Here is a 72,089-nt window from a genome sequence, read left to right on the forward strand (position 1 = left end):
TGCTGGCATAGAGTTGCTCATAATATGTTCTTATAATTGTTTGTATTTCTTTGGTGTTGGTTGTGATCTCTCCTCTTTTGTTCATGATTTTGTTGATTTGGGTCATTTCTCTTCTCTTTTTGATAAGTCTGGCCAGGGGTTTATCAATCTTGTTAATTCTTTCAAAGAACCAGCTCCTAGTTTCGTTGATCTGTTCTACTGTTCTTTTGGTTTCTATTTCATTGATTTCTGCTCTGCTCTTTATTATTTCTCTTCTCCTGCTGGGTTTAGGCTTTATTTGCTGTTCTTTCTCCAGCTCCTTTAGGTGTAGGGTTAGGTTGTGTACTTGAGACCTTTCTTGTTTCTTGAGAAAGGCTTGTATTGCTATATACTTGCCTCTTAGGTCTGCCTTTGCTGCATCCCAAAGATTTTGAATAGTTGTGTTTTCATTTTCATTGGTTTCCATGAATTTTCTAAATTCTTCTTTAATTTCCTGGTTGACCCATTCATTCTTCACTAGGAAGTTCTTTAGCCTCCATGTATTTGAGTTCTTTCCGACTTTCCTCTTGTGATTGAGTTCTAGTTTCAAAGCATTGTGGTCTGAAAATAGGCAGGGAATGATCCCAATCTTTTGGTACCAGTTGAGACCTGATTTATGACCTAGGATGTGATCTATCCTGGAGAATGTTCCATGGGCACTAGAGAAGAATGTGTATTCCGTTGCTTTGAGGTGGAATGTTCTGAATATGTCTGTGAAGTCCATTTGGTCCAGTGTGTCATTTAAAGTCTTTATTTCCTTGTTGATCTTTTGCTTAGACGATCTGTCCATTTCAGTGAGGGGGGTGTTAAAGTCCCCCACTATTATTGTATTGTTGTCGATGTGTTTCTTTGCTTTTGTTATTAATTGCCTTATATAATTGGCTGCTCCCATGTTAGGGGCATAGATATTTACAATTGTTAGATCTTCTTGTTGGATAGATCCTTTAAGTAGGATATAGTGTCCTTTGTCATCTCTTATTACAGTCTTTGGTTTAAAATCTAATTTGTCTGATATAAGGATTGCCACCCCAGCTTTCTTTTGGTGTCCATTAGCATGGTAAATGGTTTTCCACCCCCTCACTTTCAATCTGCGGGTGTCTTTGGGTCTAAAATGAGTCTCTTGCAGACAGCATATCGATGGGTCTTGTTTTTAATCCAGTCTGTTAGCCTGTGTCTTTTGATTGGGGCATTTAGCCCATTTACATTCAGGGTAACTATTGAAAGATAGGAATTTAGTGCCATTGTATTGCCTGTAAGGTGACTGTTACCGTATATTGTCTGTGTTCCTTTCTGGTCTATGTTGCTCTTAGGCTCTCTCTTTGCTTAGAGGACCCCTTTCAAGATTTCCTGTAGAGCTGGTTTTGTGTTTGCAAATTCCTTTAGTTTTTGTTTGTCCTGGAAGCTTTTTATCTCTCCTTCAATTTTCAATGACAGCCTAGCTGGATAGAGTATTCTTGGCTGCATATTTTTCTCATTTAGTGCTCTGAATATATCCTGCCAGTCTTTCTGGCCTGCCAGGTCTCTGTGGATAGGTCTGTTGCCAATCTAATGTTTCTACCCTTGTAGGTTACATATCTCTTCTCCCGAGCTGCTTTCAGGATTTTCTCTTTGTCTATGAGACTCGTAAGTTTTACTATTAAATATCAGGGAGTTGACCTATTTTTATTGATTTTGAGAGGGGTTCTCTGTGCTTCCTGGATTTTCATGCCTCTTTCTTTCCCCAAATTAGGGAAGTTCTCTGCTATAATTTGCTCCATTATACCTTCTGCCCCTCTCTCTTTCTTCTTCTTCTGGGATCCCAATTATTCTAATGTTGTTTCATTGTACGGTATCGCTTATCTCTCGAATTCTGCCCTCGTGATCCAGTAGTTGTTTATCTCTCTTTTTCTCAGCTTCTTTATTTTCCATCATTTCATCTTCTATATTACTGATTTTCTCTTCTGCCTCATTTATTCTAGCACTTAGCGCCCCCATTTTTGATTGCACCTCATTAATAACCCTTTTGATTTCTACTTGGTTGGATTTTAGCTCTTTTACTTCTCCAGAAAGGGTTTCTCTAATAACTTCCATACTTTTTTCAAGCCCAGCTAGTATCTTTAAAGTGATGATTCTGAACTCTAGATTTGACATCGTACTAATGTCCGTATTGAGTAGGTCCCTGGCAGTCAGTACTACCTCTTGTTCATTTTGTTGAGGTGATTTTTTCCGTCTTGTCATTTTGTGCAGAGGAGAATAGATTAATGAGAGAACAAATGCTAGCAGAGTAACCACGTCCCCAGAAAATATACTCTAAACAAATCAGAAAAGACCTGAAGCAGTGGGATAAGAAAGGGAAAGAGAGAAAAAAGAAAAAGAAAAAAAAGATAAAGATAAAGATAAAAACAAAACCAAACAAAAACAACAACAAAAAAAACAGAATGTGATCAAATATGATCAGGCTGGTATATAGATCAGTGCTACACACTAGATTTCGGTTGTATTTTGGTCTTTTAGAAGAAAGTGCCTCCCAAAATTTTAAAGAAAGAAAAACTTATATATGTACAAAAATAAGGATTGATATGATGAAGGGATGGATTATGACTGTAAAAATGGAAATTATAAAAAATTTTATAAAAGGAATTGATAAGAAGTTGTTTGAAAAAAGAAAGAAGAGGATTTAAAAAAAGAAAAAAGAAAAAGAAAAAAAAAGGGAGAGGATGTGATCAGGCAGGGGAATATAAAACACCATATACTAGAGATTTAGGGTATATTTTAATATGTTAGAAGAAACTATCTCAAAATTTTAAAGAGAGAACAACTTATATATATAAGCCAAAAATACGGGTAACTACTATGAAGGGATAGAATATGACTCTAAAAATGAAAAATAAAAATGTTTTTTTTTAAAAAAGGGATTGATAAGATGTTGGTTGAAAAAGGGAAAAAGAAAAATTCAAAAAGAAATAAAAAGACAAAAAGACAGTTAAAAAAAAATTAACTTTAAAAGACTAAAGAATCATGGTAAAAAAGCCGTGAATTCTATGTGCAGTAGTCCCCTAGCGCTGGAGTTCTGCCGTTCTCATTAATCCGTAAACTTGGTCTTGGCTGGCTGTTCTCGCTGATCTTCTGGGGGAGGGGCCTGTTGCCGTGGTTTCCAAATGTCTCTGCTGGAGGCGGAATTGCCCTGCCCTTGCCCCCTCCCGGCTAAGTAATCTGCTCGGGTATGCTCTCTGGGGCTTTTGTTCCCTGGGAGCTTTCCGTACAGCTTTGGAGGCGGAGAGTGAAAATGGCGGCCTCCCAATCTCCGCCCCAGAGGAGCCGAGAACTCGGGGCCCCGCTCCTCAGTGAGCCCCCAGAGAAAAGCCGTCAGTCACTCCCGTCTCCCCGGTCTCCGGCCGCACTCCGTGCTCATCGGGCCTGTGACCGCGCGTTTCTATCTCTGGCACCCGACCCCGGGTGGAGTCTCCAAACCCAGCAGATCCCTGCGGTGCACTCCCGCGCGGCTCCTCCCAGGGGAGGAAGGTGAGTCTCCCCGGATCTGCTGCTTGTTGGGTCCCTGCTGGAGGAGCCGGGGCCCGACTGTGCCGCGGATCACGGTTTATGGCCACCCCGAGCTGAGAGCCCGCGCCTGGGCTCCGCCTCTGCAGCCGGCTTCCCCGCTCTGATACCTGGGAGCTCTGCCGCACTCAGGCACCCCGGTCTTTCTGTGACCCCGAGGGTCCTGAGACCACACTGTCCCAGAGGGTTCCACCCCCCGCTTAGCCACTAGAGTGACATCCCTCAGCGGAGCAGACTTTTAAAAGTTCCGATTTTGTGCTGCGCGGCTCTATCAGTTGCCAGAAGCGGCCGACAGAGGCCCCTCCCCCGCCGTCTATCCTCCTGAATATCACCTCGGATTCACTTCTCCGCACGTCCTACCTTCCAGAAAGTGGCCGCTTTTCTGATGAGAGAGTTGTTGCTCTTCTTTTCTTCAATCTCCTGTTGAGTTTGTAGGTGTTCAGAATGGTTTGATCCCTATCCAGCTTAATTCCTGAGAGGAGACGAAATCCAGGTCTCCTACTCCTCCGCCATCTTGCTCCCCCCCCGCCATGTTTTTATAACAGCAATTTCAGTGCATACAAATATATGATAATTGACAAGTAGGAAATAAAGAGCTGTGTATAAAGAACAGGGAACAGTGATCACTTTTGGCCGTGGGATGGTTTGGGAAGGCCTCCAAGGAAGGGCATTTGAGCTCCGCTTACAAAGAGCAGTTGATTTTGATCGACGGTGGGGAGAGAGCCCATTTATACTTGTCAAGATGAGAACGAGCAAGAACCCCTGGGCCATTAGCAGTTCATCTGTCTGGAGCAGAGAGAAGTAGAATTAGTAGAATGACATGGCAATGATAGCTATTATTATTTTTTTAAGGCTTACTAAGTGCCAGGGGCTGGAATAAAGACTTACATTATCTTAATTATCTTCACATTTTCTGAGGTAGCCTATAGTTGTCCCACCTTATAGATGAGGATATTGAAGTTTGCTCAACCATTGTTTTGAACTCATGTTACTCTGCCATACTACATACCACCCAGACTTTTTCACCCAGATTTATTAACTGTGATTCGGAATAAGGTCTCTAACTCCACAAGCTCTGTTTGTTTTTTTTCCCATGAAAAAGGCTGACCCCCAAAACACAGAGTCAGAAGATAGATTGCAGGCAGATTTTAGAACACTTTGTATTCTTAAAAATCTGTAGATTTTCAGAGTCCATCATCTCTCATGGTCGTCTCCCCCTCCAATTTCCCCCCCCTTCATTTTTTCCCTCCTGCCATCTTCTTCTTCTTCTTTTTTTTTTTCCTAACATATATTGCATTATTTGTTTCAGAGGTTCTACAGGGGAGGGGGGTGGGAGGATGGGTTAGCCTGGTGATGGGTATTAAAGAGGGCACGTTCTGCATGGAGCACTGGGTGTTATGCACAATGAATCATGGAACACTACATCAAAAACTAATGATGTAATGTATGGTGATTAACATAACGATAAATTTTTTAAAAAAAATCTGTAGATTTTACTTTAAATAGAAGAGAAATAGAACTTCTGCGAGGTAGTAACATGAGCTGACAACATTGATGCGGGAAGAAATTTGGGGAAGTAGGATCCCTTATCACTTACTAAAGGGAAGATCCAGATCAGAAATATAGGTGTGTTATTAGGATGGCTTAGTGTACACAAGAAGCATTGGAAGTTCCTACTAATAATTCCTATTTCCAGGCACCACCCCAAGGGATTGCTAATGTGATGAGGCTTAAAACAATATTCTGTTCTTTCCTGACCAAAGGATTAGGGAGGCAGTGTGGAACCAAACTTTCTTCTTCACAGCAGGCTCATGGCCTGCAGGGACCAGAATTCATTCATCTTTTCATTCCCTTTCCCCCTAGGACCCGAGATCTTGCTCATTATAAGCATGTGGATGAATTGAACTATCAGAGTGAAAGGCTCTCATCAAAAGAGAATCATTATGATTGTGTGAATTGAAAATGAGAACAAATTCAAGAAAACACAATTTGTAAGCCTGAGAGCAAGAACACATGGGGTACAGGGGTGTGACATGTGACCAGCAAAAAAGATTAAAATGAAATCTCTGGCCAATTATATTTGAGTGATCTGCTGCTTAGGGTAAATGATTAAGTTCCTAGCAGCTCTGATATTTGTTGGGTACTTTTCCTCTGCAGACTCTGAAAGCACTCTGAAGAGACTGTGTCACTGTTAGGAGACAATATAAAACACCACTTGATTAGAGTCTCCCACTCTGCAAACATGCAGGCACTGTTCTTTCTGCCAAACACCATAGAGAGGAAGCAGAGAATAGCTTTTTCAATCGAAATAGCAGGAACATCTGTAGGAAAGCACAGTATGGTTTTCTGAGTTGGAAATTGGCTAGAACACAGGGATATGAATGCCCATCTTCCTCTCAAACACGCTGGGTGCCAATAGATAGGAATGAAATCTATGAAAATGGCAGGATCAAATAATGCTAGAGTCTTTATTTAAAGAAGTTCTCATTTATGGGGCACCTGGATGGCTCTGTCGGTTAAGTGGGGGACTCTTGGTTTTGGCTCAGATCATTATCTCAGTGTCATGAGATTGAGCCCTGTGTGCATACGGTACAGAGTTGGCTTGAGATTCTCCCTCTTCCTCTGCCTCTCCACCCACTTTTGTGCTCTCATGCTCAATCTCTAAAATAAATAAGTTAATAAAAACTTTTTTAAAAAAGTCCTCATTTAGTGACCTGGATATAGTTGGCATTCTAATAAGTATCTGTTGAAAGAATAATAACAATAACAAACTTAGGGAATATATATTCTCAAGTATTTGCTGGTTTGTCTCCCAGACCTCTTCTGTCACTGGACCTAGAGGTAGAGAGGTCCTTTCTCCTAGTTGACATTTCCAGATCATTTTTTTCTCTGTCCTCCTTAAAAATCCACTTTAGCAATTAGGCTCTCTTTCTTTCTTAAGTCACATTTTTTCAGCTCAACCAGGTCATTCCCATAAACACACAGGCATACTGTAATATCTTTTGAAAAATAACCCCCTTCTGTAAAATAACCTCCATCACCTGATTTCTCTGCTTCCCTGTACATCAAAATTCCTTGAAAGAGATTTCTTGTATTCACTCTTGTGTCCCCTTTCTCTCTTCCTGTTCTCACTTGAATCTACTCCAAAAGCAGCTCTTCTCAAGATTACCCATGACTTCTGTAGATGCTAAATGCAATGATAAACTCTCAGTCTTTGTCCTAACTAACCTCTCAGCAGCAGTGATGCCATGAATGAATCTCTCCTAGAAATATTTTCTTCACTTGACTTATGGAAGCTACTCTCTCACTTCTCCTACTCCCCTTTGCTGCTTCTTGCAGCTCCCTTCACTGATTCTTCTCGTCTTTCTACTGGAGGTCACTGGGGTTCTGTCCTTACCTCTCTTCTCTTCTCTGTCAACACTAACTTCCAAGGCCATATCACCCAATATGACGGTTTTAAATATTATCTGTATTTTGATGATGCTCAGATGTTCTTCTCCTGAACTTGGAATTCTAGTCAACTGCTACTGAATGTCCTCCCTTATACAGTTAATAGACATCTTAAATTTAATATATCCTGGAGCTTGATATCCAGCTCTTCCAAACTGGATCTTCCTACACATTGAACGTCAACTTCCCCTTCCAATTGCTTAAGCATCCTGGAGTCACCTCTCAATGGACTTTTCTCTTTTTCTCATACATATTTGCCCCACCAACCAATTCTGTTAATTGTACCTTCAAAATGTATAAACAATCTGGTGATTCCTCTCCCACTGCTAACTCTTCTCCAGGTGGCCATCATCTGTTTCCTAGATAAATACAATATTCTACTTTTGATCTCTCTGATTCAGCATGTGCCTCCCTCCTCTGGTCTGTTCTGAACATGGCAGCTGGATCAGATTGAGTAATGTCACCCCTGTACCCTAAACTCTACAATGGTTTTTCACCATCCTCCTTACAATGGCTAACAGGCCCTGTGTGATCTGCCCCCATCTTTTTTTTTTTTTTTTTTTTTTTTTTCAGAACTAATTTCTTCTACTCTTTCTAGACCTCATTCATTAGTCACACTGTCCTCCTTGGTGTTCTTCACACTCTATACATGTTCCCGACACAGAGCTTTTACTCTTACTGTACCCCCTTCTTGGAGCTCTCCCCTCAAATACCTACATGTCCCCCTCCATTGCTCCTTCATGCCTTTGCTAAAATGTCAGTTTCTCCAGGAAGCTTTTCCTGACCACCATCTTTAAAATTACCCTTCCCAGGAATATCTATCCCCCATCTCTACTCAATTTTCTTTAATAATACTTATAACTATCTGACTACCATGTTTTACTTATTTATTTATTGACTGTGCTCCCCTCTAGAATATAAGTATAATGAGGGTATGGATTTCACTCACTGTTTTGTCTCCAACACGATGAAGAATATCTGACATATTGTGGTCACTCAATAAGTAGCACTGGAATGCTTTAAAGTCAGACAACTCTGGGTTCTGTCCCCCAGCTTCTCTACTCACCAGATATAGAAATAAAAATAGTGAGAATATTAGAAACATCCCTGTGTTATTGACCAGAAATAGTAGCATACTCTTCTTCTCTACAAGGACCAAATTGATCAAAATTGAAGAAATATAGTGCGACAGTCATACTCATTGAATGAAATGTATTAAAAGTACATTTAAGTGTTAGAGGCTTTGTGTTATATTTGAGAGGATGAATTGGGAATTGGGACCTTTTGCTTTCTAAGTCATACGGACTCCCAAACCCTTTTTAAAATTAAGTTAAGAAGGTTTCATTTTCTCTGAAGCCTTCCTGATTTCCCAGACAGTCACTCCTTCCTCAGCGTATTTTATACATATCTTCATTTTAGCCCTTATCACATCATATTATAGTTCCCTGTAATGACTTTATTTCCCCAGCTAGGCAGTGAGGTTCCTAAAGAAAGGGATGATAGATATCTATTTTTGCATCCCCAGTCACTAGAACTGTTTCTGTCACATAGTAGGTTCTCATAAACCTCTGTTGAATAGATTAGGTAATTAGCCTCAGATGGCACAAGACTGGCAATAATTCACTGTTAGTACAAATAAGAGAATTACTATAAAACAAAGCCTTGTTTGTAGACATATTAATGACGAAGGGAACCATGAAAGACTATATTCAAAAATTAGAACATACCTTCCAAATTTTGTATTTAATTACCCTAGAAAATGTTAATAAACAAAAGTGCAAAGGTGCTTGATTTTTATTATCCTATATTTTGTATTACCCAGATTCAGGCACCAGATGTCAGTAGGAGACTGTGGTCCATGTCGCTCTTTTCTGCAAACAGGAAGGAAACAAAGACTTGACATTGAAACATGGAACAAATCTATTTCCTTGTACAAACTCTTCTGAATGGTAAGCCTAGTAGCTTTAACATTTTATTTTTGGCCTGATTTTGATGTAGCCTAGTGTAGAAGAAAGAACACCAGACTGGGAATCAGAAATCTTGGGTTTTAGCTCCAATTCTGACATTTTTTAGTTCTTTGACTAACTGGTAAGTTTCTTTACCTTTCTGGACTCTGAAAGGTTTCCTCATTGGAAAATAAGGGTAGCAAAAGAAGATGATTCCCATAAACCTTCCAGCTCTAACTTCTGATGATTCCATTCCCTCCTCTTGCTAACTCCTTAAGAGAGTAACAAGGGACTCTTCACCTCTAGTGGTGACTGGGAAAGTCAGCTTACATGAGAATTCTGGGTACTCTTATTACTCACTCAATTTTATTCTAAACACAGGCCCCCCTGGATTGTGACCTTCTGTGAAGCTGGAAAACCTTTATGTTCTTTCCCACTTTCATACAATCAATCTCCAGATGTTGGTTGACATGTCCGAAATTCTTTTTCCATCTGGAGAATGATCCATTTTATTATAAAAACATTACACAAAATTTGTTTAAGATGTCATGTAAATGTGATACTTTTAGCAACAGTCATGTTTGGGGTTTCAGTTTCATGGGGGAATGAATTATTTATTTTAGGTATTTCTGAATATTCTCCCTCTTTGTTATCAGTTCTCTGTACTGCCCGCCCATTCACCTACCTAAAACACATACGGCCTCATCTTTTATTCATGATGTTCCACGGAAGCCTGCAATCAGCCACTTCTAGAAGACTCAGACACTGTTGTCATATGAATGCTTCATTCATCCCTTTCATGCATATTTATGCATCAGTTAGATACTTATATTGCATATAGTTCATTTCGTGGTGAGGGTTCTCACATTCTCAAACCATGCCTTTTTAATTATTTTCCTCGTAGTTAAGCCACAGAGTAAGTATATTAGAGAAGAGCCTGAATTAGATGGAGCCCTTAACACTTAGAGCCACCATTCTTGTACCCGAATTATATAGACCAAGTTCACAAATGTTTTTATAGAATGTATTCATTCCTGGAACATATATTGGTTATTTACCAAGCATTGCACGCTGCTGGTGTTCTGAGATCTAGACAACCAGTAACACACAGCATGGTGTGGAGACAGCGGGGATAGGCACTGACCCAGCATAGTGACGACAGCTACAACGGGGTTACGCGCAGCGTGCACTGGGGCTGGAGGAAGGCAAGCCTGGCCTGTCTGGGGGAACCAGAGAGAGCTTCGCAAAGGATCTACAGACTTCCCGTTGAGCTGACTTTCACAGCGAGTCGGGAGGTTTGGATGGGAGGTTGGGAGGTTGGGAGACTCTTCCAGACAGAGGGGGCAGCAGAGGCAAAGAAACAGAGGTACAAGAGTACGTATTAAACTGGAAAACTGCCTGCCCATGGTCTGTGTTGGTTGGTTAGCAAGCGAGGGGGCGATATGCTGAGAGAAGAGGCTGAATTCATAGTACCCACTGTTTTCTCTTTGAAATTTATAAAATGTTCTCTTGCCTCACCGTTCCTCTTTACGTATTTTGGTACTGTTCAAGGGTCAGTTCTGGCGTTTCATGGGCCACTATTTTTCATGATCTTTGTTAACTTACAGGGAATCTACATTGTGTATAGTCTGTGACACATTGTTACTCTTTAATACGTATATGGGCTCTTGTCCCAGCTAGACAGTGAGTTCCCCCAGGTCATGTTTTTACTTAATAGTCACTTTGAATTATTATTATATGGAGGATAGAAGGAAGGAAAGAAGAAAAGAATTGGGGGGGCGGAGGAAGGAAGGAAAAAGTAGGGAGGGGCAGGATGAATGTTGGTAGTGGGAAGAAGAATTAATATTTTTCAAGAGTAGGGAAGAAGAATTAATATTTTTCAAGAGTATATTAGATTCTGGAAAATATATAGAAATCATTAGTAATATAGCTGAGCAATCGGGGTTGCATGGAGGTTTTAGAACATTTGTCATTGCCCAGGACTCTCCTGAGCATGTGAAACAGGAGGAGGCCTCAGGGTAGATATACATATAACCATATACATGCATACTGAGTATGCTTTGTGAGGTAGAAATTGGGGGGGGGGGAACAGTCTGATAGAGAGCTCTGCTCTGAAATGCTGGGCAGAGAATGAAACTCCGCATGTATGGATTATATAAAATAATACCACATTCTAATATTAGATACTAAGAGAGACCCCTAAAAGGGCAATAGTGCGGGTCCTTTCACTGCTCTGCCTTATTATTTTTAAGTCAAACTGCTTTTTGGTTCAAGGCAAACTCCTTGAAGAGGAAGCTTCTAGAACGGGTAACTGCCAGAAGTAAAGAAGCTGCCTAGGGGAAGGGGTAGGACAGGCTGAAGTCAGGCAGACATGGGTGTGGGTGCTGGCTCTACCCCTTGGGAGCTCTGTGATCTTGAACAAGGTGTTCTTACTTCTCCCACAAGCTTTAGTTTCCTTGCCCATGAAATGCAGATAATAATGCTTCCTTCTCTGGGGTTTTGGGTTGATTAAACGAAATGGAACATCTAAAGAACTCAGCACAGTGCTTGACACATAGTAAGTGCTTGGTAAATAATAGTTATAATTATTATTGACAAGTGTGGAACCGTGAAAACACAAAAGACTGGACTCTGGGTTAGAGAATATGAAGTACAGTTCTAGCTTCATTATTCACTTGCTATGCGACCTCAGTCATATATATTTTGTTCCTCATCTATACAGTGGAGGTCTCTATGTATTGTACCTCACCATCATGCGAGATAGTGTACGTAATTCACTGTACAATTTAAGGAATCATTTTTATTACAGCCCTCTTTTAAAAATACTGTGCTGTAGGCCTCCAAGATTGAGCACCTGTGCCTTGTTCTGCCTGACAGCCTAGGACTGATCTACTTGCAGAATTTTAGTGCTCTGGTTGCTAAAAACAGCATCACGTGGGCACTGTGCAAAGTACAGTGCCCATTTTATGGGTTGAGGAAGGCACACATGCCAAAGTTGAGAGTCTAATTGGAAACTGAATAGTCCTGTCTGGGTGTCTTACTGCTACTTTACATTGCAAAAGAAAATCCTCATAGGTTAGCGATATGGGGTTTTGTTGTCGTGATTATCATCAACTTTCAAGTCACATCTGCAGGTTATTTAGTTAATTCTCTTACCCACTATTCTTAGAAACTGGTATGATTTAGAGATACTACTGTTCTCTTTGGCTCTTGTGTCTGCAATTAAGCAAGATGCACTCGCAACATTTTCCTTTATTAATGCCAAATCTCATTTGCAAATGTCAGCTTTCTTCTGAATCTTTTCCTTATATCATTCTTTAAAACTCTGGAGTTCAATTGCCTCAGCTGTAAAGAATGGGTATTGATTTGGAGGCCCCCAAGTTTTCTTGAAGCCCTAGAGATTCACACGAGCTCCCATGGTGTTAGTGGGAGAATGTTAAGTCTTCTTGTTTATATGTCTTCTCAGATCGATCATATTATCCTGAAAGTAGAGTCATTAAAAGAAATGTGGTTTATTTTGCAACATTTGCAGAAAATATGAAGTTAATGCAGTATATATCACTGGTTTATGTTATGTTATATTTTGTTTTGTTTTATCTGCAATAATTCATCAAGTTATTATAAATGTAAATACTTTATAAAGTAATTCCACATTAATCATTTTATTGTATCTTATCCATACTCATTTGAAGAACATAGGGTAGATATAACTCCGTTATTCATTTCATGTCCCAAATGATCACACACACAGTTTGTGACGTTGCTCCATGCCACAGAGTTAGCAAAAGGAGGTGGCAGTATTTAAACACAGGTCTTCTGACTCCAAGCTTACTCCAATCCACCAAAAGTGTTGTTTGAATCAAAATATTGGGGTGCCTGTGTGGTTCAGTTGGTTAAGTGTCTGCCTTCAGATCAGATCATGATCCCAGGGTCCTGGGATGGAGCCCCGCATCAGGGAGCCCGCTTCCCCCTCTCCTCCTGCCCCTCTCCCTCATGTACCCATGCTCTCTCTCTCTCAAATAAATAAATAAAATCTTTTAAAAAAATCAAAATATTAGCTGCCCAGAGAAAGTAAACTTGAAGAAATAAGTTAATCAGTTTTAAGTGATTTATTTGCTTCGAAGTAGAGATGATAATTTTCATTCTCTTCAAAGCCCTGGTTGCATGGTTGTACTTCCCGGGTCTCCTGAATGGGAATTCCATCATTTAATTAGAAGTATTGTTAATTCTTAAGATATTAAGCACAGTCATGTTTATGCATAATTTTGTAAGCTTAGTTTAGAGTTAGACATAACATAATTGTGTTTAGATTCTCTGCTAATGCCTTTATCCATTAAAGCTGATAAATGGGACGTCCTTAATACGTCATATGCATGGACTTCTCAAATCTTCAATAAGCCACTGAACTTGGCTTCCTTGTTTTGGAAATCTCTTAGTTCTTTCATAATACTGTAATGTTATAACTCCAGAGGAAAATGTAGTTTTGATCATTTTGTGTTTTTATGAAGAAATAACGGTTCATTATTGAATGTTGATTCCATTTATGTTGAGTTACTTTTAAAATACCATATAGTGATTTTTAAACTACATGCCACTTCCTTTTAAAAATACTTGGAGAGGGAATCACATATGAAGATTAATAAAATATAAGGACATATGAAAAATTAATCGTAGTTGAAGAATGATGTATGATGCCTGATAAAAAGAGAAGAAAGAAGTTTTCCCCAAATTTAGGCATTATTTATTCTTTTACAACCATATAATTCTAGACCAAGAGGATCCTTGGGTTTATATTATTGAACAGCTTTTTTTTTTTTTTTGGTGGCTGAGGAAACTACAGACATAAGTGTTTTGCCAAAAATCTCACAGTTAATTGGTAGCAGCACCAAAAACAGAACATAAATTATTTTTCAGCTATGTGCCAGAATCCCCTCTAACATCAGACTTCTTTAATAATGTATTACTTAAAATTAAAAAGCACCTAGCAGTTTGCTCATCCCATGTGCATTGCAGATAACTACCATAAATACTGTAAGCCACTGAAAGAACTTTCTCTTTCCTCATTCCAAAAGGTGGGGAACAACCTCTTCATGCCATGGCCGGACTGTTGACTGATACAACTCTGAGCCCTTCTCTCCTCTCCCAATCGCTCCCAGCCTCCATAGTCTATGCTTCTCTAGTCCATTGGGAAAGACCATCTTCCTGAAGTCTTGTAAATTCTCAGAACAAAATCTTCAATGACTCATTTAAAAAAATATTAAATCTAAACTTCTCTAACAAGGTTGTACAAAATCTAACCCTATCCACTAGTGTTATGATGGAGAGGGGAGGTACACATAAGGCAATTTTTAAATTATAAACTGAAGAGGGGTAAGGGCTGTTTGGGGGTGTAAGTGGGGGGGGTCTAATCCTAATATTGAAGTAAAGCATAATTCATGACAAAGGGGAATCAGAAGCAATGGGAGCAAGATGTAATCTTTTCCTCAGAGAAGAAGCTTGAGCTAACAAAACAGTTTTTTATTTCTTTTTTAAATTTAAATTTAATTTAGTTTGATTTTTTTTTTTTTTTTGAAAAAGAGAGCACAAGTGGAGGGAGGGGCAGAGGGAGAGAGAGAACCTTAAGCAGGCTCCATGCCCAGCACAGAGCCCGAGGGAGGACTCTATCTCACAACCCCGAGATCATGACCTGAGCTGAAACCAAGAGTCAGACACGTAACTGACTGAGCCATCCAGGTGCTCCCAAAACACTCTTTTCAAGAAAAAAAGCACAGGTAAATTTTCCTAAGGACTCTTCTCCATGTGGGGAGGGCTGGGCCACCTGGCAGTTCCTGGGGCCTGGGACCCAGCCTCTTCAGTCAGATGAGGTTGCCCCAAGTAAAATGCACACTTTACCTTCCTTCTTAATCTCCAGCTTTTCCCTAAACAAGGACCACTGAATCTTGATCAGCAGCAGCTTGGGCTGTTCAAAATGCTTTTTATCTGCATACTTTGTCATGCATCATTCATCAGAAGGCCCCAAGATCAGTCTTTACCATGAGACCAAACATACCCTCTTTAGGTACATGTTGGAATCATTCTTTGAGCAAGTCAGAAAGGGAGGATGGATCTGAGGCTATGAATCAGAGCATGTGTGATAGGGATAGATTTGTCGCAAGGCACACACCACAGCCTTCCGAGCTAAACTGAAGAAGACCTCTGCTCCAGAGGCACCTTAGGGAATATGCAAGACAATCAATTGTGATGTAAGAGGAATATATTAACACTTCTGTTAGTCATCATTTTTATCTAAAATTAAAATAATTAAAACATAATTTAGGTTTATTAATATATAATATAATATAATGCATATATCTTAATATTATTTATATATGTTAATGTATACTTCCAGTAAATGAACAATGGATATATGTAAATATATTCACTATTCATATATGTACATATATTCGCACATATTCATTATTCATATATTCACATATATTCATTATTCATATGTATTCATTGGTCATATATTGGAAGTACATTTTTGAAACTTAACTGATAGGTTGAAGATTCAAAAAACTTTGGAGACTACTGCTGTAGACCTTCTCCTCATTTGCTTATGAACCCTGTGGAGCTACTCATGTCAGAATTTTGGAATGACACAAGTTGATTAGAGATGAATTTGTTAGCCTCCTGGAGTAGCTAGGAGATGTGGTTGTGAAAACAATGTGGGTTTGCCAAAACTAGTGAAACTGAGGGGGCAAAGAGAGGAAACTAAAATGCCTTGCTTTTCTCCTAGAATACAGGCATGCAATAGATAACACACACACACACACACACACATACGAGGAACACTGAGGCCCAGAGAAGTTTATTAAACTGCTTAAGATAACAGACTTCATTGTAAGCAAAGTAAACATTTCAGGTCTATTTGACTTCAAATCCTGCATCTTGCTATGAGAACTTGCTGCACTTGTTCTCTTGTTTATGTTATTCTCATAACATGATAGCCTTTTTTCTGTCCTTCCCTATATCCAGATTCTTCCTATCCTGCAAAACTCAGCATCTCTTACATGAAGCCTTTACTGATGACTCCAATGTTTCTTTGTCTCTTTTCCAAACTCCTGGTGTGAACTTTGTTTATTGAGGGTCTACTCTCTGTCAGATATACAGGCATTTAGCATAATCTCATGCAACACCATGAGTTTTGATAGGCATGACCTGTGAATATGGTACATGACAAGTGGAATTTCACAAATTAAGGTGATGAACCTTAAAATAGAGGGATGACCCTGGGTTATTTGGGTAGGCCCAATCCAATCACATGAGTCCTTAAAAGTAGAAGAGCATGATAGTGAAGTCCATCAGAGATATAGCAGAAGAAGATGCAGGGAAGATGCCTAACATGAGAGAGACTTGACCCACTATTACTGGCTTTGAAGATGGAGGAAAGGTGGGCCACAAGCCAAAGAATATTCATGGTCTCTGGAAGTTAGGAGTGGCCCTCAGCTGATAGTAAAGAAATGAAGACCCCAGTCCTAAAACAGCAAGAAACTGAATTCTCTCAAAATCCTATATGAGCAAGAAAATGGATTCTCCCTTAGAGCCTCCAAAAAAGGGACACAGCTCTGCTGATATTTTGATTTCCACCTTGTGGGATCCCAAGCAAATGAAACTGGCCAAGCCCACTTGGACTTTTGGCCTACAGAACAGTGAGATAATAAATCTGTGTTGTTTCTTATTGCTGAGTTTGTAGTAACTTGTTACAGGAGCTATAGAAAATTAAGACAGTTGTTATCTATAATTTTCAAATAAAAGTTTGAGCCATAGAATAGTTAAGTTCCTACAACTTGTACGTTTCAGAACGGACTTTCAAATATACTTTACTTCCTCCTGAATGTGCATGCTCCATGGTCTCTTTTCCTTAAAGTGTAGAACCATACCTTAAATACTTCATTTGTCTATCTTCTCCATATTCTCTGGTATAGCCTTGAACACAGGCATCCCAGGGGGTGGACATTTGTTGTGCTTTCCAAATCCCCCATCAGTGAAGGACTCAATGCCCTGAGAGCTGAGAGTGCTATCAGTTATAACCTTCAACAACCAGCCCCTTCAGAGACCATCCCAGCTATATAGCTACCTTACCCAAACACACATTCCTCCCAGAGTGGTCCACATAAAATGACTAATGTGTATCAAGTAAAGACATTGCTATGTTGACCCAAGTTGGGAGAATGCTGAAGAATCCTTGTAGCTACAGAGCTCCCCATAGGGTCAGCTGAGGCTGTTGAGTTTCCCTTGCAGATCCACTTCTCCCTACTCCATCCTGTTCCATCTCTTTCCGTCCACAGGCATACAGGTGTGGATCCCAGGGACACTTCTTAACTTCTCAATTAACCAAGCTAATCTGCTTCTCAGAATCTGCTTCCCAGGAGCCCAAGCTGTGACATCCTGCCAATGCCTTTGGTTGGTTACCATATCTAAACATTGGATGAAGTTTATTTTACCTATTCATTTGGGTAAAATGTTAGCCTTGAGTCACAAATTTCCAAAGTGTCCAAAGAGTCACAAATTTCCAAAGTGTTTGAATAGTGCTTGTCATTTCCATCTCTCATTTTATGAATTTGAGGGCTGCAGGTGGCCAATTTTATAAATAGTCTCCACTTTGGTTAGTGTTTTAATGGTGCATGTGTAATAGAATAACATAGAGTGTAATAGAATGAAGTAGGCTGTATATTTATATATCTATCAGCCACCACAGGGATAGAGGTTTACCAGCATGCTCAAACAAAATCCACACATTTTGTGATTGACTGAGAGGGTTACATAGAAAGTAGATGAATACCCTCCCTATTTTCCTCCCTCCTTCTTCATTCTTGCTGCCATGTTCCTGGCCTGCGAGTGAGCTAACTTACCTGGGGGTGCTAGGTCTAAGGGAGGTTCTTCTGCAGCCATCTTGGCTTCTTCTTACTCTTGTTAAAATCCCTGAAGCCATCTTCCCCGTACCTGTGATAAGCTCTCTCCCCTCCTGGCCTTCGTGGTGCTTGTTCTGTGATCTCTGTACCTCCTACCTGCCTTGTAGGAATTCAACTGGTCACTGGGTAGCCTTCTGCTATTTCCAGTCACCTTACACACTCTCAAAACTTGTAGTCCAAAAGCAAAACCATCTCAAGTGTCACAGCTTGAGGTAAACAGCTCTTTTTATTCCACTGCTCCAATCTCCTTTCCTTTCTCCCTCTATCATTTTTTGTTGTTAATGGAGGGTCTCCTTCAATTCCCCTTGGAACATCTTCTCACTAACTCTTCAAGAGCCTCTCTTTCCTCGAGTACAACTTTATTAGATATTTCTGTACATATTTCTATGGCTATTTCTAATTTTCCCTCTGAGAATTGCAGTTCAGCAGTAGGTTTTTATATTCAGTTTCTCTTGGCATTTGTGTTATCTACTTTTACCACTGTTTTATGCCACAAAAAGTAGAAGTACTCAGCATAGTAATATTTTTAACTCTCAGAACTCCAAACTGGCATCAGAATAGGCTTAGAGTCAGTGAAGAGGAACTTTAAGAATATACATGTCTTCGACGCAGTGGTGAGCACTTGTCCCTTTGGACAGTCAGGGGGTAGAATTCTCAGACCTCAGGTCAAAGTCCACATTTAAATCCCCAGGATTCAGCTTCCTATGATGCATGCAGATATCCTCACCCTTTGAACACAGTACATCCCATAATAGTTGTTTTGCAGTGAATGCACATTTCCTGGAGAATTGAGGTGGCTTGCTCGCCTTCTAATGCCCTGTGCTATATTTCTACAGCAGGTAGGTCTTCATGGACAAAGTTGTCGACTTTGTGTTTCAGTGTCCAAGTACAGGCAAGACCATAAGTCATTAGGATAGTATCCTAAAAGTACCTCTCTTTCTTCCTGTGGCAGTATATCCCACAAGACTAATTTTTTTCCATTATTTCATCTTATCTTTGAAAAGTCCGTTCTGCAAAAGATGTATCTCAACAACAGCCAAGCACAAACAATCAAACCCGGACTTATATTCTTAATCCCACTTCACCCCTCGATACCGTCATTTTGGACAGATGTCCACTGTGATTGAATGCCTGCTCATGTTCTGTTTTTTTTTGTTTTTGTTTTTGTTTTTGTTTTTTTGCTGTTGTCTAGTTATCTACAATTTTGAGATTCTTTAGATTATCTTTTTCTCATCTCTCCTCCTCACCTGTATGAAGTCTATGTTTCACTCTTCCTCTTACCTGCTCTCCGCCCATCTCTTAATGACATCTGTCTTCTACCTCAAAATGCCACAGATAATTTTGATCTGCTGCCTCATTGGTTCTATTAAATTCTCCCCCCACCTCCACTCTTTTTGCTCTAGCTTCCTTTCCATGGATTAATTGGATGCAATGAGCACTCATTACTGAGTACAGATGCTGCTGCACGCTGGAGTCCTGGAGCCACCAATTTGATGCTCACAATAGTCTTCAAAGCCAATGACCAGAAACTGGGCTTCATTTCTTCATGTAGCAGTGAGGAGAGCAGCTTTCTCCCAATTTTAGTATGCCTTTATTCCACATGAATATAAAAAAGTGTATTTGTATCTCAAAAATTTACAAAGTTTATAGTGAGTGAAACAGCTCTTTTATTTTTTACTTACACTGTCCACTTTTTCCACCACTTCTTAGCAAAAATATGAGTCCATAGGACCCTGAAAAGGAGATCAACCTGGGATTAAAACAACCCTCAGTGTAGATAGCCAACCCTCATCAAGTGTTTCTTGATGGGGGCAAATTTGGGATGATAGTGAGCAACACCTATTTGCTTAGGTCTCCCCTTTGTGGTAAGTCTCAGTCTAGCCCCACTCCCGGGGGAAACTAGATGGAATTCATGAACTGAAATGTGGAGGTAGAGCAGGGAGGAGATCTGGTTGGAAAGTGGCATTGGAGGAAGGCAGAGGGCTCTGATGAGAAGACCCAACAGAGTGACAGTAGGCAGGGAGTGGAGCAGAATTATCCTCAAGAGGCTGCCAAGTACATTCAGTTACCAGCGCTAGGAAATTGTATGGATGCCAGAGCCAGGCTTGTCCCTTGTCTATAGACAGTGCTTCCAGAAAGGAGGGCACACATCCTTCCCGGAAGTAGGTCTGGATGGTTCATATCTGTGTCCATCATGCCTGTGCTAACAGTGTCCTACAGGAGAGGCAATCAAGGTAGAGATAATAGCCTTGACTCTGGCACTAGATTTAGAAACCCGGCTCTACTACCGACTGTGCAAGTTACTTAATTTTTCTGTCTCTCTCCCTTATCTGGAAAATGGAGATGATAAAACCTATCTTATAGGCTGTTGTGATAATAAATGAATGTTTATAACCATACCTAACAATCTATTCAATAAATGTTAGCTATTTCAACATAATGCAACTTTGCGAACCAAAACATTTCTAATAATCTGTCCTATTTTCAAGCCACTTAAGAATACCCATCCCCAGGGGCGCCTGGGCGGCTCAGTCAGTTAAGCATCTGCCTTAGTCTCAGGTCATGATCTCAGGGTCCTGGGATCGAGCCCTGCGTCGGGCTTCCTGCTCAGTGGGTAGCCTGCTTCTCCCTCTGCTGCTCCCCCTGCTTGTGCTCTCTCTCTCTCTCAAATAAATGAATAAAATATTTTTAAAGATACCCATCCTGAGGATTGGGAGGTACAGACTTGCAGTTATAGGGATGAAAGGTACAGCCTAGGGAATATAGTCAATGGTATTGCAATAGCATTGTAAGGTGACAGATGGTAGCTACACTTGTGGTGGGTATAACATAATGTATACAATTGTCAAATCACTATGATGTATACTTGAAACTAATGTAACATTGTGTGTCAACTATTCTTCAATGAAAAAAAGAGTAGTTATCCCAATTTTCATTTAGAAAATGGGGGTACCATAGTTTCTCTGTATATTTACTTTAGACTTTTCTTCTTATGTTTTATAGTAGCCCACTTACTTTCTCTACAATCAGTTGGAAGCCCAAGATCTCTTGCTTGGACAAAAATTTAACAACTATGGTACCTCATATATACTCTTCATCATGACATGTAAAATGTGAAAGCTCCACACTAAGGTAATGCTTTGCATATTTTCTTATTGTACTTCCAAAAGACTTTCTCATTTCTTATCTGCAATATTTCATGTCTATGTCATTAACTCAGGGAAGGAAGAGGCTATGCGTATTCAGCATTTCTTTTGAAATCCAGTCCCTTAGTTACTCAGCCATTGATTTTCTTCAATATGACACACGCCGATGTCCACAAAAAGCACTAGACCACCTCTCTGTTCTTCAGTAGACTCCAGATGTAAGCATGCCCTAACAAACTAACAGTTGTAAATCAATTTTTTCAGGAGCTAGGATGAGACAATAAGATCACACTTTGGACTTTGTTTCAAAGAAGAAACTCTTTTTATTCATTTCTTATGTCCAGGGAAGAGGTTCATATTTTAAGATATTCTGTAGAGATAAGATCAATTAAGCAATTTTAATAAACTAAAATCAGAGAAACTTTGAAAGGAGCCAAGGACACATACTGACTAAATATTGTAGGACATTCTAGAGATGAGATCCGAGGACAGAAAATGGACTGTGGGTAGAATCTCAGGAGATCTGAATAAAGCATGGGCTTTAGTTAATAATAATGTAACATTGGTAATAACTAATAAGTTGTGACAAATGTACCACATGAATGTAAGATGTTAACCATAGGGGAAACTGGATGTAGGTATACGGGAACTCTGTACCACCTCCACAACTTTTCTATAAATCTAAAAACCATTCTAAAAATAGAAAGTTTAATACAAAATAAGTTGAAGTTCCCCAAACATCTGTTGACAAGTGCATTCTCACATCTGTGCTTTTGTTTTTACTAGTTCTCACAATCCCCTTTCCCATGCTCCTCGCTTATGGTAGGCGAGTACGTTTTCTTTCCCGTTGACTTTGGCCTTGGCCACATGACTTGCCTTGGCAAATGGAATTGAGCAGAATGTGTGTGCACGATGTGGCTCAGTGCCTCTAGCTCTACCCTGCTACCGTGAAAACAGTATATCCCAGAGAGTGGTTCCTCCTTTCGCCTGCATTCCGGAAGGAGAAAACAGGTAGAGCTGAATGGAGCTGAGCCCTCAGGTAATCTGAGTAAGATAAATGTTTGCTGTTCTAAACCACTAAGATAATGGGAACATTTGCTGCTACAACAATAGCAAATTAATGCTCTTGTTGATACCTTTCAAACTAGATTCAGTTCTTATACTCTTTCCTGAAGCCTTCCCTAGATATCATCTCCATGACTCATTTATACTTTCCAGATTTAGCAAATAAAAATAGAGAACTTAATGCATTTAAAAAATCTGTAGAGCCTAATTTGATTATAAGCTCTTTAAGGCAGGTCCTAATCTTATTCAAACACTCAGCAAAATATGTTGTGCCCTATTGTTCCTAGCACTTTATTAAGCTTTGTAAATACAATGGTGTATGAAGACAAACAGGAACCCTACATTCTTCAAGGTTTTAAACTACTGGAGAGGACAGATTAAATAAATAATCACAATTCTAATAAAGGCAAAACTACAGTTCTAACAATGCAATTTAAATATACCAGTGTGTGGTCCTTTGAGGATCTCTCTATGGGACAAGAGTCTTAGCTTTAAGGCAAGGAAAGGCTTCCCTGAAAGTGACTTAAGAGGCAAAAAGATTGGGAAGGCTAGCCCAGCCTCTGAACAACCCATGGATAGAAGTAGCCAGTGTGGCTGGAGAAGACACGGTGAAGTTACTGTGAGATAAGATTGGAGAGGTAGATGGGAGACAGACATGGCGTCTTTACCCCTAACGCTGAACTCCGTGTCACACACTTAGTATGTGCTCAACAAATAATGATGACAGCATATGGCTTGACTCAGGTTAGCTAAACTTTCTAACAAACATGCTAAATGCCTGTGGCCAGGTGACAGAAGGGCAAACATGAATTACGCAGAAGCCCTTATCCTCAGGGAGCTTCTGTACTAGATGCTATAACAGTCCAACAGCCATAGTTGAATACTATGTGACCAAACTCCCCCTGCCAAAAAAAAACACCGACTTTGTGGGAAAAAAAAAAAAAAAAGGAAAATTGCTTATGGAATCCAAACACATGCTAAACAAGCTGCAGGGAGGAGATGCTAGAGATTCCAATGCTACCAGGATTCTTTCTGTGCTCCGTATCTCTTCTTTCATTTTAGACTAGCTTTCTTCACATAAGGATATATTGCTGTCTTCAATTTGTGAGTTCTACCTTTCCTGACTTCAGGCATCAGAGAGATGATACTGAAACTCTTTCTTATTGAGTTTGGCTCAGAGACCCATCCTTGGAGTGGCCAATCAGGATTTGAGCCACAGAGTCAAGTCAAGGCCATTAAACCACATGAAAAGAAGGAATCCTGACACACACAGTAACACAGATGAGTCTCAGAAAAGATTATGGTAAGTGAAAGAAGCTAGACACACACACACACACACACTATTTATTATGTGATTTCCTTATATCAAATTTAAAACTATAGTGAGAAAAAGAAGACAAATGGTTACCAGAGATGGGAGGAAGAGATTGAATGTAAAGGAGTATGAGAGAACTCTTTGGGGGGAATGGAAATGTTCAATATTATTATTTTGGTGGTGGTTACACAATTTTATAGATTTGTCAAAATCCTTTGAACCGTACTCTTAAAATTGGTAAATTTTGCTGTGTATAAATTATTTCCCAATAAAGTTGACTTTTTAAAAAGCAATACAACCCTGAGGATGGGTGACAAGCAGTTCTAAGAGAAGATGCTGGACAGATTATACCAAGCATCCACCACAGATACAGTTTGATAAGTGGCACGCCAGTGAGAAAACAGAGAGCCATGGGGGGCAGGGGGAGGAACTGACAGATGGGGTGATTTACATGTAAGTGAGGAGATGTCAAATGTTTGTTTTACCTGTGATTGAGAACAAAGGTCGAAAGGAGCTGTTCCCATGAGGATTCCTAGATATTTGCGAAATTCAGCAAAACAGGCATTTCAAAGAATGTAACTAGTTAAAAAAAAAAAAAATGTGAATGTGGGACATGTTGGAGAAAGGGAAATGGCTGGGAGAGCCAGAGGGGAAGAATGAACTGAATGAGAGAGGATTTCTCGCCTATGACTGAGCATTCTTAGACTAAAAAGAATGAAGAATCCTGTTTCTTTCTATAAAAGAAGACCAGAAAACGGGAAGACAGAGTTATCATTTTCATAGTTTATGGTCATTTTTTAGACGAAAGGAAAGTTATTTCCTTCTGACTCTAACCAACCATACCCCTCCAACTTTATAACAATCAGCATACCACAGTGACTGAAGGATTCTATCTCGTTTGCTTAAGTTTGAGCCTACTTAAAGATCAGCCAGAGAGTGGCAGAGACTTTCTTCTTAGAATTGCAAATATACTAGCAATGAACGCAAAACTGTTTGTTTATGACTAACACTTCTTTCACTCCATGCTTGGGGAGTGCCCTTTCTTGTTGGGGGATTTGCCAGAGACACTCAAGATCATCCAGAGTGCGCTAGGGCCATTGCACAGCCAGGAACTGAGTTCGAGAGCCAGGCTGAAATGGCTGAATTTTGCTCCTCTTGCACTGTCTGTGGTAGTGAATTTATCTTGACAATTGTGTTTTCTCATTTTTTTAAACTTTGCTGCACTTTGGTAAAATTGTGTGGTGTGATTTAATGAGCTCTGGTATAGGAATCAAAACCCGGCTTCTCATGACCATAACAGTACTCATTTCTTCATTCGATTGGTATATATGGAGCCCTTACTATGTGCTAGGCACTGCTCACATGGAACTTATGGTCTAACAACCAGGTAGCCACCTAGTTACAGAGTGTAAGAGCTATGTTTGTGTAGGTAAAGGGAACTGCAAGAGCTAATGGTACTAGCAGCTAACAGTGTTAGAAGAAAGGCGTAGAGACATCCTCTTCAAGTCAAAATCAAGATATGGAAAGGAGCACACCAAGGGGCAAGGGGTAGAAAGCCTGGAGATGAGGGAAATCATGGGGTTTTAAGAACCTGGGAGATGTTTCTTGCTTAAGGGATGTATCTAAAAGAGTAAAGTAGGTAGCTTGGAGAGACCATCTGGAGTTATCTGAAAAAACTTATGATTCGACTAAAGATTGTATTTTACACGAGGGTAGCTAGTCATTTGTCATTAGTACATTGTATATTGGAGGTTGTATCGGACACACATTATGTATTTACTCAGTATTTATTTCCTTGGAAAACTAATCCCTCCCTTGCCAGCAGTGGTGTTAATTATCACTACTTCCTCCCTAGCTACAGGCATACACACATGGCAATCAGAACGCCTCATCTCTTTGGCTGTAGTGATTGGTTCCGAGATGAGAACTTGATCCAAGCAAGGCCATGCAGAAACTTACCGTGAAATTTGATATGAACATGTCAGAGAAAAGGGGTTCTCTATCTTTTGATGGGAAGCTATAACATAGACAAAGGGCTGCTGAAGTGGCAATACATCTGATTACCTAATAGAACGTGAACGTGAAGCCACAATGCAAAAGAAAGCACTGTAAAGGGAAGGAGAGTTGTATCTCTATTAAGTCCCTGGATCCAGCCATGCCTGAAGCAGCTATTACCCTTAAACTTTCTAGTTATATGAACCAGTTATCTTCCTTTTTCTCTTAAAGTAGTTTGAGTTGCATTTCTTAAAATTAAAATATTCTTCATTAACACAGAGGTGATTCTGACGGCCCATGGGGCTATTAATGAGGCTCGACCTTTTAAAAATATGTACAAGAGCTTTGCTCAGTGGCAGTATCGTAGCCAATGAGGTTTATCCAAGGCGCGATTATTGCTAATTAAAAATATATACAAGAATGAATTGTAAACTCTAAAGAGTACCCGAGTCATTATGACACTTTTAACACAAGTTCACTTGGCCATGGAGAAAAAAAAAATTTAAATAGTTATTCACATCAAATAGTGGTCAGTTATTCCCTTCATTAAATAAACTACCATAATAGATCTTTGCATCTGCTGTGATTAGGAACTGTAACTGATTTCAGTTGCCTCTGTGTGGGGCTTAGTTCCAAACACAGTTCTTTGTTTTTATTAGTGTATGAAACCAGCAAGTATTATGTTTAGTCAAATGCGTATGGCCAAGTATACTTAATTACTTAGGAAAAAAATTTGTTTTTACCCCAACAGTGTTATTTTAATAGAGAGATTGGGCCATTATTTTTCTTTAATATGATTCGGATAACAAAGCTGGTTTTTACAGCACCGTGTCCTCAGAGATATTTGTTTGTTAGAGAATTAAGGGATTCCCTGATATTTGCTACATCTATTTGCTGTCTTACTTCCTCCCTCCAATATTTCAAGCTCTCCTTGCCAGTGCATCAGGACAAAAACAAAACAAAACAAAAAATCATTTATTTTGCTCCTCAAATGGTATGTCATTGGTTCTGTCATATTCTGGGATGCTCACGATACCTTCCTCAGATTCAAAGACAAATGTGCCCACATTTCTGGTCATTCTGATGACATTGTTAGGAAACAGGCTGATAAACTCTGTCTGGATCATTCACACTGCCAGATGTTCCTGGCAATATGTCTTATGTGAAAATCTGTCTGATATAGTCTAGAAATGGAAATTACCCTCACTTTTCCAGTGTCTGATGTATTTTTCTCAAGTATTTCTTCAGTAAGCCACCTGGATAGAATGAGTGTAGTAGTAATAACAACATTGGCTTTTCACTCAAAAGTTTGGAATCTTCCCTTCAAACATGAAAATATTGTTTTCCTCATTCTTCCTTGTTAGAAATCCACCACTGTAGTGAGTTTGAAGGTCTCTTTTAAGAGCTTATTATGTACATTCTGAAAAGTTAAAATAGAAGTGACAATTTACAAAACATAGTATGACTTGCATAACAGACTATATTAAATTGTGGCATGCAGCATACACTACATAAGCCCAAACTGCTTTTACATCACCCCATTTGGACCCATGTGTTCCAAGATAAGACCACAGATGAACTGGTTTATCATAAGTCAGAACTCATGTTTTTCAAAGAGAAGACCATGACTGTCTCACTGATTTGTCTTGTTTATAAATTCTGACCAGCTCGGGCCCAGACCATGCTTACTAAACTTCTGCTCTAAGATCACTACATCTATCTATTGTCCCCCAACCCCAATTCTAGAAGTACCTCTCCCTAAATTTTCACTCTTGAGAACTAGGGATACCCTTGCTAGTGTTGTGCTGTCCCTTGCTCAGCAAACTTAAGAAACTCGGCTTTGTGCGATCGACAGGAATCCCTGGAGATCTTTACATGGGGATTTGGACCAATCGTGGACAATGGCATTGTTTTCCTCATCATCCATCATGGTATCTACGCCATGCTCTCTGCTCCTAGAATTGGAATCCTTGTACCTAGAGATATAACAGATAGTCCCTCTTACTAGTTATTGAAAAGCCGCCTGAGAAGAGATGAAGACCAGGGACGTATTCTTGTTCAAACACTGTTTTTTTGGCTGAAGTGAATCAAAACCAGGTGGTGCCTTCCTGTTGTCTTCACTTGCCCAGAATCCTTATTTTAGGCCTGTATCCAAGAGCTAAACATCATTCTCATTCATGCGATTTTATATCCTGTGCTGGACTAAAACAATTAGGTTTCAGTTTTCAATAGCTGAAGGTTCCAAGTCCAGAGGGTGTTTGACTTTATCAGAATATTCCTGAAAGAAAATTAATGGACTAAAAAATTAATTTGGTGCTCCATGTATCAACTATATATTTGTTACCTGTTTTTCATACACATCATGTAAGCCCTGGCAACAGTATTTTCTAATTTACTTTATGAGCACATCAAGGACTCAGTCAAACATCATGTCTTTCCACCCAATGCCTAGGCATATTCCAAAACTGCACATAAAAATTAACTGGCTTATATTGAACATAATTATGTACTAAACTATGCATTTTATGTGTTTATCTCGTTAAATTCAAGTAACTTGCAGAGAATGGATTTATAACCCCTATTTTCCAGGTTTTAAGAGCTTGAGTAACTTGCTCAATATCACCCATTTGGGGAGTGTTAGACTTTGCTCTCAAGAAGCTTTCAATCTGGCTGAATAGATAACAATATTCAGAGAACAGTTATGTAATAACACGAAAACAGAAGACATATCCCAAGACAGTACCTTATTCAAATTGTCCCACCTGATTTGTGGAATCTAAATTCTTCGAATTCAAAGATAGAAGAGATTATGATGAAACAGACTCTATTTTGTAAGCTTCCTGAAGCAGGTGGATAATTACACCAGATTTCAAAATATATACAACGGTAGAATGTTTTGTTTTGTGAGAATACATTTTCAAAAGGAGAAACTGGCAGGAGCAATGATTTGGATTATCAAATTACCAAGGGCATTTTCAATCACCAGTGAAGTCAGGAGTGTGGTTTGGAGGATGGAGGCATGTAAGGAATGGCAAGCTAGTGTGTTGAGGAAGGTGAAAAGGGTCATTTGCAGCTACACTCTCCCATGTCAGACTATAAAAAGCCTGGCAACTCAGTTTTATTCCAGTGGAAGGTACCTGTGCTAAGAGTTGCCACAATTTGAAAGAGAACTTGGAGGGACAGCCCAGGCCACTTCCAAACACCAAGCAGAATCATTTGTTTATTAGCCTGTCTGTCAGTATGTTTTTGATGCTTGCCTTTTTTTTTTAGTCTTTTGAGCAGTAACAAGATGGAAATATGTAAAGCTGAGAGTTAGAGAAAGAAAAATCAATAAATACATGGCTCTAATATGGATACAGTCAATGAGGAAGAGACTGATATTTATAAGTGCTTATGGATGGATCATGGATCATGGATGGTGAACGGAGGTAAGATTTTTTTGGTACACATTGTTTTACTTAATTGTTACAATAACTGTTAAGAAGTCGGTGTTATTTACCCTCTTTTTTTTTTTTGCAGAAGGGAAAGATGAGGCTTAGGAAAATTTAATACGTGGTCCAAAGTCATGCAGTTACATTAAGAAGTAAAGTCTTTATTTAAACCAGATCTCATTGATTTCTAAGTCCATGCTTTCTCATCAAATAAATCTCTTAAACAAACAAACAAAACACCCTTAAATTTTAGTAAGCAAGCATCCATAGGAAATTTAATAAGCAAGCGACTCAGATAATAATTCAGTTAGTGTTTCAGTTATGTATTGCTATGTTGCACACTACCCAACACTTAGTAGCTTAAAATGACTTTTAATTCCTTTTCTCTATTTTGTGTTAACTGGGCTCTGCTGTATGGTCCTTCTACCATATTAGACCAGATGTTAGCTGGTTCTGCAGTCATCTGGAAGCTCTGCTGAACTAGAGTTTCCAAGACGGGTCACTTAAATGACTGCAGTTGGTATGGCTGTTGTCTCAGATCTCATGTGGAGAAGGGGCTGCTGACCAGAGTCATGACCTCTTCCACATGGTCTGGGCTTCTCACAGCATGGTGGCTGGGTTCCAAGAGTGTCCAGGCACTCAAAAGTATAAGCTACAGATCCCATAAGATTCCGTATTAATGTCCACACTGGGTTTCTATTGCCTTATTCAATTGGTCAAAACAAGTCATTGGACCAGCCTAAACTAAACAGGTAGAGAAAGAAATTCCACCTCTCAAAGAAAGAGTGGCTAGGGATTTGGGGCCATTTTAAAACAACTACCACTTACTTGTCCGTGGTGAAAATGAAGGTGGAGGACACGAGGAAAGGAGGGGTGAGTATCAAAAGCAAAGTTCTCCAAATGGACATTAGAATGCAGAAGTATGTACTTGGATTTCAAGACTGGGACTCCAAAGGGACACAGAAAGAGGAAATTCTCTCATGATTGGAAACAAGGCAGATAGACATTTATAGATAGTTTCTCGTGGTTTCCACACTCAGGCTGCAGATATAAATCTAGTTTAACATATTATCTGTTAATTAAACTTATTTCCTAACAATGTATCAGATGATTAGATATCACTAAAGGGTTGAGAGATGATGATATTCCTAATATTCCTGGTATGGGATCCCCTGCAATGAAATGTTTTTAGCTAATTTCATGTGTATATATTGTTCTGCCATTGATACTGTAATTCTTGCTCCACGTGGGTAGGAATCCTGCCCCTGTTTCACAGCACTGTTAAATCTTCATGCTCAATAAATGTCATGACTTGCCCACAGATTCAACTCTTTCAGATTGTTGTAAAAATAAATGCGGCTCCAGAGAAGTCTCCCTGTCACCCTCAGGTAACCTCCTAAGCAAAAGGAAACAGAATGAAATCAGCCAACCATTTTATTTCACAAAGATCACTGTGTAGGCATTTCAAACAACAACTTTTTAGTAAGTATCCTCAGTGCAGAAACCTGCAGCCTTCACCAGGGTGAAAAGTTTTATTTTACATTGACCTCTTAAGGATGGGCAAGCAGTTGCTGAAGAAGCAAGTTCTCATTATTAATTAGTAATTCATTATTGCATGGTTGCAAAGAAACCTTATGACCTGCTGAGACTTAAAATGGGCACAATCATCAATGTTTCCATCATTTCAGAATAAGAAACAATTTCAGTCTAAAGTGCACGATTTCTGGAACATATTTCTAGATGTTTCTGTTCTTTTACAACATTTTTGAAAGCCAAGTTAAAAAAAATAAGAACATTAGGTTGTTTTAGCCTAAAATGATTACTTTTCCCTAGTATTAACAATTAAGTAGCATTTACGACTAACATTTCATTTTTTTTTTCTACAAACAAATTTACTTTAATCAGAAAAGTCAAGGAAGAAAAGTTTAAACTCAATTCTTTGGATTTTAACAAGACTTTTAAAGTGGGATTTTTTTGTTAAATGTGAAATGTGTTTGGCAGAGTAAAGAAAGAGCAAATGAGTATTTAATCACTACTGAGAAAATAACTAATTATAATCATGTGAAATCATATGATAGGAATAGGAAGCATGAGAACAGATACAAGTAATAATAAGGAAGGCATTTGTAATGTTTTTCTTTTCATAAAACAGAGGCAAATGTTGCAATGAGAAAAATAAAGCTACTGATGATTGTATTTTAATATCAAAAATCATTGTTAGGGTTTATTGAAACTGTAGCTATTTGTTCTTCAGGGTCTTCAGTCTAAAAATAGGGCACATCTAAAAAATAAGACCCCAAAAGAGAGTTATTTGTATTGATATAGAGAGCTTTTGATACCAGTCAATATAAAAATACAATATTTGATAAATAAGTAGAACACATAAAAATAGCTTTAACTATTCCACTAAATCATCAATGGATTTCTGCTTCTGAAATTCCAGTAAAGTTGTTCCTAAGCCACTGATCCAATAGCTCTGTTGGTTCTTGCTGTGTCTGAAAACTTTTTTTCTTTCCCACTCCTCTTAAAATGTTCTTCTCTCTTGTCTTGGAAGACACCTCTGTGATCTGGTTCTTCCCCTCGTCTGATCTCCTTCACCTTTATAGTCTCCTTTGCTAGATCCTTCCTCTCCCCAACTTGTGTTCCAGGTGCCTGTCTTCCAAACTGCATGGAAGTCATTTAGGATTCTTGAAGATCTGTCCCTTGTCAATAGTTTCATCTCCTAGCATTCCCAGCCCTTTCACTTTTGTTCTCTAGCAGTGGAAGCTCACACAAGCTGATATGTGTCTCCGCACCTTTGTTATGTGGTGCTTCTCCTTTCTGGAATGTTCTTTAAATCTTTTTTCCACCTAGTCAATTTCAAATTGTGCTTCAAGATCCAGCTGAAATGTTGCTTCATCTGCAAGGATTCCTCTTAAGAAAGTTAATCATTTTCTCCCATTTGCTACCATATCATCCCTTTACATGTTCCTTTATTATTGAAATACGTTGCAATGTATTTATTTGATTGCCTGCAGAGTTCCACCACTAAACTTCAGATACTTGGGGGAGAAGATCCATTTCTTATTAATCTTTGTATACCCCACGACCAAAACCAAATGAACTTACCAAGATATGGTCATAAATAAGGGTAGAGGAAATGGATTCTAAGTTAAGATAATCAAAGTTGAGATAAACAAGGAATTAAATGTTGCAATATTAAAGTGATGCCTTTGGAATTTGGATATTAAATGGTTGCCAAGGAAATTCCGGACATCGGATAAGCATTGGGTTAGGAGGAGTAGTATGAATTGTCAGATTCTTCAAAATAGGTTGAGGAGTGACCAAGAAATTGGTAGAGGATAGTGATGAGACTGGGGTAAAGGATGATTGACACAGGAGGGGAGAGCAACACACTGGCAAGTTAGAATATTCTTGACTGTTTGCTTTTGTGAAGCAAGGGGCATGACTGAATGAGCACCCTTTACACTAGGGCAGAGATCGCCATACTATACCCCCCAAATCTGGCCTGCTTCCTGTTTTTGTAAATGAGGTTTCATTGAAACACAGCAACACTCATTCACATTTGTATTGTCTATGGCTGTTTTGTTACAATGGCAGAGTTGATTAATTACAACAGAAATTGTATGGCTCACCAAATCTGAAATATTTACTATGTGGCCCTTTACAGAGGAATTTTGCTGTTTTCTGCTCTAGAAAGATGCAGGCAAAGCAGTATCTTCTAATCTATGCTAAGATTCGATTTACTCAAACAATTGGAGAACTATTGGGTGTGTAGTTGAGAAGATGGAGTGGAGAATGCTTACTGCAGAAAGTGGGTTTCAGAAGACATGATGGACATTTTGAGAGAGAAGTAAGGAAACAGGAGAAATTGGGGGGGTCAGGGAGAATGAGCACTGCGCAATATAGGAAGGAAGGTCCACCAGAAGGTGGTCTGAGAGGCTTATTTTTTGGAAAATTATCCAGGATTTCCAAGCATGGCTAAAGAGTCCTAATGGGATTTTATAACCTCAAGTCTCCAAAAATGGTATCTTGGTGTCAGTTTCTATCAGAAGACAGTTTGGCTGAAGTCTCACTCAAACATGCCAGAAACATGACAGTAAAATTCCATTGATCAGTAATGTGAAGGTCTGGTTGACATCACAAGCCTGAGGACATGAGAAGATGGATAAAGGTAATTCAACCAAAAAGAACTTAATCCTTAGGTCATAAGGCCTTGCCTGTCCCATGGATTACTAGACCACAGACCAGTATTTAAAAAAAAAAAGCAACTCATTGGATATGAATAAGCTCCCATTTCATCACAGTATAGTATTCTCGAGATGGATAGAATTATGTATCTATGTATATACAACATCTATGTATCTACCTATGTCTTTATGAATCTATTTATGTATCTAAGTATGTATCTCTCTTTGGTCATGTATTTTTTAGGTAGAGAATCTTGTTTTGGACATTTCAGCAGATGAATTTGTTGAGTTACACATAGGTTCAAACTAGTACACTTAAGTCAAATGACACTGAGAACAAATGAAACAAGAGTGTACTATCTAAAATATAAAATACTCATTACTTCCTATAAATTGTTCCTTTGGTCAGCTTAAGACTGTCTGTTATTAACTGACATTCAAACCACTGGACATTATATGAATTATCAAAACTCAGCAGTATATTCATTATCTGTGCTATACACTTGTAAGTGTATCTATTTACTACAGGTTTCAGACTTCTGTTATTACACTAAAATACTATTTGTTCATACTGGCAGAGTGAAAGTAACAGAAGTCATTTAAAAGATTAATTACCTATGATGTGAAACTGATGATAAGAAATAAATATATGGCCATCAAATATATCTATGAGCATAGACAAAGTGTCAAAGGCAGAGGGGTACCTGTGTGGCTCAGTCGGTTAAGCGTCCGACTCTTGATTTCGGCTCAGGTCATGATCTCAGGATTGTGAGCTCCACATTGGGCTCCACACTTAGTGGGGAGTCTGCTGGAGACTCTCTCTCTAATAAATAAATGAATCTTTAAAAAATGTATCAAAGGGCGCCTGGGTGGCTCAGTTGGTTAAGCAACTGCCTTCGGCTCAGGTCATGATCCTGGAGTCCCGGGATCGAATCCCACATCAGGTTCCCTGCTCAGCAGGGAGTCTGCTTCTCCCTCTGACCCTCCTCCCTCTCATGCTCTCTGTCTCTCATTCTCTCTCTCGCAAATAAATAAAATCTTAAAAAAAAATTAAAAAAAAATGTATCAAAGGCAGAAAAATTGAATGCATAGTTATAAAAGCACAGTGAATAACCTTGGAATGATGCAAAAAGATTTATATAATTTTCATGTAGGTTTTAGATAATGCTAAAGGAGGAAGTGATAATATAATGTGATAAGTCAAAACAGGAATAGGAATAAAATGCTGCCTGGGGGAGTGACAAAAAAAGGTTTCAAAAAACTGTTACATTTTTGTCCTAAGAAGAATGAGCAGGAATTCACTACCCATGAAGGGAGGCAGTGCTTGACTTGCATTACTTCTACCACAAAAATACCAGAAGAAAAGAAAGAATATGAATATCAGGTTATTTTTCAAAAGCATCATCGATTTGGAAAAGTTTCTCAATTTCAGATGCACATTCGGTGTGTGTTGATACAAATTGTTGTTTATTCATCTTTTCTTCCTTCGTTCTTTTATCCAGTTTTTTAAAAAGTTTTTATTGAGATAATGATGTGTGCTAATCACCATAGTAGACTGTGGGTGAACAAAGACGCAACCCTCAGCATGCTCACTCATGTAGAAGGCAGACAGTAGGGGGACCAAGCAATTCCTGGGGTAACACCACAGCAGAGATGGGGACAGGGATGGTGGTGGTATGGATGACGCAGGAGAAAGTCTGAACTACAGAGAAAACAACTTATTATAATTCATTACAATATTATTTTTTATTGGGTAATACTAGATGTTCCTTTTAGGATATGGCTTTGGTAGGAACAAGGCTCCCAGAAAATGATGCCAAGAAAAACTTTCTGTTTGCTGTAACAGGAATATTTTTTTCTTTTATTTTTTAAAAATTTGTTTTCATTTAAATTCAATTAATTAACATATAATGCATTATTTGTTTCAGGGGTACAGGTACAGGACTGTGATTCATCAGTCTTACACGATACACAGTGCTTACCACAATACATACCCTCCCAATGTCCACCACCCAGTTACCCCATTCCCCACCCTGCTCCCCTCCAGCAACTCCATTTTGTTTCCTAAGATTAAGAGTCTCTTATGGTTTGTCTCCCTCTCTGGTTTCATCTTGTTTTATTTTTTCCTCTCTTCCCCTATGACTCTGCCTTGTTTCTTAAATTCCACATATCAGTGAGATCATATGATAATTGAAAAGAGGTAGTAAGAGTTTTCAAATACATTGCATAGTACCACAATGTGGAGAAGGACTTCGCGTAGTTTTATTTTTGAAAGGTTATGAGGTTTCTGTACTTATCCCATTCAAAAGGGAAATTACTGCTGACCTCTAAAGTCTCTTCTAACGCTGACATTCTGCTAGTTAATAACCATTGGGAATGTTAAAAATAAACAATATTGGGCGCCTGGGTGGCTCAGATGGTTAAGCGTCTGCCTTCGGCTCAGGTCATGATCTCAGGGTCCTGGGATCGAGTCCCACATCGGGCTCCCTGCTCCTTGGGAGCCTGCTTCTCGCTCTGCCTCTCTCTCTCTCTCATGAATAAATAAATAAAATCTTTAAAAAAATAAAATAAACAATATTAAGTTTCACCTGAGTTTATACAGTGCTGAGGATATCTTTTCTCAGACATCAGAATGTGTTATATTAGAAATACCTCTGATTTCTTTAAGATTTCTTAACATATTTTAAAAAGTCATTAGCATCAAGTACCCATTTCCCAAATGATTTCAAACCAACTGACTTGTAATTTAAAAAAATAAATCATATTGCAATGCTAGCTTGATAAAATAAAAGAGAAGTAGAGTTATTTTGCCTGTGTATTTTTAAATTTAAGAATATAGATTATTTTAATGTCATATTTAGTCATATTTTGGGAGCTGCTTCTGTATGGCTCAGCTATTTCTAGAAGTCTGGGACCAGACGTAGAACAAAATCTTCCTATATAGGAGGCACAGGCAGGCTCTTGAGGATGGAAACTGAGCGACAGGTGCTGAGAGGAAGGGCAGGTCAGGGCCCAGCAAGCCGTTCAAGTGCCCTAACAAAGGGAGTGGGGAGAGCATGGAGATGAAATCTTTAAGTAGCAACTTTTAGATGTCCGGAAGAACCACCTGAGTAACACCTACAGGCAGATCGCTCGCTGGATTCCAGACACTGGCCTGAGTTTCAGGGTTGAAATCTAACTTTCAGCAGGGACCCTGGAGGAGCAAGACAGACTATCTCATCAGGGGCTCTAGGGTCTGGGACATGTGACAAAGACTTTTCAGGTAAAAGGGACACTTCCAGTGTTGGGGTTACCAGGTACAGTATGTTGGAAGGATGCTGAGTTTAAAGAGGAACAAGTAGTTAATTTATTAAGGGGTTAGTCTCTTTGAACCATGACCTTTTCATCCTTTCTACTGCCTCTTCCATATCAACTCAGGCTGTCCTACAAATCAATGGTAATTAAGATCAACTCAGATTTGAGTATTTTAAAACCAATACTTCTAGGGTATTTTTAAACTGTCTGAGAAAAAGTATTTCAACTGTTCATTAGTAAGCATTTATAGAGTTTACACTGTGTACCAGTTATGTATTAAGTACTAAAAATAACAACATGAGTGAGACATGACATTTGCCCTTGAGGATCCCATAGGCTAGAAGGCAAATAGACATGAAAAAATATAATGCAGTAAGATAAATTCCATAATCACAAAACAGATAAATTATATTCATTTTTCTAAAATATAACTTTTTGGTCAGAAATTCTCCATATCTTCAGTATCTCCCCCATTAATTTCTAACTGAATGAAGGACTAACATTCATTCATCTTGCTTTGTCAGTGCACCACATGACTAACCCTTCTCTGCCATCTCCATAAAAATCCTCCTCTTCCCTTTTTATCCAGATTCTTGTGATCTAACCACATTGAATCAACTGTCAATCCTTAGACACTATTTTTCTGTGCCTCCATCTATGTGGAAATTCTTTCCATCTGAACTTTCCACTTTTTTTTCTCTCCATCTTTTGAATCCATTTAAGCCCATCAGAAATATTGTCTTCTCCATGTAGACTTTCCTGAATTCTCCAGACAGGCAATTCATCCTTCATTTAGCCTAGCATAATAAATTCCATGTTCCACACTTACTGCTTATAAGAGTACTGACTAGTTATTACTTGAATTATCTCCATTCAACTCTTATCATTGGACCATATTTAGAGATTCAGAGCAGCAACCGTATCTTGGTATCTTGATTATTTTTACATGCCTCACAGTGCCTAATCCGCAGCCCAATATAAGGTAAGCAATATAAAAATACCGTAAATTTCTGAATATAATGTAGTCTCTCAAATTGGGTAAACCTCCAAATTCCCAATGAGGATTTTACAACTGAAATTATTTTGCCCAAAAAGATTATAGTTTTCAATTAGCAATAATTGTGCCTCGGATAAACCTCATTGGCTACGATACTGCCTCTGCGCAAAGCTGCCCAAGAAGAATATAAATGTACTTGTCAGTTAAATGTATCTGAGGTGGTCTAATAACTAGATGTTTTGCTTGATTTATTAAATTATTTATACTTCAATATTTAAACTGCATATTTTTAGTCAATATAATAATTAAGAAATAACATATTTCTCCCTCTCATATTACATGGAAAATTTTACTCACACTTTTATATGAAACCCCATAATGGACACCTTTATCTCCAACACTTAATAATCATCATCATTTTCACTGCAATCTAAGAATTTTTTTTTATTTTGAGATTCTTATAGTCTTTGGAAATTTTATTTCAAATAGCAGAATCCATTATCCAAGTCATAACAAAACAAGCTGAATCCCAGCTCAGTGATTTACTAGCTGTATAAATTTGTGTATCTTCCAAACAGTCTTTTTTTGTCTCCATTTGTTCTATGGGTGTATACTCATAATCTCCACAACATAAGCAGCCACTATATTTTTAAAAATTAATAGACTGTTTTTTTAGTAGTTTCAGTTTTATAGAAAAATTGGGTGGAAAGGACAGAATTCCTTACTCTCTCTAGTTTCCCTATTTTAACATCTGGCATTAAGGTGGCACATTTGTTATAGTGGATAAGGAAATATTAGTATGCACTGTTAGCTGAAGTCAATAGTTTACATTTGGGTTCACTATTTGTGACAAATGTGTGATGAGATGTATCCACAACTACAGAATAACTCAGAAATATTTCACTGCCCTGAAAATCTTCTGTGCTCCATTTACTAACTCCTTCCCTCTTCCTCTCCTGTCCTTGAACCTCTGGCAACCACTGATCTTTTTTCCTGTTTCCATAGTTTTGCCTGTTCCAGAATGTCAGGTAGTTGGAATCGTAGAGTATGTAGCCTTTTCAGATTGGCTTCTTTCACTTAGCAATATGCATTTAAGGTCCTTCCATGTTTTTTAATGGCTTAACAGCTCATTTCTTTTTATTGTTGAATAATATTCCACTGTATGCATTTTTGTTTACTTATCTATTGAAAAACACCTTGGTTGCTTCCAAGTTTTAGCAATTATGAATGAAACTGCTATAAACATTTGTGTGCAGGTTTTTGTGTGGATATGTTTTCATTGTATTGGTCTTACAGGAGGTTTTGAAGTACATAATTTAAATCAATATGTAATACATACAATTTTGAGATCATACTCTCAGGAATAATTACTGGATTTGGTTTAACGTATTGACATATTTTTTTTTTGAAAAAATTATCTGTTGACCTCACTAAATCTGTGGATCCAACATTGACCTAAGTGGTTTGAAACTGTGGCGTCTTTACCTCATAATCAGACAGCTTTGGACTTGTTAGCTAATTGTACCATTTAAAAGCTGTATGGTCTCATGCAAGATAACCTTCCTATATGTTAATTTACTATATATAACATGACAATAGCTGTCCCTGTATTTCAGGGTTGTTGAGAGTATTCATGTAGTAAATGGTAACTATATTTATTAACAATAATTTAAGTAATAACTTAGAATATAAGGCACATGTGAAAATTCCTAGCATATTTTTCAAAAAGAGCAGACTCAGGACATTCAACTCTGAAAATCAATGAGGGCATGAAAACTCATCTCCCAGAGCCCCAAGAAACCCTATGGTATTGTGTAATTAAGACATCTAAACCTCACCAAGCAAACTCCCACAGAATTGACAGAAGTGCATTAACACGTAATTTTAAACCTAGTTTTCATCAGAAATGTACAATTTACAGATTATAAAATCATACACACTCCTCAGATTATTGTATAATCCTTGGGAAAGTAAATTTTCCTGGATTTGTTTTTTAAATATTTTACTAATATATTAATTTAATTCATACATATGCTTATATATAAATTATTTTATTTCCATGTTTCCAGGAAGATTATAAACTAATTGCAGAAGTACAGGCATATATTGACATCCTGAGAGGCAGTTCTGTGCTGCAGAATAGAAAAGGTTGGAGTTCTGTAGTCATAACAAAACAAGCTGAATCCCAGCTCAGTGATTTACTAGCTGTATAAATTTGGCAATTGATTTAATCATTCTGACTCTCAATTTCCCCCTGTGTAAAACTGAGATAATAGTTCTTATCTTTAAGGGCTATTTTATGAATGGCAAGTAATATTTGTAAAGTTCATGATAATAAATGATCTTCAAATAGTAACTCTTGCTCATATCCCTTTATTTAAATCCTTCATCTGAGCCCTTTCTAGAATTCTATTTTTCAGCAAGATATGTAAGTGGTTTAAGAAAATTGGCTCATACAATAGATTTTTAAAAGACCAATTTGTCTGCATATCCTGTGACTTAATCTTCTAAATCTAAGTATATCCTATATAGCATCACTGAGAATGAAATAAATAAGAATAAATTAATAAAAACTACAGAATTGTTTTTATATTATTTAAATGTAAATTATTTAAATTTCTCCTTCTCTTCGAACTTTCTCCTTTTGGCAGCAAAGTTAACTACAAGTAGTTGCTAAGATTTTCTCCTTATAATTTGACCCCTAGAAAACGTTACTAACTGCTCTAAGTCTGGTTCTAAGCCCAAACGTTTCAGAGAAGGGAATCGTTTGTTCATCTTGGGTCATGTGCCCACAACTAGACCAACAATTGTGGAGAGAGAGATAGAATAGTACAGGGACAGGGAGAAGTCATAAACTTACTGACTTTTGAAACAAGAAGACATATTAATTATTATCTTTCTAATCATTTTATTTTATAAATTAGTTAACTGTGACAATGAATGTTCAGAGACTTGCCCAAGTGGCAAAACCCGGAGTAGAGTAAGAATCCAGTGGTTTTCTGATAGTTAGGTATTCAAGGGACAATAAAAATAGATGAAGAGGAAGGAGAGGGACAGGAGAGGAGGAGGAGGTGGGAAAGAAGGAAGGAAAGAAGTAAGGTTGAAAGGGGAAAAGGAAGGGAAAGAGCAGCTGCCACTGTAATCATATTAATGGAATGAGTGGGAGGAGAGGTTACAAGTGGCTGGGTTGGGAAGTAATGCCATACTTGCCCTTTATACCCACCCACATCTGTAGACAATGGATAATGCCTTATGTGGTGTATACAGTAAGAAGGATCAATAAATATTTCCATTTGATTTAAATTGTCATTTGTAAGTCAATTTTGCAATAGATGTGCTTATCCATTTTAACTTTTTGTTAACTTTTTACTCATTTTCCCTTATATCTTAGTACTAATCTGTAGGCACAAAACTGGTCCTCGGGTGAATCGACTCTTGGTACCACCACAAAAAGGAAAAAAAAAAAAATTGCTTCTGCCTAATTTGGAATGTCAGTGTAAAATTTAACACTTAGTACAGTGCACCTCAATTCCCTAGCAGGAACTACTTCATCACAAATGTAAATTTCAGCTCTTACTCATAATATCTTCAGTGACTACTCATTGGTATACCAGATAATCACTTGGATTTTTAAAACACTGCCATAGAAACACTATGTTTTCTCCATAAAGACTTACCTCTAAACATATGTATCTTTGAGATAGTGCTATTTATGTACCATGGTATTTTCCTTAGAGCTATTTGAGTATGGTGAATGATTTATTCAACAACATTGACTTCTCACCAATTAAGTGCAAGCAGGTACTTAGGAGTGCAAAGAAAAACAAAATAATTCTTAGGGAATGAGTCTAATTTAGAGAAAAAGGCTTACAGAAGGTAATTTTTGACTTTTGGTAATAGTAAACTAAATTTTTTAAAAAGATTTATCTATATATTTTAGAGAGAGAGAGCGTGCACACAAGTGGGAGAGGGGCAACGGGAGAAGGAGAGAGAGAGAGAGAGAAGCAGACTCCCTGCTCAGCGTGGAGCCTGATGTAGGGCTCAATCCCACAACCCCAAGATCATGACCTGAGTTGAAATCAAGAGTCAAATGCTTAACCCACCAAGTCACCCAGGTGCCCCATAAACTAAATATCTTGAAGCATAGTACCTTTATAACATAACAAAGAAGTTGAAAAGAAATATGACATTTTCTTAAAGTCATTATTTTTTTTTAAGATTTTATTTATTTATTTGACAGAGAGAGACGCGGTGAGAGAGGGAACACAAGCAGGGCGAGTGGTAGAGGGAGAAGCAGGCAGGGAGAGCAGAGCAGACTCCCACAGAGCAGGGAGCCCGATACGGGGCTCTATCTCAGGACCCTGGGATCATGACCTGAGCTGAAGGCAGCCGCTTAACGACTGAGCCACCCAGGCACCCCATTTTCTTAAAGTCATTAGATAGCTAAGAAAGGAATAAACAATTACAGCACCAATATCTGGAAAAACAAAACAAAACAAACAGAGAAATCCAGAGAGAAGAGCCTGGTTTTTGGAATTGCTCCTGCTCTCTGGGTATTTGCCCATCTAAAATAGGTATCTGACAAGACTGAATCTTTGGGAAGGTTCTTGGGTCGATGGAGAATTAAACTGGAAGCCAGTATTACAAATATGGTGGCCCTGGTAAATCCCCTATGACGGGTTGGAACCAGAGGGGATTCACTCTAGGTATAAGGATACATCAGAGGTAAAGCAGCTTAGTTTGTTTGGGTGGCCAAGAAATTGCCAGTTTCTGAAATTGGGTTAAAATAACAGAAGTGGTAAAATATGCAAATAAATCTAAGTGAATATTGACGTATAAAACAATAATATATTGTCTCATGGGGCTTAAAATAGGTAAATAATTAAAATCAATTTAATAAAGCACATATACACGTTGAAGGGGGAGCTGTTGTAAGGTGGCTGGCTGCATTATCTGGGAAGAGACAATTAACTCAAGGTCATGTTCTAATACCAAGGAAGCCACTAGGCATAGTAAAAGAGATATAAATAGAGTTAATTTGAGAGGGCAGAATAGAAAATAATCTTAAACCAAAACAGGCAAGAGAGAAAAAGATATAAAACTGAATAGAACAAATAGAAAATGCAAAGCAAGATTAAATAAAACCTCAATTTTACATTGTTTATTTAATTAAATAATAGACTAAGTATTCTAATTAAGAGACAGTGACCTGTCTGGGCAAAACAAAAACAAAACAAAACAAAAAACCCCTCAATTTTACATTGTTTAAAAAAGACATGTAGAAAATATATATATATATATATATATATATATATATATAAATATTGATTGGGAAAAATGGGGAAAAGATATGAAAATGCTTGACTTAATTGACACATATAAAACATAACAATAAAATGACACATAGAATGTAATTCTGTAGAAGGCACATTATTTTTATTCCCACAAGGAGCACTTCACAGCCATTACCCGTAAAACACTCATCAAATTCAAAGGATTGAAATCATACAGAATATGTTTTCTGGTCACAATTGATTTAAGCTGGAGATCCATAGTTGAAACGAACCAAAAGAAGGAACCTGTCCCCTCAAACAAAACAAAGACAAAAACAAACAAACAAAAAATCTTTAAAAATTCCATACATACAGAAATTAACCACTATACTCCTAAATAACTCATGGGATTAAAAATCAACCATGATAGAAACAAGAAAATATTTTGAATTGCATTATATTGAAACTACCAGTACTTATGGCATAGATCTAAAGCAGTGTTTATAGACAATTTTATAACTTGAATGTATATATTAGAAAATAGAAAAGATTGATAAATTGATAAGCTAATCATTCCTCCTCAGTAAGTTTAAAAAAGGAACTAAAAACGAGTGCTTGGATGGTGCAGTTGGTTAAGCATCTGACTCTTGGTCTCTGTTCAGGTGGTTATCTCAAGGTCCTGAGATCGGCCCCTGAGGGGCTCTGCACTCAGTGTGGAGTCTGCTTGAGATTCCCCCTCTCCCTCTGCCCCTCCGGCTCATGTTCACAATCTCTGTCTCTAAAATAAATAAATAAATTTTTAAAAAATAACTGAAAAATAAAAGATGGTAGATAATAATAAAGAGCAGAAGTTAATGACATGAAAGAAAAATATATAATTGAGAAAATAAAACTAAAAGAGAGTTTTTTACAAAGACTAATTAAATTGATAAACTCTAAGAGAGACCGATCAAGGAAAAAAGAAAAAACGCAAATAATCAAAATTAAGAATGAGAAGTGGACATTAATATTATTCTGCAGATCTAAAAAATAAGGGAAGATTTTTGAACAGCTTCATGCCAATACATTTCAAAATGTAGATGAAATGGACAGTCTTTTAAAAGATAATGCATTCTAAATTGACACAAGGAAAAAAAAAGAAAATCCTTATGGTTTTATATTTACTAAAGCAATCCAATCCATAGTTAAATAAGCTTCCCACAAGGACAAACTGAAAAAAGTAATACTGCATTGTAGTGGGAAAAGAGAGTCTTTAAAATAAATGGTGCTGGATTAATTGCATAGCCATTTGGATAAGATATATTTATCTTGGGCTTATCTCATACCATATGCAAAAATTATTACCAGGTAGATCAACCCTCTAAATGTGAAGGTAAACTATATATATTTTAAGGAAAATGTAGGAGAACATATTATTGACTTTGGAGTAGGCAGATTTTTTTATTAATCACAAAAGAAGAAAATAAATTGGACTATATTAAAACTTAAAACTTTTTTTTATCAAAAATATATCAAGGGAGAGCACCTGGGTGCCTTCATCTCTTAAGCATCTGTCTTCGGCTCAGGTCGTGACCGCAGGGTCCTATATTGGGCTCTCTGCTCGGTGTGGAGTCTGCTTCTCCCTCTCCCTCTGACCCTCCTCCCACTCGTGCTCTCTCTCTCTCCCAAATAAATGAAATGAAAAAAATAGATAGACCAAGGGAATGAAAAAGTAGCCCATAAAGTGGGAGAATATCCAGTTACGTAAATCAAAAATATATAAGGAACTCCTACAAGAAAAAAACAGCCACCAAACAGAAAAATAGGCAATGACTGAAATCATCATTTTGCAAAAAGAGATCTCTGGGGTCTGAATGTTTGTGTCTCACCAAATTCATGTTGGAGTGATTTGCCCTGTGTCCTACCCTCCCTTAGGATCTATGAAACTGGATAAAGGAATCATCATCTAAAATGATTTTGGGAGGCCAGAAGTGGGGATTCTCACACCCTACCACTCTGCAGCCCCTTGCAGACCCAGCAGGAAGAGGCCAATACTTTACTACCACAGCAGGAAGAACGATGATTTTCTCCCTGCCTGGCAACAGCCCAGCCAATAAGAGACTGTCACAACTCAGCCAATGAAAAGCCATGACACTTCCAATAAAAGTTTACTCCAATGGACTTCTCATTTATAACAGCCCTTCTCAACTCCTCTCCTTCCCCTTTGTTCCCTGGATTTGTCTGTGGCGTTTGCTATAGCTTGTCTGTCCCTAACGGCAATTCCTCTTTTATTGCTAAATAAATCCATTTTGCTGGTAACATAACTGGCTGTTTAGTTTTAAGATTGACATATACAAGAAGAAGCGTTGATTTTTCAGTCTTTTCAGCTTTTTACTTGTCAGGATGGAGTGGTGGTTTCCAAGCTTCTTACATGCTAGACATGTATTTTCTATGTGTATATCTTCCCACAGAGAAAGCAACAATTTCAGATGACTTTGCTGATGAATTCTACCAAATATTCAAGTAAGAAATAAGAGAAACCTTATATAAAATATTTTAGAGAATAGAAAAGTTGGAAATACCTTCCAATTTATTTTATGAGGCCAGCATAAACTTAACGCCAAAACCAAACAAGAACACTAGGTGGAAGGAAAGTAATGGATGATTTTCATTCATACACAGAAAAGCAACTATCTTAAATTATTAATACATGAATCCAGCAATATATAAAAAGCACAATGTATCACAACCATATTGGATTTATCCTAGGAATAGAGGCTGAACAGTAGAAAACAATTAATATAATTTACTTCCTTATCAGAATAAAGCAGGAAAATCATATGCAGTGAAAGCCATTGATAAAATTCAATCATTTATGATAAAGTACTCTTAGCTAAGTAGGAATAGATGAAAACTTTCTTACTCTAATAGACATTTTTAGCAAAAAGCTTATAGCAAATGTTATGAAATGTTGAACTATTTTTCATTGAGATGAGATATGAGATAAGAAACAAAATGCTTATTATTATTATTTATTTATCTTCCAAATTGTACTACACATTTAGTCAAAATAGTAAGGCAAGGGAAAAAATGTTATAAAAATTGAAAATGAAGAAATAAAACCTTCATTAGTTGTGGATGATATGAGTACCTGTGTAGAATAACCAATGAATCTATAGATTAATTATCAGGAATATTAAGGATGTTGGTACAAGGTAATACAACAAAATTGGCTTTATTTCTATGAATCAACAATTACAGTTAGAGACTTAAAAAGATACTATTTATAATACCAAAAATGTCTCACAATACCCTTTAAGAATCTCAATGTAAAAAACTATAAACCATTCTTGAGAGATCTTTTATATGAGTTTATAAAGAAGAAATTGCAGGTATGTTCATAAGTAAGAAGATTCAGGATGTAAGACATCAATGCTCTTCAAACTAATCTATATGTTCACTGGATAAATACCATTGAAAATCCCAGCATGCATTTGTGTGTGTGTATGCATGCAGACTGATAAACTTATTCCTAAATTATACTGCTTTTGGCTTAAAAATGGTCAAGAAAAGTGGGGATGAAAATACTCTCATTACCCACAACAGAGCCTGTTGCTGGCTGTCCTCATGACTAGATCTGCCAGAGTCCCCTTATTCCTTAAGATAGTAATACTGACCTGTAATAGGAAGGGGCTCTGGATGGATGTGATATTGTGATTTATAATAACGTATATTTGGTTTGTATCCTCATTCCTGGCACAGAGCTCCTGAACCCTTAAGAATGTCCTAAGTGAAGAGAGTGACAAAGATGTCTTCTGTTACTTTAACGAGGTGACTTTTAAACCCCACCTCAGGATAGGGACTGGTTGCCAGGAGAACCAACCTTATAATTAGAGGGTGTCAGTCTCACCTCACAAACCCCCTCTCCTCCAGAGGTTGAATCAATTGGCAATGGTCAATGATTTAATCAATCATGCCTTAGTACTAATAAAGCCTGCAGAAAACCCCGAAAGGACAGGGTTTGAAGAGCTTCCAGGTTGGTGAACTGTGGAGAAATGGGGAGAGTGGCCACCTGGAGAGGGGATGCAAGCTTCTGGGCCTTTCCCCCTTACCTCGTCCTATGCATCTCTTAACATCTGGCCCTTCCTGAGTTACATCTTTTATAATAAACTGGTGATCTGGTAAATTGAGCCTTACAGATGCTAATAAAAACACTAGGTTAAAGAATAAGAGAATGGGGAGAAGTGGAACGGAGAGTCAAGAAAATCTTCCCAACAACGTGGAAATTTTTAAACAGTTATTAAGATATAAGGTGAAAAGGTAAATTTTGATAGGAATGAAACGAAGAGGAAACAGAAGAGGGTAAGTCATGAAATTTGTCCCCACAGTGCAAATCTTTAGGTGGTTATTAAGAAAACAGATGAATAAAATGGACATTGATGGGGTTAAAACAAAGGTCGTAATACAGCACTATCAAAGCTTTGGGGGGCCACAGAGAACTCCTGTGGGTCCCCCACCTTTAAAAGGATCCAAACAAGTCTGCTCCGTTTACCCCAGTTTGGAGAAACTTGAAAAGCCCAGAGGCAGAGATCACAATGAGAAACCTGACCAGCAATCCCTTGGGGCAACAATTAGGCTGATTAATCAAGGTAAGGAGTAACCAAAGGGCCAGGGTCCCTTGGCTCAACCGTTGCTGGAGACCCAGAGACTTTTGCACATGAGTGGGTAAAATCATTAGGGAGTAGAAATAGAGAAGTTTCTAGGAACCTTTGATACAGAAGCCCCACAAACAGTGGTACCGACACCCACTGGTGACGCTGTTGGAGGAGATCATGGAGAGGACGTGACCACAGACTGACGCATGAGCTGGTGCCAGGCAGTGGAGGCTCCTTGCCCCCATCACAGTCCTAGCAGTGTACTTTCTGCTCACCGTTCCCGCAGCTGGAGCCGTTTTCTAGGACACAGCCTGGAGAGAGCAATGTGTCATTGAGACCATCTGGACAGTCCCTGTGACTCCACCCTGTGAATGCCTCAATATAAACTTGCAAGATTCTGGCCAGCAGGTACGAAAGTCCACTCATCTTGCAGCCACCCAAATAAGCCTTGTGAGCAGGTGCCGTCCACCAATCCTGAGTGCCCTCTTTCTTCGATTTCTCGTTGCCCTCCTTGTATGGGGGTCAGTTTGCAAACCAACGTAAGTCCTGACAGGCGTTACAACCAAACTGAGATGTTAAAAAACAAAATTCAACTGGGTAAATTTGAAGATCCGGTTGACTTTATTAAATGACTCAGGAATCAGGTTGCACCCATCCAGCGAGTAGAGGGGAGCTCAGAGGAGTTGTACAAAGTGGAGATTTTTTATGGGAAGGAGGATGGGGCAAGCTGTTTTGAGCTAAAGAAGAGGATTATTCCGGCAAGGTCACTTTCCCTTAGCGGGAGAGCAGGGAGTCTTATGCAGATTACCTCATCTTCCTTCAGGGGATGGAAAGGCCCCTGTGGCAGATTACTTCATTGGCACAAGCCAGAGAATTCCTGAATGACTAGTTAAGACATATTTCTTCGGAAGGTTAAAACAGCTTTTAGATTAGGTATGAAGTCCTGGTTTGGCGACTTGGCTCAAGTGAGGTCATTTCAAGCCTCTGCTGTTCTTTTTAACAGAGAGAACTGAAAAGTGTTAAGGGTTGATAGGATTATGAAAATAGGAATGTAGCAGGCTTCATGAAGAGAAGTTGTGTCTCCTCTACCTGCATGATTTATGGGAATGGATATTATGTCTGGCTAGGGAATATTTCCCCTACCTTGCTTTATACAACTGTTGATGAAGTCCTAATAGAGGCTAGATGTAGGAATAGAAGCGCTGTTGGAATTAAGGTGAAAGTTTGTAGGAGAGACATTTTAACTACTTCCAAATTTGATCTCAGTCTGTACTGTGTGGTGTCTCTCTCGACTGGATGGGGGTCTCCAAATGTCCTGCAGTGGGCAGGGCAGCAAAGCAGAGGGGCCCCTCGTGGGGGCTGTATTTAAAGGGGGAAGATGAGGAGGTATGGGGACGTATGGAATTTTTCCTTTTTTTTGGTACCTGTGCCTGCTTGTAAGAAGCCCATTGGTCTGTTAGGGCCTATGGATATTCTGAGGTGAGTCACCTGATGGGCCTGTCAGTATTCAGCCAGGGGGTCATTGTGGGCCCTTTTGCCTTGCTGTACATTCCACTGCTCAAGCCTGTTGCCTAAAAGCAGCCTCTACATGTATTTTCTGATTAAGTTCTTCTTCCCTGCTTATCTTACTTATAACACAGGCAAAAGACTCAGCAGGTGAAGCAGCCTGTGATGGGAACCAAAATAACCCCCTCAGAGTAATAAGGACTGTCCTGGCACCAGCAAGACTCCACTTGATTGACCCCAAGACAATGATGGGCCTGACATTTACTGCCCACCTGCTCATACCCACTGACCTTTGTCCCACATTTTCCTTGTATAAGCCTACAAGTATTTTCAGGGCTTTGGAGATAGCCTTTGGGATATTGGTCCACTGTCTCTCCTGCGTTGGCGTCAGTGAAATAAACTCCTTTCTTGTTTCATCACCATTCATGTCTCTGCCTTTGGACTTTGTCAGTGGCAAGTGGCTAAATCTGGTCTGTTTGGGAGCCCGGAGGCAGGTGCTCTTACACCCTTAGGCCCCAGTTACAGTTTTTGGCAAGTCAGCCAGGAGCTGTGCTTCTGATTTATTCAAACCCCCCCTCACCAGGATGGAGCAGCTGTCCCCGGTAGGGTGCCAGGGCTCACCCCTTCATTTCCCAAGTTAGCGGCTATGACAGATTGGAGCTAGGTATTTGTGGCTCATCGACCCTGGGCAGGGAGTGAGAACAGTCCCTTGCTGCTCTCGAAACTTGTTTTTTTTTTTTTTTTTTTCAGATAGACTACTTTTTGCTCACCCTGGACCAGCAACAACTACCTCAACTGCATTTGGTGAAGCAGAGAAATAAACTGAAGAATAAGCAGGCCCTAGAAATTTGGTTCCTGGTAGGTTCCTGTCACAGTGCACACTGGACCCCATCCTTCTTTGGCTCCCTGCCACTTGGGTCCTTTGAACCATTTGTTTTGGGTTTTCATAACCCATTTGTTCAGGCTTATGTAGCTTGTTTGCATGGTTTATGGCAGGGGTTGTTGTAATTTGTAATTTGTAAGATACCATTGGAAAAAGAATGGACATATGGGAAACAGGAAGGCAGGATATGTATTCGGAGGTTTCTACTGGAATGTGTGAGCGTGTGTGTGAGCGTGTGTGTGTACAAGATGGGGATTGCTAACCCTATCTCTGACAAAGCCCCCCAGGGAGAATATTGGCTGACTGGCCTATTTTTAGATATAAATTAATGACAAAGACGACGATTTTTTACGGCAATACCACCTGGCCTATGTCTAAGTTCAGCTCAAAAGAAAGATGGCCACTGAATGGCTCTCTTACATTTCTTCCTCCCACTCAGTTACCCCCAAACAAGGGGTTTTGGTTTGGCTCTCTCAGCTTGCCTGGGAAGCCATTGGTTCAGTGGCGGAAGCCCCCGAATTTTAGGGAGAAACAAATGCTAAGAGAGTCATTCTGGGCTTCATTTAGTTATAGTTTTGTTTCTTCTGTGTTCTTTCTGAACTTTGTCTAGGAAGAGGAGGAATGCTTCAGGTCCCAAAGAAAGTCCATTAAGGACGCATTTTGAATGAATGGTGCAGAGGCCTGAAAATCAACCAGAGGAAAAGCCTGTTTTGCAGGAAGGAGAGACAGGAGGTAGAGATTAAGGAATGTTTGTCCAAACTTTGAATCTGCCTCAGGCCTTGCCTGTGGCACCCCTCGCACCTCTGCTTCTGCCTCCCCCTTCTCTTCCTGTACCTCCTGCTGCTGCAGCACATGGAGCAGCTCCTATACTATCCTCGGTGCCTCCAATACCATCAGCTCCTCCTCCTCCTGCCCTCACAATCGAGGACCTAAAAGTACCCCAAACTCTTGGGCCACCTCCTTCTGAGGTTCAAATGGAAGCACCTCCCAAATCAACGTGAAGGGGCCCAGGGGATCCCCTGGACTTAAACCACCTGCTTCAGATTTCCCCACAGGAGCCCTAGGTAAAATTGATATTGGGGAACAAAGTGACTTTTTTACTGGAAACAGGTGCAACATACATGGTATTTAAGCTAATTCAAGGTTATTGGTTTAGTTAAAATAGACATTTTTTTAGAGTTATCAACATCCAATATAATACAGATAATCAACCTTTATTCTGCCTGAATTTATTAGTGAAATTCATGTTGTATCTGTTGCGATTTGTCAGCAAAAAGATGACTTAAAATGATGGTTAATTTTGTCTTTCTCATAAAGTTTTCATGGGTAATTATTAAGAGCAAGTTAGTTAAGCATCCGACTTGATTTCAGCTCAGGTCATGATCTCAGGGTCGGGAGATAGAGCCCCGAGTTGGGCTCCACATCAGGCTCTGAGTCAGGGTCCCCTCTGGGTGTGGAGCCTGTTTAAGATTCTTTCTCTCCCTCTTCTTCTGCCCCTGCCTCCCCTGTCTCTTAAAAAAAAAAAAAAAAAAAAGGAAGTAGGTTAAATTTTAAAAAAGTTAATAGTTTCTAAAATCGTTGGCAACCTAAAACTTTGTAGTTTTGCTAAGTTAAATGATAAATTGGGTTGAATTAATTAGGTCTCTAAGTCTTTTTCAAATAAGATAAAATATTGAAACATTACTTACTAAACATAGGTTTATCCACTTTTTTCTTATTGGAGTGAAACTGAAGATACTTGGGTCTATTAGCAAACATGTTTTATACTTTATTGAAAGTTGTACTATGAAAAAAACACATGTTTCTTGAAATTATGAAGAATATTCATAAATTTGCCAATCTAAAGAATTCTGGTGTAACAGACAATTGACAATTGGTTACTGCTTAGTTTTTGCTAGAGACTAAGGTTTCTAAGAGTTAAAATTCTGATAAGTACAATTAAGACTGCTGGAAAATGGAGTGTCTGGGTGGCTCAGTCAGTTAAGCAGTTGACTTCAGTTGAGGTCATGATCTTAGTGTCCTGGAATCAAGCCCTGTGTCAAGCCCCACGTCATGCTCTGGACTCAGCGGGGAATCTGTATGTCTCTCTCCCTCTGCCCCTCCCCATATTCGTGCTCTCTCTCTCTCTCTTTTTTCTCTCAAATGAATAAATAATTTTTTTTTAAAGGCTGCTGAAAATAATAAAGAAAGCATCTCTATGTAGGCAAAGGAAGAAGAATGTTTGATAAGAAAGGTGTAAGGAATGGGAATACATTTTTGTTGAGGGAAAAGGAAATAATTTTGTCCTAAAATGAGACGAGTTATTTAGAGACAGCTTAGAACAAAATCCTTATGTGGAAAGAAAGTTGCAGCAAGTTTGTGAAAAGGGACTCTTTGGAAAAGAATATTAAGCATTGTCAGGGCTGACTAAGATTGGAATGAATGAATTTTAGAAGTATACTTACATAAGATTGGAATTTTTTTTTTTCCTTTCTGTTAAAATGACAAAGTTTTCTGAGATTATTGTTCTTCTCTTGATAAGAAATGGTAAACAAAGTTTTGTTTGTTTTTTTTAATCTGCCCAGAAAATAAAAGTTTCTATGGTTTGTCTTTATCAGGTCTTTAATTACTTAAGAAAGTTAAAACTTCTCAATATTAAGGGAGCTAAATTTTGCTAACAACTATATAACCTTCTGTAGAATCTCCTATTGCCATTTGGTTAAATATATAATTAAATATTAAATTTTATAATGGTCTGTAATCTTACTTTTGGCACATGCTTTAAAATCTTCTGAGAGTTTTAGCAAAACTTCCCCAAAATTCAAATTCTCAATGAAATCATTTTGATTGATTAGGCTTGTTTATTTGGTACATCAGATTACATGGGAAGCACTGTCAGACAAATGATGGCAAAACTTTTTAGGTTATATCATATGGGTAAATGCTATAACTGTTCTAGAAATTATATGAAATCCCTAAAAGTTTTACTATGTCCTGTTATAAGGTCACTACTTGACATCCTAATTATCGAAATGCTCTGTCACAAAAATAACTGGATTTATTTGTCAACTGCATTATTATGAATTCTCATCAGATCTTTAACCATGTCCATTTTTGAGTCTTTTGTCATTTATAGTTACTGTTCTGATGCTCTTGCAAAATGTGTTTCATTTTCAAGAAGATTCGTGAAAAGGACTTTTGACAAATACAGGTTTCTGATATCTTTAAGATCATAAAACTAAACTGGGTAAGAATTTCCAGAACCAATGGAAAAGCTACATTCAAACAGAATAAGAATTAGTAACCTGAGACTGGATGAATTGAGGAAGATGATTTATAGGAATTCTGACTCTTATCTGAAACATTGCTGGTTCACTAATGTTTACTCTTCTAGATTTACGGGCATTTTTTCTCTTGAGATGACCATGAATTACAGAAATATGAGAAAATATTCCTTTGTGAACCCACCAGAACTCAGGAATTCTCCATCAGTATTCTTTCTCTTGTGGTTATTATAATTATTTGTGTAAGTTCAATAAGAATCCGTTCTTCTTGGGATGCCTGGGTGGCTCAGTAGGATAAGCGTCTGCCTTCAGCTCAGGTCATGATCCCAGGGTTCTGGGATCGAGTCCTGCACTGGGCTCCTTGCTCAGTGGGGAGCCTGCTTCTCCCTCTGCCTCTGCTGCTCCCCCTGCTTGTGCTCTCTCTCTGTGTCAAATAAATAAATAAAATCTTTGGGAAAAAAAAGAATCTGTTCTTCTTCTAAAAGATCACAGTGGAAAACACTGGTCATTTATCAAGGTCTTGATTAAAGGATCACATTTTGAGAAAGACATACATAAAGTCAGATATGACCAGCCTTACAGAACTCAGGTTGACTTTATGGACCCAATAGAGCCCTCTAGAAATGTTGACCTGATACTTTCCTAACAGAGTTCCCAGCAGCTGTGAGTAAAGAAATGTCACTTCTGGGGCGTTTGGGTGGCTCAGTCAGTTAAGTGGCTGACTCTTGATTTCGACTTAGGTCATGATCTCATGGGTTGTGAGATTGAGCCCGGTGTTGTGCTCCACACTCAGCAGGGAGTTTGATTAAGATTCTTTCCCTCTCCCTCTATCCCTCTGTCCTGCTCACATGTGCTAGATCTCTCTCTCACTCCCTCTCTCTCTAAAATGAGTAAATAAATCTTAAAAAAAAAAAAAAAGAAATGTCACTCCCTGGCAGGTACAGGAACCTCAGAATATTTAGGGGACATCAGGACAAGGAATTCACTCAAATCTACAAGTATTATAGGTAAATCTGATGGCAAGTATTTGGCTTGGCTTCTGGCCTTGAGAGGCTATTAAAAGTTAAATCTGAGGGGGGCGGAGCAAGATGGAGGAGGAGTAGGAGACCTGGATTTCATCTCCTCTCAGGAATTCAGCTGGCTAGGGATCAAACCATTCTGAACACCTACAAACTCAACAGGAGATTGAAGAAAAGAAGAGCAACAACTCTCTCATCAGAAAAGCGACCACTTTCTGGAAGGTAGGACGTGCGGAGAAGTGAATCCAAGGCGATATTTGGGAGGATAGACGGCAGGGGAGGGGCCTCCATTGGCCGCTTCTGGCAAGTGATAGAACCATGGAGCACAAAATTGGAACTTTTAAAAGTCTGCTCCGCTAAGGGACGTCACTCTGGTGGCTAAGAGGGGGGTGGAACCCTCTGGGACAGTGTGGTCTCAAGACCCTTGGGGTCACAGAAAGACCGGGGCTGCCTGAGTGTGGCAGAGCTCCCAGGTAATGGAGCAGGGAAGCCGGCTGCAGAGGCGGAGCCCAGGTGCGGGCTCTCAGCTTGGGGTTGCCATAAACCGTGATCCGCGGCACAGTCGGGCCCCTGTTCCTCCAGCAGGGACCCAACAAGCGGCAGATCTGGGGAGACTCACCTTCCTCCCCCGGGAGGAGCCACGCGGGAGTGCACCGCAGGGATCTGCTGGGTTTGGAGACTCCACCCGGGGTCGGGTGCCAGAGATAGAAACGCGCGGTCACAGGCCGGGTGAGCACGGAGTGTGACCAGAGACCAGGGAGATGGGAGTGACTGACGGCTTTTCTCTGGGGGCTCACTGAGGAGCGGGGCCCCGAGTTCTGGGCTCCTCTGGGGCGAGATTGGGAGGCCGCCATTTTCACTCTCCGCCTCCAAAGCTGTACGGGAAGCTCACAGGGAACAAAAGCCCCGGAGAGCAAACCCAAGCAGATAACTTAGCCGGGAGGGGGCAAGGGCAGGGCAATTCCGCATCCGGCAGAGACATTTGGAAACCACGGCAACAGGCCCCTCCCCAGAAGATCAGCGAGAACAGCCAGCCAAGGCCAAGTTTACCGATCAATGAGAACGGCAGAACTCCAGCGCTAGGGGACTACTTCACATAGAATTCACGGCTTTTTTACCATGATTCTTTAGTCTTTTAGAGTTAATTTTTTTTAACTGTCTTTTTGTCTTTTTATTTCTTTTTGAATTTTTCTTTTTCCCTTTTTCAACCAACATCTTATCAATCCCTTTTTTAAAAAAAAAACATTTTTATTTTTCATTTTTAGAGTCATATTTTATCCCTTAATAGTAGTTACCCATATTGTTGGCTTATATATATAAGTTGTTCTCTCTTTAAAATTTTGAGATAGTTTCTTCTAACAGATTAAAATATACCCTAAATCTCTAGTATATGGTGTTTTCTATTCCCCTGCCTGATCACATCCTCTCCCTTTTTTTTTCTCTTTTTCTTTTTTCTTTTTTTAAATCCTCTTCTTTCTTTTTTCAAACAACTTCTTATCAATTCCTTTTAAAAAAATTTTTATAATTTCCATCTTTACAGTCATATTCCATCCCTTCATCATATGAACCCTTATTTTTGTACATATGTAAGTTTTTCTTTCTTTAAATTTTGAGAGGCACTTTCTTTTCTTTTTTTTTTAAAGATTTTATTTATTTATTTGAGAGAGAGAGAATGAGAGAGAGCACATGAGAGAGGGGAGGGTCAGAGGGAGAAGCAGACTCCCTGCCGAGCAGGGAGCCCGATGCGGGACTCGATCCAGGGATTCCAGGATCATGACCTGAGCCGAAGGCAGTCGCTTAACCAACTGAGCCACCCAGGCGCCCAGGGAGGCACTTTCTTCTAAAAGACCAAAATACACCCCAAATCTAGTGTGTGGCACTGATCTATATACCAGCCTGATTATATTTGATCACATTCTGGTTTTTTTTGTTGTTGTTGTTTTGTTTTGTTTGTTTTTGTTTTTATCTTTATCTTTTTCTTTTTCTTTTTTTTCTTTTTCTTTTTTCTCTCTTTCCCTTTCTTATCCCACTGCTTCAGGTCTTTTCTGATTTGTTTAGAGTATATTTTCTGGGGACGTGGTTACTCTGCTAGCATTTTGTTCTCTCATTAATCTATTCTCCTCTGCACAAAATGACAAGACGGAAAAAAATCACCTCAACAAAAAGAACAAGAGGTAGTACCGACTGCCAGGGACCTACTCAATACGGACATTAGTACGATGTCAGATCTAGAGTTCAGAATCATCACTTTAAAGATACTAGCTGGGCTTGAAAAAAATATGGAAGTTATTAGAGAAACCCTTTCTGGAGAAGTAGAAGAACTAAAATCCAACCAAGTAGAAATCAAAAAGGCTATTAATGAGGTGCAATCAAAAATGGGGGCGCTAAGTGCTAGAATAAATGAGGCAGAAGAGAGAATCAGTAATATAGAAGATGAAATGATGGAAAATAAAGAAGCTGAGAAAAAGAGAGATAAACAACTACTGGATCACGAGGGCAGAATTCGAGAGATAAGCGATACCATAAGACGAAACAACATTAGAATAATTGGGATCCCAGAAGAAGAAGAAAGAGAGAGAGGGGCAGAAGGTATAATGGAGCAAATTATAGCAGAGAACTTCCCTAATTTGGGGAAAGAAACAGGCATGAAAATCCAGAAAGCACAGAGAACCCCTCTCAAAATCAATAAAAATAGGTCAACTCCCCGACATCTAATAGTAAAACTTACGAGTCTCAGAGACAAAGAGAAAATCCTGAAAGCAGCTCGGGAGAACAGATATGTAACCTACAATGGTAGAAACATTAGATTGGCAAGAGACCTATCCACAGAGACCTGGCAGGCCAGAAAGGACTGGCAGGATATATTCAGAGCACTAAACGAGAAAAATATGCAGCCAAGAATACTATATCCAGCTAGGCTGTCATTGAAAATAGAAGGAGATAAAAAGCTTCCAGGACAAACAAAAACTAAAGGAATTTGCAAACACAAAACCAGCCCTAGAGGAAATCTTGAAAGGGGTCCTCTAAGCAAAGAGAGAGCCTAAAAGCAACATAGACCAGAAAGGAACACAGACAATATACGGTAACAGTCACCTTACAGGCAATACAATGGCACTAAATTCCTATCTTTCAATAGTTACCCTGAATGTAAATGGGCTAAATGCCCCAATCAAAAGACACAGGCTAACAGACTGGATTAAAAAAAACAAGACCCATCGATATGCTGTCTGCAAGAGACTCATTTTAGAACCAAAGACACCCCCAGATTGAAAGTGAGGGGGTAGAAAACCATTTACCATGCTAATGGACACCAAAAGAAAGCTGGGGTGGCAATCCTTATATCAGACAAATTAGATTTTAAACAAAAGACTGAAATAAGAGATGAGGAAGGACACTATATCCTACTTAAAGGATCTATCCAACAAGAAGATCTAACAATTGTAAATATCTATGCCCCTAACATGGGAGCAGCCAATTATATAAGGCAATTAATAACAAAAGCAAAGAAACACATCGACAACAATACAATAATAGTGGGGGACTTTAACATCCCCCTCACTGAAATGGACAGATCGTCTAAGCAAAAGATCAACAAGGAAATAAAGACTTTAAATGACACACTGGACCAAATGGACTTCACAGACATATTCAGAACATTCCACCCCAAAGCAACGGAATACACATTCTTCTCTAGTGCCCATGGAACATTCTCCAGAATAGATCACATCCTAGGTCATAAATCAGGTCTCAACCAGTACCAAAAGATTGGGATCATTCCCTGCCTATTTTCAGACCACAATGCTTTGAAACTAGAACTCAATCACAAGAGGAAAGTCGGAAGGAACTCAAATACATGGAGGCTAAAGAGCATCCTACTGAAGAATGAATGGGTCAACCAGGAAATTAAAGAAGAATTAAAAAAATACATGGAAACCAATGAAAATGAAAAGACAATGGTTCAAAATCTTTGGGATGCAGCAAAGGCAGTCCTAAGAGGAAAGTATATAGCAATACAAGCCTTTCTCAAGAAACAAGAAAGGTCTCAAGTACACAAACTAACTCTACACCTAAAGGAGCTGGAGAAAGAACAGCAAATAAAGCCTAAACCCAGCAGGAGAAGAAATAATAAAGATCAGAGCAGAAATCAATGAAATAGAAACCAAAAGAACAGTAGAACAGATCAACGAAACTAGGAGCAGGTTCTTTGAAAGAATTAACAAGATTGATAAATCCCTGGCCAGACTTATCAAAAAGAGAAGAGAAATGACCCAAATCAACAAAATCATTAACGAAAGAGGAGAGATCACAACCAACACCAAAGAAATACAAACAATTATAAGAACATATTATGAGCAACTCTATGCCAGCAAATTAGATAACCTGGAAGAGATGGATGCATTCCTAGAGATGTATCAACTACCAAAACTGAACCAGGATGAAATAGAAAACCTGAACAGACCTCTAACCACTAAGGAAATTGAAGCAGTCATCAAAAATCTCCCAAAAAACAAAAGCCCAGGGCCAGATGGCTTCCCAGGGGAATTCTACCAAACATTTAAAGAAGAATTAATACCTATTCTTCTGAAACTGTTCCAAAAAATAGAAACGGAAGGAAAACTTCCAAACTCATTTTATGAGGCCAGCATTACCTTGATCCCAAAACCAGACAAAGACCCCATCAAAAAGGAGAATTACAGAGCAATATCCCTGATGAACATGGATGCAAAAATCTCACCAAAATACTAGCCAATAGGATCCAACAGTACATTAAAAGGATTATTCACCATGACCAAGTGGGATTTATCCCTGGGCTGCAAGGTTGGTTCAACATCCGCAAACCAATCAATATGATACAATATATTAACAAAAGAAAGAACAAGAATCATATGATCCTCTCAATAGATGCAGAAAAAGCTTTTGACAAAGTACAGCATCCTTTCTTGATCAAAACTCTTCAGAGTATAGGGATAGAGGGTACATACCTCAATATCATAAAAGCCATCTATGAAAAACCTACAATGAATATTATTCTCAATGGGGAAAAACTGAGAGTTCCCCCTAAGGTCAGGAACGCGGCAGGGATGTCCACTATCACCACAGCTATTCAACATAGTATTGGAAGTCCTAGCCACAGCAATCAGACAACAAAAAGAAATCAAAGGCATCCAAATTGGCAAAGAAGAAGTCAAACTCTCACTCTTTGCAGATGATATGATACTTTATGTGGAAAACCCAAAAGACTCCACCCCAACACTGCTAGAACTCATACAGGAATTCAGTAAAGTGGCAGGATATAAAATCAATGCACATAAAATCAGTGGCATTCCTATACACCAACAACAAGGCAGAAGAAAGAGAAATTAAGGAGTCAATCCCATTTACAATTGCACCCAAAACCATAAGATACCTAGGAGTAAATCTAACCAAAGAGGCAAAGAATCTGTACTCAAGAAAACTATAAAATACTCATGAAAGAAATTGAGGAAGACACAAAGAAATGGAAAAATGTTCCATGTTCATGGATTGGAAGAACAAATATTGTGAAGATGTCAATGCTACCTAGAGCAATCTCCACATTCAATGCAATCCCCATCAAAATACCATCCACTTTTTTCAAAGAAATGGAACAAATAATCCTAAAATTTGTATGGAACCAGAAAAGACCCTGCATAGCCTAAGGAATGTTGAAAAAGAAAAGCAAAGCCGGTGGCATCACAATTCCGGACTTCAAGCTCTATTACAAAGCTGTCATCATCAAGACAGCATGGTACTGGCACAAAAACAGACACATAGATCAATGGAACAGAATAGAGAGCCCAGAAATGGACCTTCAACTCTATGGTCAACTAATCTTCAACAAAGCAGGAAAGAATGTCCAATGGAACAAAGACAGTCTCTTCAACAAATGGTGTTGGGAAAATTGGATAGCCACATGCAGAAGAATGAAACTGGACCATTTCCTTACACCACACACAAAAATAGACTCCAAATGGTTGAAAGACCTCAATGTGAGACAGGAGTCCACCCAAATCCTAAAGGAGAACACAGGCAGCAACCTCTTTGACCTCAGCCGAAGCAACTTCTTCCTAGAAACATCACCAAAGGCAAGGGAAGCAAGGGCAAAAATGAACTATTGGGACTTCATCAAGATAAAAAGCTTTTGCAAAGCAAAGGAAACAGTCAAGAAAACCAAAAGACAACCAACAGAATGGGAGAAGATATTTGCAAATGACATATCAGATCAAGGGCTAGTATCCAAAATCTATAAAGAACTCATCAAACTCAACAGCCAAAGAACAAAGAATCCAATCAAGAAATGGGCAGAAGACATGAACAGACATTTTTCCTAAGAAGACATCCAAATGGCCAACAGACACATGAAAAAGTGCTCAACATCCCTCGGCATCAGGGAAATCCAAATCAAAACCTCAGTGAGATACCACCTCACACCACTCAGAATGGCTAAAATGAACAAGTCAGGAAACGACAGATGTTGGCGGGGATGTGGAGAAAGGGGAACCCTCCTACAGTGTTGGTGGGAATGCAAGCTGGTGAAGCCACTCTGGAAAACTGTATGGAGGTTCCTCAAAAAGTTGAAAATAGAGGTACTATATGAACGAGCAATTGCACTACTGGGTATTTACCCCAAAGATACAAAAGTAGGGATCCGAAGGGCTACGTGCACCCCTATGTTTATAGCAGCAATGTCCACAATAGCCAAACTGTGGAAAGAGCCAAGATGTCCATCCACAGATGAATGGATAAAGAAGAGGTGGTATATCTATACAATGGAATATTATGCAGCCATCAAAAGGAATGAGATCTTGCCATTTGCAACAACGTGGATGGAACTGGAGGGTATTATGTTGAGTGAAATAAGTCAAACAGAGAAAGACATGTATCATATGATCTCACTGATATGAGGAATTCTTAATCGCAGGAAACAAACTGAGTGTTGTTGGAGTGGGGGGTGGGGTGGGAGGGATGGGGGGACTGGGTGATAGACACTGGGGAGGGTATGTGCTCTGGTAAGCGCTGTGAATTGTGCAAGACTGTTGAATCTCAGATCTGTACCTCTGAAACAAATAATGCAATATATGTTAAGAAAAAAAAAAGAAGAAGAAGGTAGCACGAGGGGAAGAATGAAGCGGGGAAATCGGAGGGGTGGATGAACCATGAGGGACGATGGACTCTGAAAAACAAACTGAGGGTTCTAGAGGGGAGGGGGGTGGGAGGATGGGTTAGCCTGGTGGTGAGTATTTAGGAGGGCATGTTCTGCATGGAGCACTGGGTGTTATGCACAAACAATGAATCATGGAACACTTCATCTAAAACTAATGATGTAATGTATGGGGATTAACATAAGAAGAAAAAAAAAAGTAAAAAAAAAAAAAAGTTAAATCTGAAATGTCTTATAAAATATTCCAGCAAAGCAGATTTTACAAGACCTATATGGACAATCACTATTCTTGCCATGTTTATGTAAGTAATTAGGACAACTTTGTTAAAACTAGACTTGTTTTAATCTTAGTTTGGCTATCTTTGATGGAGAGGAGGGTGATTACAGAGAGAAAAGTTATGTTTTAATAACACTTCTGTGGATGTTAGATTCCAGTTCTGGTTAATTGTCCTTGAATGTTTGTTGCTTGCCTAAACTAGACAACTCAAGGTTAACTTTAGAGAAATTGCCAAAACAGCTCATGTATAGACAGTCTTCATGCCTGTTATTCTGTGGGGATAATAAAAGGACCGCATGAACATATGATTATTTGAACAGGTGGACAATGGGAGGCACTTGCTTGTTAGGCTTTCTTACCACTCCCTCTCAGTCCACAGTAAGTCTGATGTGGTCCATTAGACTAGCCCTCTCAGATTATTCCTCTGGGTCATTTGGGACATCCCTGGGGAAATACCAGATGGAGTGAATATTTCTTTGAGTATACTTTGCTCTCCTGGTGGGAAATTGCAGCTCATCAATATGTGTTTGCCTTAATAAAAGAACAAACACCACCCCAGATATAAGGTATGCAGTATACAATGGAATTGGGTGGCTAACTGCCAAGTGAGTCCAAGTGAATGGAGTGGCCCCTAATGTGTTAAAATATTAAATAGTATTCAAGAAACTTCCTAGGCAATGGAATGGACTTCCTGACAATTGTGTAACTCAACTATCACCTTGACCGATTCTATATGACTGAGATGACAAAATTGCTCCTGAAAAGCCAGAGCATACCCCACTTCGTGGAGTTAGCTATGGGCTTGTGGAAATAATGGATGAAACTACCGTATAATTGGATTGGATGATGCACTTGGGGATGCCCATATCTCCTGGAATGAGTCATCTCCAATTTGCCAGTAATTTCTCATAATTGGGATATCATAAAATCTATGGGTAAAGAGAGTTTCTTGGTGGTTCCATCCCTTAGCTATATTTATCCAGAAGCTACCTCTATTGACCTAGAACTATAGGTATAGGCCCCAGCCAAACATACAGCAGCCACCTTTAACCAAACCTGGTATGCAGTCACTCTCCCAAATGATGAAACCAAATAAATATGAAAAGCAGTCCTCCAAAACCAATGGCTCTTGATATCTAAACTGCAGTTCAAGGTTGTATATGTGTTCCAAATTATTCAAAAAATGTATCTAAAGCCATGAAAGATAAATCAATACATCACTGCTATAGATGCCTTAGCTTTGGACCCTTTCAAGCAGTTGGCTAAATCCAATATCTTCCAAATGGAAATATGCCCTGCTAAGCATTGCTAGACTTCTTGTCCTTTTTCTTTTCAGTTGCTGTTTGGCTTTTTATATCTATCAAATGGGAGTCCACACTATTTGCACTAGCTTGGGGATGCCCTTGCCATTTTCTTCAGCAGGAATGCAACATTCATAATTTTTCCACCCTGTCAAAGTGTTCCACTCCAAAATTCCTACATTGTCCCCAGCCAGCAGGAAGTAGTTACAGAAGAAATGACCATCACCCCTTTTCCCTTCCATAGACATGGAATGGTGAATTGAGAGTGGAGATTTGAAAGAAGACCCAGTTACCTTAACCACCTCCAATTTTGACTTCAGTCTGTACTTTCTAACCGATTAGATTAGAATCTAACCGATAGATTCTTCTCTCCAGCTTATCTTTTAACTTAGGTGGAAGACCCAGCAGCAAAGCATCCCCTGACAGAAAGTGAAACTACCCTTCAAAATATAAGATTGCCCTGGCACCAGCAAGACCCTGTCAATTGACCCCGAGACAATAATCTACCTGATTTTTACTGCCCAGCTGCACCCACTCACCAACCCCCTTGGCTCACATTTTCCTTATATAAACCTACAAGTATTGTCAGCACTTGGGAGACAGTCTTTGAGACGTTAGTCCACTGTGTTCCTGGTGTTGACATCACTGAAGTAAATTCCTTCCTTGTTTCACCAGCACTTGTCTCTCTGCCCTTGGATTTTGTCAGTGGTCAAACCCGGTCTGTTTGGTACCCCTGGGGCCAGGTGTTCTGGCACCCTTGGGCTCCAGTTACAGGATGTTTGAACAGGCTTTATATGAGGTGATTGCATCTCTTTTACCTGTTTGTATTATGGGGATGGACACTGTATCTGACTGGGGAATGTTTCCCCTTCCTACTAATAGAAAACAGAAGGCATATAAATCTGCCCTTCAAGCAATATTAATAGGGCATGCTAAATGGGAACCAGTAAGATTGCCTGAGCCCACACCATGTGGAACAGAGGCTGGAATGCCAGAGGGACAAATTCTCTATGTGATGACCCTATGTGGGTCTATGGCAAGAGCCTGTCAGCATTTCCCAGTGATGACTACTGGTCTTTTGGACTAGAGGATTGCCATTTGAAAGGCATTTACTACCTTGCTATATGACATTATCCACTGAAGCTACAGGATCAAGCTGCATGGGGAATGCAAGAAGAAGATGCAACAAGAATCCTCTTTTCCCCTAGGACTGGCTCTAGAACCGTGTGAGGATCTGCTGCATTTGGAGAAAGTAAACACATCAGCTTGGTGGACTGGACTGCATGCTGTTTTCCTACCAGTGATGGAAGAATTGAGCAGTGAAAAAAGCCCCTGTGTATGGTCTGCCCATACGGTCAGGCAGGAAGGCAATGGGAACCAGGCCTATTAAAAGGATGCCTGTGCAAGGCACAGCATATGGAAACTTGAGGGGTGCATTAAAGTGGAACATGTCCAGCCCCATTAAAAGAAATCCCTTCCAGGTTTGGAAGATGACTGGAATCGACAAATGAACATCACTGTACACCCCCTTGAGATGGCCACCTGGCTCTGATGCAGGGGATGCTGCAGCAGTGCAGCCCCTGAGGCATGAAATGCCTGTTCTGTCTTCCAACAGAGACTGCAGATGGCCATGTGGTGGATTCCTTGGTAGGAAGACCCTGATCACAGCTGGCAAGTGAGACTGATGCTGGTAGTCCTGGGGGCATGGCGGGGGTGGGGGCACTACATGTGGGTCCTAGGAGGAATAGGCACTGACTCTGAATTGGGCTTTGCTTACCTGGTGGTAGGTACAAAGGCTCAGAGTGCCATGGAGGAACCAGAACAGAAGATAGTGCACCAATGTGGACAACTGGCTGTCATTTCTTCATACAAGAAACACACTTTATAGCCCATTGTGTCCAACATTGTGCTGAGAAACATCCTTCTCAGAGTACTAGTCTGATGGAGAATTGGAATGTGCAACTAAAACATTGGTTGTCTAAAAAGGGGGGAAATAAAAACACAAAGGGCTGGCTTACACACCTCCACCAGTGAGTGCTCACACTCAACATGAACATGAGTGGGCTATGGTCCCACTGGATAGATTTCTCTGTTTTTCTAGTGGATCTGGGGAAGAGGGTGCGCAGAAGGTGCTGGTATGCTTTCTTCCTCACATCACCTCAAAATTTTTGTTTGTTTGTTTCCTACCTGATGGAGAAATCACAGCTCTAGGGCTGCAACTACAAGGGCTGGAAGCAGGATGATTCCTAAACAAGAAACCATAACTATGTTTTAACCTTTATGCCAGAATTTCTCAGGGCCTGATGGGGCAGAATGTGCCTTCATTCCATCTGACAAAACTGGGGCTAACAGTGAATGCAGCTATCCTACCTGATGGTAAAAACAGCCCTCTGCTTCTCCACATGTGTAAACTGAGTAGACGTGGACAGATGGGAGAACTTGCTAGACTAGCATTGTTACCTGCAATCTAGACCAGCACAGTGGCTGAACCTAATGTCCCTTCCAAAGGTGGAAAAGTTTGGGTACAAATGGAGGGAAGAAAAGATAGTAGTTATGGATAGAAGCTGACAAGATTGGATGGAAATCTGCAAACTTGAATGAACTGCCCTAGGAGACATTTTCATGTGATATGATGATGGACTGGATAGTTATTAATGACTGGATGGAATTCTAGTAATGTGTCATCATCTTCTGACTTTCATTATTGTTTTGCTGTAAGAGATTCTGTTCAAAGATCAAGGGATGGACTGTAATATTGTGCTTTATAATAAAAAAAAATGTGTATTTGAACTTCATCTCTGTTTCTGGCACTGGGTTCCTAAAACCCATGGAACTTCCTAAGTGAGGAGAGGTGCAAAGCTTTCTTTTGTTGTGTTAACAAGGTGACCATTGGATTGAACCCAAGGATGGGAGCCATTTGCCAGGAGAACCAACCATATGATTAGAGGGTGGGAACTTTCAGTCTGGGGAGAGGGCCTGGAGGTTGAATCAATCAGCAGTGGCCAGTCAATCAATCATGCCTATGTAATGAAGCCTCCATAAAAACCAGAAGGAGAGGTTCTGAGTTGGTGGACATATGGAGATGTGGGGAGAGCGGTGCACCTGGAGAGGACATAGAAACTCCATGCTCTTTCCCCACACCTGACTTTATGCATCTCTTCTGTCTTGCTGTCCCTGAGCTATAGTTGGAATCATACAGTATATAACATTTTCAGATCTGCTACTTTTATTTAATAATATATATTTAAGTTTCCTCTGTGTGTTTTCATGACTTGATAGCTCCTTTCTTTTTTAGCACTAAATAACATTCCATTGTCTGGCTGTACCATATAAATCAGTGATAATTCCTTTTGGCTTACAAAAGGTTTCATAGGAATGTTTTCCTTTTGAATAGTGGGGAAACCTGTAATATTCCCAGAGACATACAGTGGTCAACCTAAGATTGGCACCTAGATTTTGAGTACTAGGCCAGCATTCTTTCCATTAAAATAAACTTTTATTTTTCAGTTGGGTTTGCTCAAAAATGAGTTAAATATAAGACTTCCTATACCTTGGGGCGCTTGGGTGGCTCAGTCATTAAGCGTCTGCCTTCGGCTCAGGTCATGATCCCAGGGTCCTGGGATCGAGTTCCGCATCAGGCTCCCTGCTCCGCGGGAGGCCTGCTTCTCCCTCTCCCACTCCCCCTGCTTGTGTTCCCTCTCTCACTGTGTCTCTCTCTGACAAATAAATAAATAAAATCTTAAAAAAAAAAAAAAAAAAAGACTTCCTATACCTTTTTTTTTTTTCATGAAAAGCAATGGACCGGAAGGCATGGTCCTGATGTGTAAATCCATGTTGATTACTAGAGGGTATTGCTGAGAAGCCCAGCATGGGAGCATTGGCAGCTTCTGTCAAGGCAAACACACCAGCTTCTAGCTTAGCAATTCTCCCTATGACAGTATCTATGCCTTCATGAAGGTGAACTAAAGTGTATAAACCTGAGAACTACTATGTTGCAATCTTGATTAAACGTGCACAACCTCCTGCATTCATAAGTATGTTACAGGTAAAGACAGATCGGGAGCCAAAAGGACAGTTTGTTACCAGTTCTTTTAAATCAGAGCAAGGAATGAATAATCAACTCAATGCAACACTTTTGTCACCCGTAAAATCATTGTTTTTCCAGGAGTTAATTTCTCTTTGGGGTTATCTTTATGGCTCTGGAGTTTCAGCTCCAATGTTCAAGCACCCGCTAACATCTGCTGACCTTAATCTCATGTCTCTAACTGATAGAGTGGAAATGTAACACGTAGGCACACTAAATTCAAAATTATCTTCTTTGTTTCTTCACAATGTTTCTTCACAAACCAGAAGTCTAACTACTTATCTCCCTATTGTAATTATTCTTCAGTCTCTGGCTCTTTCACTTCATTTCATTTTAATGGTTCTTCTCTACTTCTAAGACTATCCTTCTATAGATTTTTCTCAAAGTTACTGCCAGTGACATATTCATTACTCATTTCTTTGACTAGAAGTCATTAGTGCCTTCCTACCTGTACTTGACTGATTTGAGACCAACACTGTTATTTGAGGTCTTACATTGCTTTGGACTAATTTCTTTATTCACTAATTTGTTTAAAAAGTATATATTAAGCAGAAGGAGCAAGATAGCGGAGGAGTAGGAGACCTGGATTTCGTCTGGTCCAAGGAACTCAGCTGGATAGGGATCAAACCATTATGAACACCTATGAACTCAACAGGGGATTGAAGAAAAGAATAACAACAACTCTCTGAACAGAAAAGTGACCACTTTCTGGAAGGTAGGACGTGCAGAGAAGTGAATCTGAGGTGATATTCAGGAGGATAGACGGCGGGGGAGGGGGCCTCCATCAGCTGTTACCGGCAAGTGATAGAGCACAGAGCACAAAATTGGAAATTTTAGAAGTCTGCTCCACTGAGGAACGTCGCTCCAGTAGCTAAGTGGGGGGTGAAACCCTCGCTGGGACAGTGTGGTCTCAGGACCCTCGGGGTCACAGGAATACCTGGGGTGCCTGAGAGCTCCCAGGTATTGGAGCAGGGAAGCCAGCTGCAGAGACAGAGACAAGGAGCGGGCTCTCAGCTCAGGGTTGCCATAAACCGTGATCCACAGCACAGTCTGGCTACTGCTCCTCCAGCAGGGACCCAACAAGTGGCAGATCTGGGAAGACTCACCTTCCTCCCTGGGAGAAGCAGTGCAGGAGTGCACTGCAGGGATCTGCTGGGTTTGGAGACTCCACACAGGGTCGGGTGCCAGAGATAGAAATGCTTGGTCACAGGCCGGGTGAGCATGGAGTGCAGCCGGAGACGAGGGAGACAGGAGTGACTGACTGCTTTTCTCTGGGGGCTCACTAAGGAGTGGGACCTCGAGTTCTCTGCTCCTCCAGGACGGAGATTGGGAGGCGGCCATTTTCACTCTCATCCTCCAAAGCTCTATGGAAAGCTTGCAGGGAACAAAAGCTCCTGAGAGCAAACCGGAGCAGATTACTTAGCTCAGACCCGGCAAGGGCGGGGCAATTCTGCCTCCAGCAAAGGCATTTGGGAACCACGGCAACAGACCCCATCCCCCAGGAGATCAACAAGAACAACCAGCCAAGACCAAGCTTACCAATCAATGAAAACGGCAGAACTCCAGTGCTAGGGGAATATTGCCCATAGAATTCATGGCTTTTTTTACCATGATTCTTTACTCTTTCAAAGTTATTTTTTTACTGACTTTTTATTTTTTTGAATTTTTCTTTTTCCCTTTTTCAACCAACATCTTGTCAATACCTTTTTTAAAAAATCTTTTTTATTTTTCATTTTGAGTCATATTCTATCCCTTCATAGTAGTTACCCTTATTTTATATATATATATATATATATATATATATATATATATATATATATATAAATGTTCTCTCTTTAAAATTTTGAGATACAGTTTCTTCTAACAAATCAAAATATACCCTAAAACTCTAGTGTATGGCTTTGTTCTAGTCTCCTGCCTGATCACATTCTCTCCCTTTTCTTTTTATAATCCTCTTCTTTCTTTTATCAACCAGCTACTTATCTTATCAATTCCTTTTTTAAAAGCTTTTATAATTTTTATCCTTACAGTCATATTCCAACCCTTCATTGTATTAACCCTTATTTTTGTACATATATAAGTTTTTCTTTCTTTAAAACTTTGGGAAGCACTTTCTTCTAACAGACCAAAATAAGCCCAAAATCTAGTGTGTGGCACTGATCTATGCACTAGCCTAATCATATTTGATCGAATTCTGTTGTTTTGTTTTGTTTTTGTTTTATCTTTTTCTTTTTCTTTTAGCAAATAAAGCCTAAACCCAACAGGAGAAGAGAAATAATAAAGATCAGAGCAGAAATCAATAAAATAGAAACCAAAAGAACAGTAGAACAGATCAATGAAACTAGGAGCCAGTTCTTTGAAAGAATTAACAAGATTGATAAATCCCTGGCCAGACTTATCAAAAAGAGAAGAGAAATGACGTAAATCAACAAAATCATGAATGAAAGAGGAGAGATCACAACCAACACCAAAGAAATACAAACAATTATTAAGAACATATTATGAGCAGCTATATGTCAGCAAGTTAGATAATCTGGAAGAAATGGATGCATTCTTAGAGATGTATCAACTACCAAAACTGAACCAGGAGGAAATAGAAAACCTGAACAGACCTATAACCACTAAGGAAATTGAAGCAGTCATCAAAAATCTCCCAAAAAACAAACGCCCAGGGCCAGATGGCTTCCCAGGGGAATTCTACCAAACATTTCAAGAAGAATTAATATCTATTCTTCTGAAACTATTCCAGAAAATAGAAATGGAAGGGAAACTTCCAAATTCTTTTTATATGAGGCCACCATTACTGTGGTCCCCAAACCAAACAAAGACTGCATCAAAAAGAAGAATTACAGACCAATATCCTTGATGAATATGGATGCATAAATTCTTACCAAAATACTAGCCAATAGGATACAACAGTACATTAAAAGGATTATTCACCATGACCAAGTGGGATTTATCCCTGGGCTGCAAGGTTGGCTCAACATCTGCAAATCAATCAATGTGACACAATACATTAATAAAAGAAAGAACAAGAACCATACGATCCTCCCAATAGATGCAGAAAAAGCATTTGACCAAGTACAGCATCCTTTCTTGATCAAATTCTTCAGAGTATAGTGATCGAGGGTACATACCTCAATATCATAAAACCCATCTATGAAAAACCCACAGCGAATATCATTCTCAATGGGGAAAAACTGAGAGCTTTCCCCCTAAGGTCTGGAACACAGCATGGATGTCCACTATCAACACTGCTATTCAACATAGTTCTAGAAGTCCTAGCCACAGCAATCAGACAACAAAAAGAAATAAAAGGCAACCAAATCAGCAAAGAAGAAGTCGAATTCTCACTCTTTGCAGATGATATGATACTTTATGTGGAAAACCCAAAAGACTCCACCCCAACACTGCTAGAACTCATACAGGAATTCAGTAAAGTGGCAGGATAGAAAATCAATGCACATAAAATCAGTGGCATTCCTATACACCAACAACAAGACAGAAGAAAGAGAAATTAAGGAGTCAATCCCATTTACAATTGCACCCAAAACCATAAGATACCTAGGAGTAAATCTAACCAAAGAGGCAAAGAATCTGTACTCAAGAAAACTATAAAATACTCATGAAAGAAATTGAGGAAAACACAAAGAAATGGAAAAATGTTCCATGCTCATGGATTGGAAGAACAAATATTGTCAAGATGTCAATGCTACCTAGAGCAATCACCACATTCAAAGCAATCCCCATAAAAATACCATCCACTTTTTTTCAAAGCAATGGAACAAATAATCCTAATGTTATAGGAACCAGAAAAGACCTCAGAGAGCCAAAGGAATGTTGAAAAAGAAAAGCGAAGCTGGCGGCATCACAATTCTGGACTTCAAGCTCTATTACAAAGCTGTCATCATCAAGACAGTATGGTAGTGGCACAAAAACAGACACATCGATCAATGGAACAGAATAGAGAGCCCAGAAATGGACCCTCAACTGTATGTTCAACTCATCTTCGACAAAGCGGGAAAGAATGTCCAATGGCAAAAAGACAGTCTCTTCAACAAACGGGTTGGGAAAATTGGACAGCCACATGCAGAAGAATGAAACTGGGCCATTTCCTTATACCACACACAAAAATAGACGGAAAATGGTTGAAAGACCTCAATGTGAGACAGGAGTCCATCAAAATCTTAAAGGAGAACATAGGCAACAACCTCTTCAACCTCAACCACAGCAACTTCTTCCTAGAAACATCGCCAAAGGCAAGGGAAGCAAGGGCAAAAATGAACTATTGGGACTTCATCAAGATAAAAATCTTTTGCAAAGCAAAGGAAACAGTCAACAAAACCAAAAGACAACCGACAGAATGGGAGAAGATATTTGCAAATGACATATCAGATAAAGGGCTAGTATCCAAAATCTATAAAGAGCTTATCAAACTCAACAGCCAAAGAACAAATGATCCAATCAAGAAATGGGCAGAAGACATGAACAGACATTTTTCCTAAGAAGACATCCAAATGGCCAACAGACACATGAAAAAGTGCTCAAAATCCCTCGGCATCAGGGAAATCCAAATCAAAACCTCAATGAGATACCACCTCACACCAGTCAGAATGGCTAAAATTAACAAGTCGGGAATTGACAGATGTTGGCAGGGATGCGGAGGAAGGGAACCCTCCTACACTGTTGGTGGGAATGCAAGCTGGTGCAGCCACTCTGGAAAACTGTATGGAGGTTCCTCAAAAAGTTGAAAATAGAGCTACCATATGATCCAGCAATTGCGCTACTGGGTATTTACCCCAAAGTTACAAAAGTAGGGATCCGAAGGGGTACGTGCTATTTTTAAATTTTTTTATTGTTATGTTAATCACCATACATTACATCATTAGTTTTTGATGTGTTCCATGATTCACTGTTTGTGCATAACACCCAGTTCTCCATGCAGAACATGCCCTGCTCAATACCCATCACCAGGCTAACCCATCCTCCCACCCCCTCCCCTCTAAAACCCTCAGTTTGTTTTTCAGAGTCCATCGTCTCTCATGGTTCGTCTACCCCTCCGATTTCCCCCCATTCATTCTTCCCCTCCTGCTATCTTCTTCTTTTTTTTTTCTTAACATATAATGTATTATTTGTTTCAGAGGTACAGATCTGTGATTCAACAGTCTTGCACAATTCACAGCACTCACCATAGCACATACCCTCCCCAGTGTCTATCACCCAGCCACCCCATCCCTCCCACACCACCCCCACTCCAGCAACCCTCAGTTTGTTTCCTGAGATTAAGAATTCCTCATATCAGTGAGATCATATGATACATGTCTTTCTCTG

General features: G+C 39.3%; 1 non-coding gene and 1 pseudogene across 1 annotated transcript; one reads left to right on the forward strand and one right to left on the reverse strand.

Moving 5' to 3' along the window:
* Positions 1 to 25,767: 25,767 nt before the first annotated feature.
* LOC118013550 lies at positions 25,768 to 25,907 on the forward strand. The gene has a single exon (XR_004680045.1). It is a non-coding gene; the product is annotated as a U4 spliceosomal RNA (small nuclear RNA).
* Positions 25,908 to 37,393: 11,486 nt separating this feature from the next.
* Positions 37,394 to 37,511, reverse strand: LOC118013547 (annotated as a pseudogene).
* Between the last annotated feature and the right edge of the window lie 34,578 nt (positions 37,512 to 72,089).

Source organism: Mirounga leonina, unplaced genomic scaffold, assembly GCF_011800145.1.
Source record: "Mirounga leonina isolate KUSES-001 unplaced genomic scaffold, KU_Mleo_1.0 Mir_153, whole genome shotgun sequence".
Lineage (NCBI taxonomy): Eukaryota > Metazoa > Chordata > Mammalia > Carnivora > Phocidae > Mirounga > Mirounga leonina.